The 70088-nt window shown below is 40.8% G+C and overlaps 6 protein-coding genes and 1 non-coding gene across 11 annotated transcripts in view; 1 reads left to right on the plus strand and 6 right to left on the minus strand.

Moving 5' to 3' along the window:
- Nucleotides 1-10770: 10770 nt before the first annotated feature.
- Nucleotides 10771-18838, minus strand: LOC139657677 (ankyrin repeat and SOCS box protein 13-like). Its single transcript, XM_071535586.1, has 6 exons — nucleotides 18751-18838; nucleotides 16415-16602; nucleotides 15115-15271; nucleotides 14080-14214; nucleotides 13357-13548; nucleotides 10771-12418 (listed from the first exon to the last, which is right to left on the minus strand). The coding sequence occupies exons 1-6, from the start codon at nucleotides 18791-18793 to the stop codon at nucleotides 12291-12293; spliced, it is 843 nt and encodes a 280-aa protein (XP_071391687.1). The 5' UTR covers nucleotides 18794-18838; the 3' UTR covers nucleotides 10771-12290.
- Nucleotides 18839-19135: 297 nt separating this feature from the next.
- Nucleotides 19136-24532, minus strand: asb13a.1 (ankyrin repeat and SOCS box containing 13a, tandem duplicate 1). 2 transcript variants are annotated; one of them, XM_071535583.1, is made up of 6 exons: nucleotides 24461-24532; nucleotides 23520-23707; nucleotides 22022-22178; nucleotides 20897-21031; nucleotides 19891-20082; nucleotides 19136-19478 (listed from the first exon to the last, which is right to left on the minus strand). In XM_071535583.1, the coding sequence occupies exons 1-6, from the start codon at nucleotides 24501-24503 to the stop codon at nucleotides 19324-19326; spliced, it is 870 nt and encodes a 289-aa protein (XP_071391684.1). In that variant the 5' UTR covers nucleotides 24504-24532; the 3' UTR covers nucleotides 19136-19323. The 2 variants fall into 2 exon arrangements, with proteins under 2 accessions (XP_071391684.1, XP_071391685.1); XM_071535584.1 differs by lacking the exon at nucleotides 24461-24532 and having other exon boundaries at nucleotides 23471-23838.
- Nucleotides 24533-26035: 1503 nt separating this feature from the next.
- Nucleotides 26036-42506, minus strand: gdi2 (GDP dissociation inhibitor 2). 2 transcript variants are annotated; one of them, XM_071535581.1, is made up of 10 exons: nucleotides 42354-42506; nucleotides 35658-35765; nucleotides 33766-33865; nucleotides 33162-33296; nucleotides 32577-32775; nucleotides 32305-32436; nucleotides 31076-31175; nucleotides 29803-29974; nucleotides 28852-29051; nucleotides 26036-26724 (listed from the first exon to the last, which is right to left on the minus strand). In XM_071535581.1, the coding sequence occupies exons 1-10, from the start codon at nucleotides 42396-42398 to the stop codon at nucleotides 26572-26574; spliced, it is 1344 nt and encodes a 447-aa protein (XP_071391682.1). In that variant the 5' UTR covers nucleotides 42399-42506; the 3' UTR covers nucleotides 26036-26571. The 2 variants fall into 2 exon arrangements, with proteins under 2 accessions (XP_071391682.1, XP_071391683.1); XM_071535582.1 differs by lacking the exon at nucleotides 33162-33296.
- Nucleotides 42507-42880: 374 nt separating this feature from the next.
- ankrd16 (ankyrin repeat domain 16) lies at nucleotides 42881-48950 on the minus strand. The gene is made up of 7 exons (XM_071535589.1): nucleotides 48507-48950; nucleotides 46755-46975; nucleotides 45995-46037; nucleotides 45752-45860; nucleotides 44998-45159; nucleotides 43761-43839; nucleotides 42881-43237 (listed from the first exon to the last, which is right to left on the minus strand). The coding sequence occupies exons 1-7, from the start codon at nucleotides 48842-48844 to the stop codon at nucleotides 43077-43079; spliced, it is 1113 nt and encodes a 370-aa protein (XP_071391690.1). The 5' UTR covers nucleotides 48845-48950; the 3' UTR covers nucleotides 42881-43076.
- On the minus strand, nucleotides 48276-48363 carry trnay-gua (transfer RNA tyrosine (anticodon GUA)). Its single transcript is given in 2 exon segments — nucleotides 48276-48311; nucleotides 48327-48363. It is a non-coding gene; the product is annotated as a tRNA-Tyr (tRNA).
- Nucleotides 48951-55405: 6455 nt separating the features above from the next.
- glt8d2 (glycosyltransferase 8 domain containing 2) lies at nucleotides 55406-63548 on the plus strand. 3 transcript variants are annotated; one of them, XM_071535591.1, is made up of 9 exons: nucleotides 55406-55448; nucleotides 57818-57940; nucleotides 59094-59262; nucleotides 60096-60213; nucleotides 60342-60426; nucleotides 61132-61244; nucleotides 61907-62073; nucleotides 62162-62274; nucleotides 63370-63548. In XM_071535591.1, the coding sequence occupies exons 1-9, from the start codon at nucleotides 55430-55432 to the stop codon at nucleotides 63546-63548; spliced, it is 1086 nt and encodes a 361-aa protein (XP_071391692.1). In that variant the 5' UTR covers nucleotides 55406-55429. The 3 variants fall into 3 exon arrangements, with proteins under 3 accessions (XP_071391692.1, XP_071391691.1, XP_071391693.1); XM_071535590.1 differs by having other exon boundaries at nucleotides 57818-57910; nucleotides 59070-59262; XM_071535592.1 differs by having other exon boundaries at nucleotides 57818-57896; nucleotides 59077-59262.
- Nucleotides 63549-64283: 735 nt separating this feature from the next.
- Nucleotides 64284-70088, minus strand: part of LOC139657673 (endoplasmin-like) — an 11910-nt gene continuing 6105 nt past the window's right edge. Inside the window, exons 9-18 of the mRNA XM_071535580.1 lie at nucleotides 69966-70088; nucleotides 69786-69863; nucleotides 69032-69097; nucleotides 68674-68943; nucleotides 67209-67454; nucleotides 66293-66429; nucleotides 66111-66189; nucleotides 65573-65728; nucleotides 64589-64672; nucleotides 64284-64483 (exon numbers count right to left, since the gene is read on the minus strand). The exon at nucleotides 69966-70088 is cut by the window's right edge and continues 15 nt beyond it. Of these exons, the coding sequence (XP_071391681.1) occupies nucleotides 64457-64483; nucleotides 64589-64672; nucleotides 65573-65728; nucleotides 66111-66189; nucleotides 66293-66429; nucleotides 67209-67454; nucleotides 68674-68943; nucleotides 69032-69097; nucleotides 69786-69863; nucleotides 69966-70088 (1266 nt within the window). The 3' untranslated portion in view covers nucleotides 64284-64456. The remainder of the gene's footprint in view (nucleotides 64484-64588; nucleotides 64673-65572; nucleotides 65729-66110; nucleotides 66190-66292; nucleotides 66430-67208; nucleotides 67455-68673; nucleotides 68944-69031; nucleotides 69098-69785; nucleotides 69864-69965) is intronic.

The raw sequence follows: 70088 nt of genomic DNA on the forward strand, positions 1-70088 counted from the left end.
TATATTTTCTCTGACATGTTTTCGTATCATCTCCACGTTTTCCTCGAAAAGCCGCGATGATATCATGTTTATCAGTCGCACTTCTTCTTCGCCCTTTTCCCGCAGCTTTCCTCTGATAATTCGATGCAGATTAGCAGCACAGTACGGCTGTAACTCTCCAAACTCTACTGTAGGGTCAGCAGTTCATGGAGCAAGACGTTTTCCACTAATATCCACTTTACCGTCTGTATTTATTTATCACCACGCAGTAAAGCGGGCGTTATGTAAGTTAATGTACAGACGCCGGCTCAGCCAAGGCTTTTACAACCTTGCTGCTGAACGCCAAGAACTCAAGGTCTTTACCTGCTCTCTGCCTTTCCCCCCGCTAACCAGACAATTACTCTGTATTTATTACTTACTTTAAGTACTTTAAGTAATCGCGTTACTTTACTAATTACTCTACAGCAGCAGTAATTAGTCCCATTACTTTTTGTTTCGTTGGCAGTAGGCTAGCGGCTCTTTGTTTTTCCCTGAGTTTCTCATCGCTTTGTTGCGTATCAGATGCTTTGATAAACTGGATGTTGTGTTTTTCACTGTGGAAAGTGTTTTGCTGTTCACACAACGGACCAGAATGTTCTTTGCATCCTTGACTGAGATCAGTTCAACGGGAAAACTTCCAGCAGCTGAAAGTCTGCGTCTCTCCCTCACCCTCCATCTTTTGTTTTGCAGTAACATCAGGGCATCCAATCAAATTACAATCATTACAATCAAATACCAATATATTTCATCCTGTACTGTTTTCGCTGAAGTTTCTCATAAATTAACAATCCTCCATCTGTCTTTTTTAAAGTTTAGTATCGCTTTTACCTTAACTTGTAATTGATTTTCTTCCAGTCCCTGCAAATGGATGATAGCGCACCTATTTTTGAGATTCAAAATTCGTATCCAATTCCGGACACTTACTTTCGTCCGTGTCGGTGTATTCATGTACTCGATATTAACCCTTTATTAACCCTTCCTGTACCTTCACAATGTTACAGATACTTGTAAGAAGTGCAGGCTATGTACTCAAAGCTCTTATTTTTCCATTTATCAGCCAATACCGATTCTCTACATGAAGTTACTGTCGCCCAATGTGGGATTTAAGACTTCCCGCTTCTTGTTCGTGACTACGTTTGTAACTTAGTGTTTTATATGCTTAAATGTGTATAGATATTTATGAAATTTGATACCTAGCTTCTGAAATGTGTATGAATTTACGTCACTTAGCTTTCGGTTGGGAACTCCGTATAACGACGTAAAGCTGCTGCATGTCCTGAAGATCCATGTGAGGAAAACAGCAAACAGGTTGAAGGGGTTCAGGTTTAAGTAACTGCTGCTAACACACTTCTGTCACCTGTAAGCAGAGCAGTGTGACAGCATGCTCACCTGAACAAGGTCACTACTGTCTCGGCGTGTCCTCACTGCGGCGGTGAACGTCTCAGCTGTCAGAGAGAGAATGAGACTTTACATTCTTTACATTTTGTTTTTTTCAAGGCTGAGGATCGGCCGGCGGCTCTCGATCCTCCATCATCCGGCAGGGAGAGACAGGCGGAAAGACCGTGATTACATGAGAGACCCAACAAAGTTCAGTTCAGTTCAGTTCAGGTCTGCACTGTCCCACCAGGGGAAATTCATATTGCAGCAAGGCACAATGAAAACAGTAAGAACACAATGCCACATAATACAAATACAAAAGATTTCATACAATAGAGTCCTTCAAACAAAAATAAAGATAAAGTGCTAAAGTGTGCAAAAATGCAGAATTGGAAAGTGTTACATTTACACTGTGTGCAAATTAAGCATATTTATTGCACGCGGGATAAAGGAATAAAAAGAAACTAATGGTAACAATCATGTAATTCATTACTATGTTATTGTTTAGCATCCCATGTCAAAAACTAGCATTGTTGTTTGTTTCTACTTTCCCTCTTGATTCCTAAAGTAAAACATCTCCCGCTAAAACAGATACTTTTGTTATTGGGGTCCATTTTGTTATTATTTCCGACAGAAAGTAACGATGAAGAGTTATTTCCAGAGCTTAAGAGGAGCACTTGAAGGCAGCACAAGGCTTCAATCAATCACACTGCAGGCCTTCATGCTCAAATCTGAATCTGATTATTTATCTGACACCAATATGATAATACCAACAGTCTGTTTTATACTGCTGCGACACACTTTGTACCCTTGTTTTGTTTTGTATGCTTTTAATTTTGTGTTTCAAAAGATGCTATATAAGTAAATGCTTACTTACTTTTTTCCTACTACAATATGACAGAGATTTCATAAGGAACGTGTGTGCAGAGAAACACTAACAAAAGTTAATCCCCGTTTCTCCTGTTTCCAACACATTTCGGTTCCAGTTTGTGTCTTAGGTGTGTGTCCAGGTAATCACAGCCTCCTGGGTTCAAATCCAGCCTAGGACACGTTCAGCTGCAGCGTGATCGCAGCCTAATTGGTTCTTACACAACCCATCTGTCTCTCCTTTAACTATTACATGAATATTTGGGTTTGATCCACCGCAAAAAATATGGAGGAAGCTGCACACTGGAACATTGGGTACTACAAGCAGACAGATGATACGCAGTCTGTTCAGATGCCATGCTTCTGATTTGTATTTTGTGTGTGTGTGTGTGTGTGTGTGTGTGTGTGTGTGTGCTGGATGATTATGCTAAATGTGCATAAACTGAGCCTTCGGGTATCAAATCCTCACAGGTTTGACAGCAGGAACAGGGCGACGTGCCCTTAAAGAAAAGAAGAGCATGTTCCCTTCTGCCGCTTCCTCATAACCTCATAACCACATAACGCTGCATTTGCCCAGAGGATAATGAGCCAAGTCCATGTTTCTCTGTTGACGTTAGACATCAAAGATTCATTTTAACCTTTATTCATCTAGGGAAGGGTTTTTGTTGTTTCTCCTTGCAGCACATCCATACATTTACACACATTTACACCTGGAAGCTGCCCAGTACAACCACAGTCACAGTTTGGAAGTTAAAGGAGAACACCAGTGTCGTTTAGAGTTATAACCCCATTTACTTCTGTCTGTCTAGTTTAGATTTCCCCCAATCCTTTTGCAATGCATGCTGCATGTAATTCGATTTTTTTTTAACATGTACTCTTTTGTCGCCATCTTTAAAATACAGACTTTACCGTGTCAGACCTAGCTTGAAATTAACAGCTGACTCAGATACAATGAAATAAGGAGAAAACAGAAAGTTTGACCAAAACAAACGAAGGCTTCATGTTCACTGTGATGGATTCTCTCGCTCTGTGGAAGTTTGTTTTTCATGCTGGACAAGAATGAATGGCAGCAGATGGAGGAAAAGGAGCGCTGATGTCTCCAACTATGCTGACTGTGTGCAGACAAACCAGGAAGAATGGAAAGGGGAGGGGCAAGACAATTGGCACAAACTTAAATATAAAAACACCAGTATTATCCTTTAAGTGCCTTGCTCAAGGGCAAATAGACACAATTGTTGTTAAGGCAGGAGAGAGAGTTACTCATTCAGTTTCCACACGTTTTCCCAGCAGTTCCAGGCTTTCCCTCTGGTTAAAAGAGTGTAGATTGATGGGAAATATTGCGCCATTCAGTTCTCTTTCATCACAACTCAAAAGCTATCAAAAACAATTAGAAAGACCTTAAGGAGAGAGAGAGAGAACTCCACTGATGTCGTGAGAGCCTTTATGCTGATGGTATGTCTTTCAAAATAAAAGCCAGACGGGCCTCAGAGGCAGTCGGGGACGTTTTTTTTTTTTAATTCCCCCGGGCTACAAAAGAGAGACGGCCGGCCGTTCCGGGCCAGCCGGCTACTGCTGAGCCGGCGTGCGTCACGGTGGGCGAGACACTAAGAGAGAGAGTGAGAGAGAGAGAGAGAGAGAGAGAGAGAGAGAGAGAGAGAGAGAGAGAGGGAGGGAAAGTGTCTGGGAAGGAAATTCTGCTGACTTCATTCACACTGCAGCTATGTTTAAGATTAGGAAACTCTGGGACGAGGGACTCCCTTCAGAAAATAGAACCAGATGGCTCGGTCATCTGCTTTTGAAATGTCCGTCTGTGTGTGTGTGTGTGTGTGTGTGTGTGTGTAACCCTGGGCGGTGTCATCCAGACACACGGGGATATTATTTTCTCAGACCAGACCAGACCAAAGCAGTCTGTTTTACTGTAAGTCTGGACTGAGGCCTGCTGGGTATTTTGTCTGACTGGGAAACTCTTGACTTCTGCTGAGGATCGTTAAGGAATAAACTTTGAGTCAGTCTTTTATTTTGAATCATTAAATAGTGATAATTAAAGGGGTTATCCTCAATATGTCTTTTTTATTTTGGCGACATCTTTGGCTCGAAGCGCTCATTCATTGCTGTGGTGTTTCTGCACTGCATCACCTGTCAATCAAACAGTGTGGGCGGAGCTTGGATTCATGAACTGGATATAGGTTGAATCACTTACTTAATCATCATTATGTTAGAGCAATCAGTGACAGAAAGTAGCACAATTAACATTTATTTATATGAAGCTATTGTGGATTATTGCTTTAAGTGTTCAATTCAAAGTAATATAACAGTATGAGTGGTGATTTTCGTTTTGTTTTTGGTCGCAGGTGTGTGTTTATTGGGTATTTTACAACGGCTTTGAACACGACTCAGCCAATCAGAAACAGAGAACCCGAAATGCCTGTTTTATAAAATAGGTTGGAAATATATCTAACACTTTTACAGCATCTCAGATGGACTAAAACATCTGTTTTAACACTGAAGTGAATTAGAGCAGTGCTTCTACAAAAAAACGAAGTAATGCGTACTTTTTACAGGCATTACCGTGCAGAACGGTGACCTTTGACACCAAATGAGGATTTTTATTTTCCCTTTTGGAGCGTTTTTTACTTCATTAACTAGTATAAGAAGCCCAGAGGCTGCAGATATCCCCCCCCCACACACACACACACACAGGTTGTGAATCACTGAGCTAGCGAAACTTTTTTCTCTCCACATGGTTTGAGTTGTGGCAGCGCTTTGACAGACCGACAGCAGCTGCTCCGTCAGATACTTCCGCTCACAGACAGCATGCAGCACTTCTTCAAAGTGATCTTCCATTCAGACGGGGGTTTATGTCCCCATGCAGCGGAATAATCTAATCCCACCGGTCACGGCTGGGGCCGCCTCAGTCAGGAGACAGAAGGAACAAATGCTGCACATAAAAAATGTTTATAAAGTGCCTCAATCGAGACAAATAGAAGACACAAAGATAAGGGTACAAAAGAAAAAGACGTGGTGAGATTATAGTGCAACAATAGTAATAACAGTGTAGGTTTATTTCTGTTGTCCAGGTAGTAAGATATCCAAAAAATAAAAACAAAATCCACTGGAAATCCACTGTAAAATGAAGAGTAGAAGGCATTTCACGACTCATCTCAGTCATCATGAGTGGCAAAACATCTTCAAGTCTTCATTTTAAGTCCAGTTTTTATTTTTTGAACAATAGTAATAATAGTATCTGTGGGTAGGTGCATATAGAAATAAAATAAAACGTAAATGCTACTGTTTGATGTTGACAGTAGAAGCACACTAAACTAAAATGTGTTTGTGTTTAAGTCAGTTTCCATGCAACACATATGTGAATCAGTATTGGGGTTCATCTGATACGGGTTGTTGAAGGTATTGATACTGATAGCGGTATTTTTGGATTGAAGCTGCCGGTGGCTGATATTTGTGCCGATATTCAATAGATTATCTTTAAATTTGACTATTTTCGTGCCATAAAATGGTGTTTCCACCCAGAATTTCACTTTTTTTTTTACTTTTCATAGTGGAAAAGCCACTGAAACAGCATTTAAATGAAGAATTCATTTACATTTTGATCAATTAAGTGAATAAATCAAATGTGACAAACGTAAACCAAATTTCATGTCAGGTTTTCCAGACTGTTTTTTTCTGTAGCTGTGGTCAGAGAGGAACCTCAATCAGTGTCGCATCATTCTCCCCCCTCAACACACACACACACACTCACACACACACACACACACACACACACACACACACACACACACACACGTGCCTCCTCTTATCTCGATCATGACAGACCTGTATAAGACACATGGGACAGGTCAATATCAGCATGCAAACACTCCTGTCCTGGTTACTGTTGGCTTTCACAGTGTGTGTTCTCTCAGTCTCCATGCTCGTTTATATAACATACAGTATTATGTATACAGATATAATAATGACCCCTATAGCTTTACTGTAACAGCAACAAAAAGGACACAGAACACCTTGTGTCATGTTGCACTGGCTGATGTTAAACTTTGGCTCAACTCAGGCTTCCTACAGGTTCAATTCCTAAATCACAAACTTTTCCCAGACTTTAATATTTTCTAATTTAAAGATTTTAGTTGGTGTGTATCTTGATTTAGTCGTCTTGCTGCTACTAACTGTACCATATAACTCTGTAGATGAAGATTATTCTTCACAGTGACAGGTATCACAATAGGTGAGATGATGGGAGTCTGAAACCACAGAAAATGTGTTGTTGTGTAAATCAGTGGTTCTCAACGTGGGGTCCGGGGACCACCAGTGGTCCTTGAGGGGGTTCCTGGGGGTCCCCAGCAAATTGATGAATTGTTACATTTTAGCATTATTTCAGAAGTTAACACAACTAGAGAAGGTATAAGAATCTGTTTTGATCATAGTTTCACTGTTATCTCTCTACCTACAATACAGATAGTCATGGAATTCTGGACAAAATCATATCTAACAGTAGAAATACTCTCAAATGGGGGTCCGTGGCCCTAATGTGGACTAAATTAGGGGTCCTTGATATGAAAAAGGCTGAGAATCACTGGTGTAAATCAGGATGGCACAACAATATTATAACACATTCTTTTTCCATATATTTCCAGGCTTTGCAGACCTATGTGTTCTTTTCCAAGGCTAAATATATCTTGATCTGGTCTTGTATGACTCGTATGACAGACTACAGAAGATGGAGAGGAAGACGCATGCTTCACAGTTTATCCATCTGTCTCTAAACCCGTTGCTCTTGTGGAATCAGCCTCCTGGCCCGGCGACAGCAGCGTCTCACATCTGCAGCTCATTTCAGGGTGGTGATTTTCAGGCTGCAGCGTCGGAGGGGAGAGCAGCAGCGGACCATCACAGCATCCAGCTCTGTGTTTATCTCCGCTCTCAAACAAAAAGCCTCCCAGTTCCTGTCTGCTTAGTGCCTCAAATCCACAATCTACGCTCACAATCTGCTCCCCTCTGTCTTTTTTTCCTCCGCTCCTCCTTTACTGCCAAGTTGTGATCCCTGTTTTGTTTACGGTGCAGCGAGGAAGATGTGTTTTCTCATGAGAAGAGAAGAGTTGTGTTTCCTGACAGATGTGAATTAATTCACAGTGGCCGATTAATTAGCCACGAGCTCAAGAATGACCAGTCACAGAAGCTCATTCTTTTTCCTTCATGGTCGAGCCTGACCGCATGCTGATAGGGAAACACATTTCTCCTGCTTTCTCACCAACACTGAAAGCATTTGGTGAGCAAATTATTTCCTTATCTATGACACAGCCTAGTGGACAGAGAGTGCAACTGACACAACATTCCTCATGCCCTTTGTAGTCAGGCCACAAGTAAATAAGTTGGCACATTTTGGGCTGGAAACCTGTATTTCAAAATTCAATTCTCCTGACGGAATAAGCACTCTGAGCGTTAGATTTTGGCAAAACGTCAACAACGTGATCTAATAAACCAAGATCAAGTCTTGGGTAAATTTCCCACTGGAACTCTTCAAGGTAAAAACACAAACTAGGTGCCCAGTTTTTAACAGGAGGCACTTGAGCTGCCAAACGTCCTGCCATAATCACCAGGATATATTAAACATAACCAGTTGTGCAAAAAGAGGTCATTAAACAAGCAAATGAATGCATCAATTAGCAAATACTTCTATGTTAACATGCTTGTCTTCACATAACACATGGGTAGTATTAACGTGAACTCCGTATTGTAAAGCATGAAGGAGTTGCAGTCGTTTTTTCATCATTAATATGCAAATTTATGCAGCAATCTGCTCTAAAATCTAATCAGATCATCTTCTTTATAGGGGGAACCTGTGGTGTAAGTATGAAGTTTCTATCATGTATTGTTCACAAAAATGGGACTTACTTACTTAAAGTTGTGTTAATTGTCCTTTATGAAGCTGTTAAATCCTTCCCATTGTGATCCAACCCAGTTTCATACAAAAACAAACAAGTCAATAATACAATTTATTCAATAAATCAACATATCGGTCATATTCAGAGCGACATTTCCTTACAGTTTAAATATAACAAGATAAACATTCACATTGATACATCGTTTTGTGGGATCAACTCGTCAGCTTTTCATAGCACCTTACAGAGGTAAATGAACCCGACTTTATTCACTTCAATAAGACATTTACTTTCACCGAGAGAACCGCCGGTGTCGTTTTATCTGCCGAGCCGAGAGGGAGCTTTCAAAGCAAGCCGATCACTTTGTCTGTCGGGCAGAAAGTCCACGGTTCCTATTTTGGATCCAGCATCATTTTTTTCTTTGATAACTGGACATTCCCCGCATGCCTGTCCTCCTCTCCTCTGCTTTTTCCACTCTCCTCCGCGGACTAGCAGCGCTTTGAATCCAACCCTCTCGGTTATTTAGCGGTTATTTTAAGCCTTAAGTAGCAGCCCCATCTGAACTGGGGTCAGATATTTTAACAAGCCTTTTTAAGGAAGACGGGCCGTCCTCCCCTCTTCATGTGAACAAGGACAAGCGTAGTCCAGAAATCTGTGCTTCAACGTTATTTATAGGCAGCTCCCAGTGTCTAAGACTGTTAACAGATAAGACTGCATCTTCCGCCGTGAGCACAAGTCCAAAAAGGTTGTAATGACGGGAGATTATTTTCACTGAATTTATATGCTGATTTAACAAACTGCAACAGCTTGTCATATTAATGGAGTGGAGGAGAAAGGCTCCGCAGTCAGGCCAGCATCGTGCAGCCGGGGCACGTTTTGAGAAGAGAGGGCGATAATAATGAAGGGCGGGAGGAAACAGAGAGGTTCGGATGAGGGAACACAAGTATGAAATATTGCTTTTGAATGCTGGGTAAAAGACCTGCCAGACAAACAGTAAACAGACAGGTGTAAACCTCCATGAGAGCAGACAGACGGCCACTTGCTCTTTAAAGCTGCATGAGGCAACTTTGCATGCTGGCGGCGGGAACTGTTTGAAAACTTTAATACCCATAAATCCTGCAATGTGACGTCAGTAATTGTGGATTCGTCATGGAGAAATGTTCATACCTATCGTCATAATAGGTATGAACAAACAGGACAAATCTTCAGGGTTATTTAGCGGGGATGGGACGCTCTTCTCTGTTGCAGCCCCAATTTGTGATTTAGACTGATTAGACGGGTGTATTTTTACATAAAAACTCTTGCCTAGTGCAGCTTTAACGTGAGCATGAGTGACCTGAATTACACGTACGATCTCCTTGGAAAAATGTTTACAGTTTAAAGGATAAGTTCGGTGATTTTGGAGACTAATTATATACGTATACGTAGGCCCAATATCGCCAAACTTATCCTTTAAAGACGGAATGTGCATTACCATAAAGAGACGTCCTCCATCCACACTGATGACAACAGCGGCGGCTAAAGATCAAGTTTGAATCCCTGAATAACTGGGAGAATATGGGCAGTAGAGTCGAGGTGCCCTTCAGCAAGGCACTTAACCCCGAACTGCTGCAGTGGAGCCGCTCACTGGCCACCAGTAGAAGACTGTGGTTTTACTGGGAAGCTCCCAGGTGGGAATGTGTGGAAGAGGATGTTCACTCAACCTCCCCCTGGATAAATAAAGGTTTAAAAAAAAAACACACACAACTCCCCAACGCGCTTACACAGCCGTCAAACTTTGCTCTCTGTTCTCTCGGAGACGGGTCATGCCAAGCTAGAACGGAGCCAACGCAGCGATCACAAGCACTTGGAGGAATTCATAAACAAACTTCCTGCACCTCCTAAAAACGCTGAGACCACAGTGAACTCCGGGGTCGCGTCTGTAAGCAGATTCACCGTGAGCAGCAGACGGCCGGCTATAAATAGGCAGCCGGGCACCTCGGTCTCCTTGAAGCTTCGGTGTGTCTCCGTCAAACAAAGCTGTCGCCAGGCAGAGGAATCGAACCAGAGGAATCTGAGTGGCATCTGGAGAGTGTCGCTCTGCTGCAGCAACACCGCCTGGTATTTCGGAGGATGTTGAGGATTATTTTTTTAACCTTTATCCAGGGAAGGTTGACTGAGCAACGCCACACTTCACACTCACACAGTTAGGCCTGTTACATACTCCGTGCAAGGCTCGCATACGCTAACGCAAGCTCTCGACATGCTGCCTGCTAGGGCTGCAACTAACGATTATTTTCACTGTCGATTAATCTGTCAATTATTTTCTCGATTAATCGATTAGTTGTTTGGTCTATAAAATGTCAGAAAATGGTGAAGAATGTGGATCAGTGTTTCCCAAAGCCCAAGATGATGTCCTCAAATGTCTTGTTTTGTCCACAACCCAAAGATATTCAGTTTACTGTCATAGAGGAGTAAAGAAACCAGAAAATATTCAGTTAAGAAGCTGGAATCAGAGAATTCTGACTTATTTTTCTTAAAAAAATTACTCAAACTGATTACTCCATTATCAAAATAGTTGGCGATAAATTTAATAGTTGACAACTAATCGATTAATCGATTAATCGATTAATCGTTGCAGCTCTACTGCCTGCACACGTACTGTATGTCCAGCAGCTTCTTAGAGCCTTGTCTGAGGTAATACTGCATTTATCCACAAGGGAAAGCAAAGCCAGTAGTTTGAAGCATTCAAGTATTAAATTATCTTTAGCATTGACGTAAGAGCATAGTGTTTAAAATCGCTAATGTAGAGGAATGTGTTATACATTATCCATCGCAGCCAAAAGAAAAAAGTTGAAAAGTAGATGGTACTTGCACCAGATCAGCTGGTGTCTCTTCTGACTGAGCCACCATTTTCATTTGTTTACACAGGAAATGACTTCTTCGTTACTCGTTTAGCAGTCATTTTCATTTAGCGTGCCTACCTGAAACACATGACGTTGCAGCAGACGTTAGCAGCACATTACACATTTTGAAAGAACGCAAGAATGCAAGAAACTCCCTTTGCATTGTTGCATGTGTTGCTTACATAGAGTATGTAATAGGCCCGAAGCACACTCACACATATGAGCCGCCCAGTTTGTTTTCTACTGTTGGCCACTGGGGGAGTTAAGCACCTTGCTCAAGGGCCACTCAAGGAAGGAGAGAGCATTTCTCATTCACTTTCCCCATGCACCCAGATTTTCCTGGCCAGTCCAGGATTCAAACCAGCAACTTTGAGGTCACACACTCACCTTTCACAAGCTCAAACACATGGCCGCCACAATATCCGGCTCTGTGGCTTGTGTTTGTGTGTGTGTGTGTGCCAACGTGTGTCGTTGTTTTCATGGCAGCTCAACTGCTGCTGTGAGCTCAGCTGCCAAATTCTCTCTCTCTCCCACGCCGTCTCTCATCTCTATTTTCCTCTCCCTGAGCTCTGTCACTTGTCCTCTAGTTACACGCCTGTTTACAAGACACTGAAGCTCTTCAAATAAACACCCACCTAAATTTATCCCTAATATTAGAAGCGCTGTCTCCTCTTGTGTAACACATGTTATGTTTACATTTATCTGAGTGGCAAACATTATTAAATCTTATTAAAGACTTTAAAGCTGCACTAGGCAACCTCACATGTTGGCAGCTCCAATGGCAGCGAGAGGAAACTCAAAACTTCAATACCCAGAAATCCTGTAATGTGAGGTCAGTAAACGTCACACAGCACGCTCATGTTTACCAACCCGGCCGGTCTGTGATGCTTTATACCAAAGGAAACCAACGAGACGAGAGAGGAAGAGATCTAACGTTGGTGAGTCCAGCTTTCTCTGGACGAATAGGGCGAATGTGCTGGTCTCAATTAGAGGGGATGGGACACTTTTATCTATTGCAGCCCCACTTTTTAGGCCGATAAGACGGGTTTATATTTACATAAAAAATCTTGCCAAGTGCAGCTTTAAAGACGAACATACTGCCTGTGCCCAACTGAAGATGTGCATGTTTCTATACTGAGTGTCTACTACTATCGTGTGTAATGCTGTGGCACCTTTGCTGTGTTTCTCTGATAACTGTGCAGTAGGTCTGTGAGTTTCCAGTCTCTCTTCCCCTCTTCCCCTCAGAGAGGCGACGTCATTGATAGCAGAGGTAGTTGATGATGAGCTTCGGTATCTCCAGCTGACCTATGACCTCCACAGCTCTGGTGCCCAGCTTCTTCCTCATAGCCACTCTGCTGAGCTGCTGCAGACTCAAGGGAGTGTCTGAAAACCCACAAGGTTCACAAAAAAAACAAAACAAACAGAGGTAAACACAATTAAATTATATGAACATTTATCAGTGCGTGGTCAAAAATAAATGACCCATTTTGTGGGGCATCAGCAGATGCTGATGTTAATGATACATTAACACTAAAAAAAGAAATGGGTCAATTCGGAGGTTTATCTGGATCAAGTGATGTTTATAGGTGTCTAAATTAAATGGAACTAATTTAGGGTATAAATGGCCCCATCTAGGCTCCAAAATGAGATGCTCAACATGAGACACCTATTCTTACACAATAAATGGCAGCAAAAACTTAAAACAATCTATGGTATTTTACAAAGGAGAATAGGCAACTTTTAGTCCTTGGTGGAAAAATGCTAACTCTTGTACAGACCAGAATGTTTCCTCCCCTCAGCTTGATGCATGTCGAGTCTAAATACTGTTTTGTGCGTTCCTCCTTTAACTCTGTGCTCCACATTCCATATATAACTCTGTCAGTGGATTTAAGGTTTGGAAATCATCACCTCCTCATATTCACATCAGTTACAACTAACCTAACCTACAGTATGAGCACCATGGGAAACAAGAGGCTTCATGTTTCTTGTGACTTCCTGGAACTGAAAAACAATCCTTGCTCGCCATCTACTGGCGGCTAAATCAACACTGCAACTGCGGTGTTAAAGCGGCACAGGGCAAGAGATAACTATTCGAAAAATTCACTACCGAGAAATCCTGTGCAGTGAGGTCAGTAAACGTCACACAGCTCGCTCATGTTTACTGGTCTGTGATGCTTTATACCAAAGGAAACCAAAGAGACGAGAGAGAGGAGAAGATCTAACGTTGGTGAGTCCAGCTTTCTCTAGACAGACGCTCACCGGCTGATAAGACGAGTGTGTTTTTATATAAAATATTTCCTTTGACTCTTACGAATACTCACTCTCGTAAAACTGCAGGCAGACCGCAGAGGGAGAGCCCGGTGCCGTGTAGTCGATCGGCTTCTTGTCCTGCATATCTCTGGCGTACACGTTGGCCCCGAACTCCACCAGCATCTCGATCATATCCACTCGCATCTTTTTAGCGGCGTGGTGCAGCGGCGTCTCGTGCAGCCGGGCAGCGTTCACTTTAGCCCCTGAAAGGAAAAACACACCGGAGTCAGATCCCAGCTTTTAGCACGCGCGTATATTTAAAGACTATATCCAGTACCGTAAGGACTGCTGAGGTAGCGGTGGGTAATATTACAGCCTGATGACTTGCTCATGCTTTCAATGTTTGTATACTTTTTTATATCATAGTCCTGTACTTGTTCAATGTTGTTTTATCTTTTGATGTTGTCTTTCTGTTTTGTTTTATATCGCTCTTTTCATTTATTGTTTATGCTTCTCTTATGTTCACTTTTTTGGATGATGAACCACCTGAACTGTTGACTGGACATTGATGTGCAACTCTTGTATTGTAGGACCCCTCAAAAATGAGATGCAACATACTAAATACTACTAAATACATACAAAATAACACACATTATTACACACTAGTCAACTAGATTCAGAAAATGACCTTGTGTCTGACAGAATGGACAAATTTACAAGCCAGAGACAAAATTTAACAGCATTTGGCAGACCGTTGGTGGTAATTTCCCCCCCTGCTTTACATCGATGCTCACCTGCATTAAGCAGCACTTTAACACACTGTGTCTTTTCATTGGCACAGGCCACATGCAGCGGAGTCCCGTAGTAAAGGTCATACGCCTCCAGAGAGACACCTCTGGCAATCAGGAGCTTCACACAGTCCCAGTTCCCTGAAATAATAACAAATAAAAGTTCAATGATGACAAAGTCTGACTGTGCAGAATTATGTTTATTTCTGAGCCACAGATCTTTGTAGCGATGGCATTTGCTTGCTAGAATGTAAACAACAATTTAAAAAAAAATGTTGTTAGACTCAACTTGACTTTGACTTGGTATTCATGACTTGAGACTTAGACTTGAGACAGATGACTCGAAAGGACTTTACTTTTTTTTTTTTTTTATTAAATATTTGCATTTTTCTAGATATTGATATTGAGAAGTTACTATTACCTGGCTGAAGGGGAGCCAGGGCAGGAAGCTTAACATTGTGATGTAAATTTTTTGTTTCGTACTTCTGTTTTCACTTTAGAGCCCTTTAGAGCTAATAGGGCTATATTATAATTTCAAAGCCCCACTCTCCATTGTTGTTCATTTAGGAGGCTTGTTATTGATTGCCACAAAATGTCAAATATCAGTAAGATTTATAAGATGTAAGCAGGCTGCAACAGTGTTCGTTAATGTTGAAAATAAAACTCAACTTTTCATGACCGCTGTCTTTTAACTGATTTAAATGTGGAAACCCGGGTAGATCATCAGAACTTCGTATGACTTGACTTGTGACTTGCTTGACCTGAGCAATGACTTGACTTGTCTTGCTTGACTTATAGCAGGGACTCGACTCGACTTGACTTGATTCTCACCACAGTAACTTGGGACTTGCTTGAGACTTGAAGGTTAAGACTTGAGACTTGAGACATGTGTGAGTTACTCCCACCTCTGCTACTTTCTATTCTGTATACTCTGAATTTACCTCATACACACAGTATTTACGTCAACCTAAATAAAAGACGGTAAACTCTATTCCGAAAATGTTAAAAAAAAAAGTGTGTGGGCTGAGTTGCGGTGCTGACCTCCCATGCAGGCCTCATGGAGGGGCGACGGTGTGCGGGAGGTGAGGGCCGGGTTCAGCTTGGCTCCGTAATCCAGCAGGAGCTTCACACACTCCAAGCTCCCGGCCGAACAGGCGTCACACAGCGGCGTGCTGCCATCCACGTTCCTCGCATCCACCTGAAACGCATCATCACACAGCAACGCCGCTGAGACGCTGCATCACTTACACACTTGAGGATATTTCTGAATTATACTTTATAGATCTATAGAAACATGTCACATCTATAGAAATTCTTCACATCCAACAATATCTCCTCTCCTCTACTGGTTTAATTTAATCCACAAAAAAATCTTTCTAGCCATTTACTTAGCTATTATTTTATTTACTCCTATGGTCACAGCAGCTCTGAACTTTGCCCTCTTTACTATTAGTTGCTTGTAATTTTTGTTATCTACGAATTTAAGCAAGTCACTCTGGATAAAAGTGTCTGTTAGATGCCTAAAATATACTTTAGTTGAAAAGGTAATCCCAGAGGGCCAGGGGTCTGACTCATTTTTTATTTTAACACTCCAGACTTTTTACTGACCTGAATTACTTGACTGGATTTGAAGATTTTGGTCTGTGTTCAAAACTGAGCATCCTGATAGGAGCTTGATAATGACTGGCAACTAGGCCAAATCGCTCTCCATGTGGAGATTATTCCTCACAAATATCCTAACATGTGAATTGACAGTGGGTGTGGAAATGTGTATCAGTACAGAACAACCTTTGCTTCATACTTTTCCAGACTTTTTGTCCAATTCCCACACTTTTCCAGACCTGGAAATGACCAAACACATTTTCCAGACTTCTCCAAACTTGTGCAGGAACCCTGGAGGGGGGAAATCTTTCCACCTGCCCCTTCCTCCACAGGCAAAAACAATGAATTGTCTTACTTCAGTACCTGACATCCATTTGTAGGCCTGTGTCAATATGTAAATTTCACAGTACGATTATCTTGACCAAATTGATCTCGATATGCGATATTATCTCAACAATTACTAAAACAGTGAAGACGAAAGATGAAAAGTATCGCTGTGGTCACGGTATTAAATATTACGTGATCTTAGAATTATAAGGTTCTATCTGCCTTCAGGATAGTTCTGAGAAATTTAGTGGCGTGTCATAACCGTGTATTTACCGCAATAAATAGTATAATACTGGTTATTGTCACATCTCTATCTATTTGAGACCTCCCACACCAGTCACCCATCGTACGGCAGATCTCTCTCTCTCTCTCTCTCTCTCTCCCTCCCTTCCTCTCTCTCTCTCTCTCTCACCTGGGCTCCGGCGTCCAGCAGCAGCCGGACACACTGGGCCCGTCCGTAGAGGCAGGCCTCGTGCAGCGGGGTGATGGAGTCCACAGCCACGATGTTGACCGAGGCTCCGCTCTGGATGAGCTGCTGCAGCTGGGACGCCTGGCCCAGAGCCGCCGCCTTGTGCACCTCCGTCCGCTCCGACCAGCAGCCTGAGGGAAACCGGACGGGACGGCAGATGGCACAGGTAACGTATCGAAAAATAAATACGCTTCAGATATACCTAGAATATGTTAAGAGATAGGTTTCAAAATAGGGCTGGGCAATATTTCAATATTACCGTCTTTCAATAGACTCTTATAGTGTTTAAATAAACTAGTCTAGTCTCATTTATTCATATAGCCCTTTATCACAGTCAAGTCTCAAAGGGCTTTACATACCATCATATACCATACTACATCATACATATACATACTACATAAATATATAAACAGTATATACACATCATATATATTAGGGCTGAACAATTAATCGAAATTTTATCGAAATCGCAATATGGCCTACTGCAATTTTCAAATCGCAGGAGGCGCAATATTTGTTAAAAGCGAAATGTGTGTCAAAATACCATTTTAAATGAAATATTGTGGTGCTGCAGAGTTGTCCTGGCCTACACATCATATGCTACAGACTTAAGAAAACATCTTTGTTTGGTACAGATCCCGCAAAAATCACACCATAATCATTTTAATACATTTTTCAATGAAAATGAGAATACTGATGTAAAAATTATCATTCCCTCTAATATCGCAAATCATATCACAATTGCAATATCAGTCAAAATAATCGCAATTAGATATTTTTTCAAAATCGTTCAGCCCTAATATACATCCTATACTAGGTCATATAGGCCTACATACTTCATATACACATTGTTTACTACACCATATACATACTACACATCACATACTATGTCATATACTACATAAACATATTGGATTACCTCGATAAACAATTCTGACATCTAAATTAATGTTAAAAAGCAAATATCGATTAGAATCTCTCACACAATTAGATATGCAACAAACTGGAGTACATTATTTTAAAAGTTTTATCACGCTTTACCATGCAGTTCAATGATGAACATCAACATCAATTTGATTATTTAACATGTAATTTCGCATATGTTAGCAGATATCACTACTATATCAATATCACAATAATTTCTCATGATTATCAGGGAATTAATTTTGTCCATATCGCAGAGCCTTACTTAAAAACATAAAAACAACCAAAAAAATGGCTAAAAAATGTATTCGTACATGTAGTTGACTGGCCAAAACATATGAGCATACTTCCAGATACACTGTATGTTGTCAAAACTGCATAAGAGAATATATTTCCAGTAAGTTTCTAATGAATGTCTTCTACATGTACCTACACAGTTGTGACCATTTTTTCCTGACTGTAATGGTTTTAATTTTAATCTCTACACACATTCCTCAGTATGTGTAAAATGTATGTTTTTACAGTATAGGGCAGCAGTGGGAGAATAGCTGACTAGAGGTTTTAGCATATATAAGACAGTAAACATGTCTTGGCATTGACAGCTGTAGTAAACTACTGGAAAACATGGATCTGCACTGCACTGACTGCACTGATTGGAGCGTTTTTGAGGCTGCTGCTACAGACCTGGACGACCCCACTGACACTGTGACATCCTACATCAGTTTTTGTGAGGACATGTGTGTGCGCTTTAACTGGCCAACGACCTGAATGTGTACTCTACTGCAGGTTTGATAAGCCCACATTCACACCCCACTCCGCCCACATCAAACAACCATCTGCACCCCCTGCCAGAAACTATCCTTGTGCAATAAACCTGTAACACCTACCTCATGTATATAGTTACCCCCCCCCTCCCAAAAAAAAAGGCAGGAGTGAAAGGCCCAGACATCATCATCTGTACAATATCTGATTTGTGTATATAATGTGTGTATAATGTATGTGTAATATCTCATGTATATAATGTTACACCAACAACTCATGTTTATTCCAGCATCTTTGCACTCTGCACCATTGCACTATTGCCCTAGTGTTGTCTACGTTTTACATAGTAGTTAAATGTTTGGGTTTACCTCTGTTCATCTTGTTGTCCTTGTTTTTAGCTATATATTTATTGAGAGTCAAATTCCTTGTATATGTACATACTTGGCCAATAAAGCTGATTCTGATCTTAACTCAGAGTATTAGCTTGCCAACTGACAAACAGTAGCCATTATAATTCATGACGACGCTAAATTGGGTCAGTGTTTGCAAAAGCGATAAGCCTGCCAGCCATATTGTCCTTAGCTTACACTCACCGATGTCGCCGAAGAAATACGGCCGAGCGGTTTCAATCTCCATGGTTTCCTTTTCTTCACCGCAGGAGCCGAAACGTTACCGCCGAACCGGCAAAACACGAGATGTTTGTAAACAGACGCTTCCACATAGTGTTTACATACGTGCGGAAAGAATCACGTGACGTAACGGGACGTAAGCGACGTCGACGCCGGCGCTCGAATCGAATGCTGGGAGTTGTAGTCTTATACCGATTTGCATACTCTGTGAAGAAAGTTTTCAATATTTATTCAGCTTGAGGATAAATAACACTACATAATACACAATATTATATTATTATACAACAGCAGGGTCGTAATTTAAGCAAAATAAATTAATACAATTAAAAAAAAAAAAAAAATAGTTCATGATGCAGCGGCAAACACAATGTCATTCCTGAGTCACATGACAGTAATTAAAGAGAAAACGACCCAAAATAAATTAATTAATTAAAGACACACAAGTTGGTTATATTTTTGATAATTTTGAAGCAGAGTTGTAACCAGTGATTCTCAAATCCATCTTACAGTGTGTTAAGAGTTCGTTTAGAAATCCATTCACGTGTCGGTCTGCAGTAATGTGGGATGATCACACTGGAGGTATCTGCGGATGCGGTGCGATATGTCCAGCTGACCTATGACCTCGGAGGCTCTGGTCCCCAGCATCGTCCTCACACTGATCCTGCACAGCTGCTGCAGACTCAGGGGCGTACCTGTGGAGAGCAAGGTGTTGTTTCTTAAAAAAATCAAAAGGCTTAAAACCAAAACTGAGAAAAACTGATAAAACAACAACCACTAATAACCGTTTAAGTGGATTGGCCTATGTGGAAATGAAAAATTCTGTTCCAAAACACTATACATGCATTTTGGAAGAAAAAAAAATAAAAACACTACCTGAAGTTTATTATTCAATATTGCTAAAATATAGAGGATCCAGAGCCTAAGACTTAGTACTGTATATATATTTTAATCATTTTTGTAAGAATAGTTACACACACACACAGAATAAGTTGGTCAGCTGGCTTTTTTCAAATGGTGGATATCTCATTTTGGAACAAAATTATTCTAGTTCCTTTCAGCCTGATGTCAAATCGACTGTTATGAAAATGTAACGTATGGATTTACTTTCATAAAACCTGAGGCAGGCTTCACAGTGCGACCCAGGCTTGGCGTAGTCCACTGGTTTCCTCCCCAGGTTGTCGCTGGCGTACACGTTGCCCCCGAACTCCACCAGCAGCTCCATCATGTCCGTCATGTCGACTCGAGCCGCGTGGTGCAGAGCCGTCTCGTGGAACTTTGCCGAATTCACATCGGCACCTGAGTCGAGTTAAAATGATCTCAGACCTGACAGCAGAAAATGATTCACCGATCTAAAACAGCAACAGGTAAACGTCAGGTTTTGGTGTCAGTCCCTCAGAATCAAAGAGCGAGGGCTTCTTTCTTTCTAGAGCTGCCATTTTGCACCGAGAGACGTTCAACAATCATACAGGGAGAAATCCATCGTAGAAGAGGAGAGAGACCAATTTCTCCACCCACAGGAGCAGAAAATAGACCAGAATGCAATGCAGCCACAAGACATGTTGAGTTTTGAGTAAGGGACAACTCTCACTTTATCTTGCTCTCACTATCCTAGTGCTATCGCTATTTCTCTCCTATCTACACCTAAAACCCACAGCTGAACGCAACAAGTTCAGGCCCCGTTCTCTGGAGGTTGTCAAAAGGCATTCTGGGAAATGTAGGAAATCACTAACTGAAGTAGAAGTAGACGAGGCAGGTTGAGGGAAAGTGCAACAATGATACAGGGAGAAATCCATCAAAGAAGAGGCAGAGAGACCAATTTCTCCACTGACAGTAGCAGAAAATAGACCAGAATGCAATGCAGCTACAAGACAGGTTGTGTTTTGAGTAAGGGGCGTGACTCTTGCTCTCTTGCTCTTACTACGCTATCACTATTGCTTATACGTATAGGTGGTAAGTAGAAGTAGACTAGGCAGGTTGAGGGAAAAAAAAAAAATTACAACACTTCATCACTAAATACCTCCTGGAACACACTGAACATCACAGATTGATGATGTAAAACTGTAAGAGTGTCTGAAGTTGGATTTCTCCTTTCAGACATCTTCTCTCTGACCTGCATGCAGCAGCTCCCTGGCACACTCCACATGTCCTTTAGCGCATGCGATGTGGAGCGGGGGACCAAAGTGGACGTCGTACGCCTCCAGCTGGGCGCCGCTGGCTATCACCAGCCTCACGATGTCGACGTTACCTGAGAGGAACACAAAGACTCACAGCCAAAAGCGTCCGGTACAACAGGCCAGTGGTGGAAGAAGTACTCTGATCCTTTACTTAAGTAAAAGTACCAATACAGCAATGTAAAAATACTCCATTACAAGTAAAAGTCCTGCATGAAAAATCCTACTTAAGTAAAAGTACATAAGTATTAGCAGCAAAATGTAGTTAAAGTATTAAAGTAAAAGTAGTGGTTTGGTCCCTCTGACTGATATTTTATTATATATGACATCATTAGATTATTAATACTGAAGCATCAGTGTGTAAGCAGCATGTTGCTGTTGTAGCTGCTGGAGGTGGAGCTAGTCTGAACTACTTTATATACAGTTAGCTAGTTTAGTCCAGTGGTTCCCAACCTAGGGGTCGGGCCCCTCCAAAGGGTCACCAGATAAATCTGAGGTGTCGTGAGATGATTAATGAGATAGGAAAGAAGAAAAAACAAAGTTCTGATACACAAATCTGTTTTCAGTTTTTGGACTTTTTTCTCTAATCTTTGATTTTTGCTGAAATATTGGATCATTTGACATTTACTGAAATGAAACCATGTGAGGTTTAGAGGGAAAAATCACTATTTGGTGGAGCTGTTAACAACTCATAGACATCTGAAATGTGACCCGACTACACACTGCGTTTTGTAAGACGTCAAAAGCCAAAAAGGTTGGAAACCACTAGTTTAATCTTTAACAATGTGTTGTATTTTAAAAGCTTGTTATATTATCCATTGTGTCAAATCTCCATCCGAAAAAGTAACTAAAGCTGTCAAATAAATGCAGCGGAGTAGAAAGTACAATATTTCCCTCTGAAATGTAGTGGAGTGGAAGTATAAAGTAGCATCAAATGGAAATACTCAAGTGAAGTACAAGTATCTCAAAATTGTACTTAAGTACAGTACTTGAGTAAATGTACTTAGTTACTTTCCACCACTGCAACAGGCTGAACGCTGCCTTGACCCTGCTGCGGTCTTTACCTCGTATGCAGGCCTCGTGGAGCGGGGAGGCGGTGAGGGCGGTGAGGGAGGGGTTCACTTTGGCCCCGTGCTCCAGCAGCAGCTCGGCACACTCCAGACTACCAGAGGCACAGGCGTTACACAGAGGAGTGCTGCCATGGATCGTCCTCACATCCACCTGGGGGGGGGGGGGCAGCAGAGGGGCAGATGTGGACGGCTACGAACCACTAATCCCTTAAAGCAGTGGTTCTTAACATGGGAACCACCAGGGGTCCTTGAGGGGGTTCCAAGGGGTCCCCAGCAAAATGACGAAGTGTTAAGCTTCACCATTACTTCATTTATATAAAGTTAACACAATTAGAGAATGCATTAGTATGACTATTTTGAATATAGTTTCTCTGTTATCTCTCTACCTACAACACAGATAGTCATGGAAATCTGGACAAAATCATATCTAACAATAATAATATTCTCAGATTTGGGTCAGAGAGAAAAAGTCTCATCAAATGGGGGTCTGTGGCTCTAATGTGGACTAAAGTAGGGGTCCTTGATATTGAAAAGGTTGAGAATCACTGCCTTAAAGGATAAGTTCGGCAATTTTGGACCTACAGTATATAATTTGTCTCTTACCTGTAGTACTTGGACCTGCAGAGAATATTGGCTCCGGAGTGGATCGTCTTCTACCAAACTCTATTGTTTACAGTCTGACCTAACCGTCCGCAAAACTAAAAACATGCCGCCAGTAACACACTTTCACCCCATAGCAGTCTGTGCTGCGGCAGTTCTGTGATTTCTTGATTAGTGAAATGGCGAAATCATGTCATGTTACTTATATCTTCTTTATTATCGTCCTCATTATTATTATTATTATTACATATTAATGAACTTATTTTTGGTTTTTATATGCACTGCTGTATCACCAAGCATATTCTTATTATTTTTTCTTACTGTTATTATTTTAATTATTATTACTATCGATTCTATGTTTTTATTTCTTTTCTTTTATTATTAGTTTATATATAGGCTATATTTATATATAGATACTACTGCCATTTTATATGTTGAATTATTACTATATATTGTTTCTTCTTTTACTTCTCCTTTTCTGTATCCCCCCCCCTCCCCTCACATAATGTTTACTTGTTTGTCTTTTGTCTGCTTTTGTCAGTCTTAAAAAAAGAGATGGTATCTGTAATATCATAATTTGCATATTTACAAATGTGTCTGCATCTCAATAAAAAAATGTTGAAAAAAATCATGTCATGTTTTATCTCAACTGGAGCCACAAACAGCTTTTTTTAGAGATATTTTGACAGACATTTGGACTCATTGTTAGCAGCAAGAGGCAACAAAGCTCGGTTGCAGTTTCAACCGACAGCTGACTTGGGAGCCAATATTCTCTGCGGGTCCAAGTAACAACAGGTGTGTAAGAGACAAATGATATATACAGTAGGTCCAAAATCGCCAAACCTTCCCTCTAAGCTCCAGGCTGTATATCTCTGGCGGTAGGACGTCCCACCTGGGCTCCAGCCTGCAGCAGCAGCCGGGCGCAGTGTGGATGAGCCTGTATGCAGGCCTCATGGAGAGGAGTGATGTTGTCCACCGTCACCATGTTGACCGACGCCCCGCTGTCGATCAGCTGCTGCAGCTGCAGCGCCCTGCCGTGGGACGCCGCTTCATGCAGGGCGGTCCGGTCCGCCCAGAAACCTTACAAGTACACACACACACACACACACATCCTTATACGTCTATCCTCATGAGGACCATCCACTGACTACATGTATTCCCTATACTCTAAAACCTCACCACTACATACCTAACCTTAACCCTTACCCTAACCTTAACCTAATCCTAATTGTAGGCCTAACCTTTAAAACCAAGTAATAGGCCTAACCCTAACATTGCCTCTTGAGGAAATGAGGACCGGCCTTCGCAAAAAATGTCCCCACTCTGAAGGTTTAAAACTCAAATTAGTCCTCACAAAGATATTAGTACAGGAACACACACACACACACACCTTAATTTAAAATCTATGGGAACACAGCGGATATAGCAACAGGATGATGAATCAAAACAGTTTGAATCAAGCTAAGTAAGGGTTTACTTTCCAATAATGACCAACTCTCTTATATTGTCTCCTTATTACACGGTTACAAACTTAATTTAATATTATTTTATTACAAGCTAATGTAACTTATAACCTTCCGCCAAAAAGTAGTCCGGCATAACTGTCTGCTGCACTAACCAACGTCTCTTTTGGCACGCGAGGTGTCAGGAGCTAATTTGATTTGACATCACCTACATCAACCGGACTTCTTGACCGCGGAGTGATATCATAATACGACGTGAAACAGCGTTGTGTTGTTATCGGTTGTTGTTCAGATATAACGGACCTACAATAACGGGCCAAAGCCGTAAAAAAAACCAAAAAAAAACGTTATCAACATTAACAGTGCTCACCGATATCGCAAAGAAACGAACGGCGTGCGGCTGTCACCTCCATGTTTTACTGGTGTGTCATGGTGGAGTTGGATAAACACGATGTAACGTTAAAAACATGAGAAGCAGCCTACGTGCTTCAAGAACAGCGCAAGTCTCGGACTGAGAAGCAGCAGTGAATTGTGGGAGTAGTAGTTCTTAAGTATAATTCACCTCTTCCCAAAGTTTATTGTAGTACTTCAAAATGTTGTGGTGGTATTTCTTTGGTGCTTGGTTTAGGTATCACAGGACAACCAAATTCTGTGGTAGTATACTGCAGATACTACCAAATAAAAAGTACCATGTAATATACTACACAAGTATGACTGGAAACTCCTTTAAAATAAATCTTTATTATTATTGTCCTCAAAACCCCCATAAAACTCAAAGTACCCAAAGATTATGTTTTGCTTTACCGTAGCATTTCTGGGACAAATATCATCCATTTGTCAGCAATGCTACAGCTTATGGGCCTGTTAGAAATTTCAGAAAAGTACATTGTAGGCTGCAAGTGTGGTGTTAAAAGATAACGTGAAAACTGCAAACTTAACAAATCCTCAAATAGGATTTCTACTCACACAACAACTTTTCCTGAAGTGATCTTTCTCTCTATTGTATGGTTGTCAGCCACTTATATACTTTAAATCATGTCAATAAATAACCAGCAATATTGTTCAACTCAGGCCGAAGTTCACAGATGCTTCAGTTCAACAGTTTTACCTGACAAGCACTAATAAAAGTTGCTTTGAACAACAGAAATCCAGATATGTGTGGTTATACTTCTTCCATGTTGGAGCCATTCATTTACTAAGCGTACCATAGTTATTCTCTCCATAGGCTTTCATGAGATAATCTTTAAACTATGACAGGAATGCAAAGGATCGCTAAAAGAAACACTCACACAGTTTGGTTTTTCACAAGGTCGTTTTTTTTTGTTTTTTTTTTTACTTTGCAGTACAGAAATCATTTGAGCCCAACACGTTTCAGAGTTGTTTAAAACAGGTGATGATGATACCACAGGGCCCGTATCAAATATACTGCTGCAGTAGACATTTGGTCCTTCTAAAGCAATTACAGTCAACTTTACCAAATTCCCCCCCCCTCCCCCCTCCTCCTCAACCTGCTGCTTTACTGCTCGGATCTTCCATCGCTTTGCATAATACAGGAACTAATATGTCTCCTCTGATACGTTTATAGTTGCTCAAGCTGTTGAAAACAGGTTCAGGTAGGTTTGCCTTTACGCTGGACTATACTCGCCCTAGTGGCTTGGCTTAAGTACAGTATAGTGCCGGGAAGTGCTGGAGATGAGACACACTATGTGGGGTAAAAACAACAAAAAATGTCAAATCTCTCGGATGACTATCTAAGCTGGCTGCTGAGGTATCGCCTCACATGACGTGTCAGTTGTATTCAGGAAGAGTTTTGCGCGGCCTGAACACGCCCTCGCCGTCGGGAATATTACTCCGCTAAGTTCAACGCTCGATTACAAACGGACGAAGCCAAGCCACTCGTCTCTCCACCCCCCCCCCCCCCCCACTCACTCCCTCCCTCCCTCCCTCCCTCACAAGAACAATACCAGTAGAGACAAAATAACTCATCTGTAGATATTACATTTCTCCCAAACACTTTTTTTTTTTTAAACACAATTTAATCCGTTGAAAACAAAACAAAAATTGGACTGACCCTCCCACACACACTGAAAGATATTACTGATTTCATTGATCGCTTGATTTGGCATCTTTGGACTATGCGTTCCTCATCGTAACATGATGAAGCAGAAGAAGAATGTCGGGTGTTAGGTGCAACCAGCTTTCAGTGCAACATCTGTCTGAATATGATTAGAAAAAGCATAACTCCCACCCCTTCCCCTATCCAGCAATACTATATCATATCTCTCTATATCATGAACTTCCTGAATGGGCAAACCATATATACTTGGATCATCAGCCAGCCCATCGGTGTGTGTGTGTGTGTACATTTTTTGTGTAAATTTTCGATTTTTTTAATAAGATTTTCGGTTTGTCGGCAGCGTTGTCTGATATTCAGGAGTGTGGCGGACGCGGCGCTCTCTCTCTCTCTCTCCCTCTCTCTCTCTACTCGGCGGCGTCGCCGAAGATGTCGTTCTTCTTGCGCTCCATCTCGGCAAAGTCAAAGTCCGCGCCCGTCATCCTCCTGTAGATGTCCTTGATGTCGTCGCAGGTGGTCTCAAAGTGAGTCGTGGCGTCGTAGGAGCGGGAGATGAAGATCTGTAGGAGAGCGAGAGGGAGGGAGGGAGAAATTTTAGAAACATTAGTGTCCTGCTCCCATTTGACCATCAGTTGCAGTAGGTGGAACTTGTGTTGCTTAATTCTTGATGGGCAACAGAGCTGAATTGTATTTTCTTTCAATGAGCAGACTGAGCAATAACTGCAGGTGATGAATTTTCGTTGTATTTACATTGTTCAGATGCGGGTGGCCACCGCAGCAAAGTTAATGTAAAGGAAACACTCCCGCTAAGCAAAAGATGTGATTTCAACGTCGCGTCTATGCTTTAGCTCTCATATAGCCCAGGATCATTACGGCTATGTATAGACCTATTTTAGACCAAGCAGTAAATAAATCATTACAATGAATAAACATCTGTAAATACCAAAAATATGCACCAGAGAAGTCCTGTAGACTAGCCTACAAGATAATTATCTCAGCACAAGAAGTAATTTCAACATTGTGTCTATGCGTAGCTCTCATATAGGCTAGGATAATTTTGTCTATGTATAGACATCTAATAAACTTTCACTTTTCAACCCCATTTAAACTTAATTTAGCCCAGACGGCTATGGGCCATTTAGACGTGTTTTAAACGTCTAATCAACTTAAAATTGCTCAGTGGGCTGTATACTTGCCATTTAGAGATTCAGATATTTTGTTTGTTTGTGCTTTGGTGTGTCTTGTGCTTTTCCTGATGTTTGTCCTATATCACTCTGTTCTATGATTGATTGTTGATCAGTTAGATCTAGTTAGGCTCATTCTCTGTAAAGTCCTCTCTAGTGTGTGTTCATCGTCAGGATTTTGGTTGTGATACCAGCATCAATGTTCCAATTCTAAAATGACAGCACGACCAGAAAAGGACACAGTAAGACAACCTAAAATATTAAAATCATGAACAAGTTGTTTAAAATGTAATAATTATAGAAGTTATCTTAATTTTAGATCCCCCCACAATTAAATATGAACTGATTTTTCTTTTGAAGAAGGGGAACAAGACTACAGGAAGTGTTTACCGTTGTAACTGTATATTTTGCTGACACATAACTTTTCTAGTTCCCAAATATTGGCAGCAAAACAGCAGAGTGGTGCGAACAGGACACATGATGATCTTACATCAACTTTAACAACAGTACAATATAAAGGCAAACTCAATTTGTGTGTTAATGTTATACACAAAGATTTCACCATCATGAGTCCATTTTTTGCAAGATGGCAATAGTAAATAGGATGCAAAATCCTACAAAATAAAAGTTCTGGGAAAAAGTAGTTCTAGGACTGTTTCTCCAATCAGATGCAGTGTTGCAGTGTTATTTCTTTAAATATGTTACTTTAATTTACTAATATGATCATGTGAATAGGGATCCTGGGACTATATATCATGGTAAAAATAACGATTATGACACCGGCACAAATATTTATTACCATGACCACTGGCTGTCGTCTGCCATCTTTGATGTTTTATTTTCCCAAAAGCAGACGCCCTCTATTAAATTGTTGTATTCATGTTGCTGACTGAGTTAAAGTGGATGCAGGCGAGTAGCTCCTTATTTGAGATGCATTTGACTTTATTTTAGATGCCGTTATTTGGATTTTTATCTGTGTAGTTTAAAACTATCCTTACAGTTTCTATAAGCGAAACCAGCATTTTATAATTTTGTTTTTAAAGAAAAAAGTAAAATGTCTTGTGACTGATACAATAAATTTGTTTTTAGGCCCACCGGTACCGGGTCCACCCCCGTGGCGTAGTTACGAAAAATCGCGATGGAAGGTGGTCTATTTATGGATGAAAATCTTATTAGGGCTAGGGCTTAACAGGTTAAGTAATTGAAGCATATTACAGTTCTCATCTTTTTAGTAAATATCAAGATAATGTATGTCGAGATAATCGCACTATGAAACTTTCATGTTGTACTCTTGCACTGGACTGTAAATTTGTAAATCTGTAAAATGCAAAGATCGTTTAACCTTTAAATCTGTCAATAGTCAACAGAGTGAGAATTCATTCAAGGCAGTTGGGAGCTGTATATGTTCTATTTGTCAAATTCTTATCTATGTCCTGTTCTTTGCTGCTGCCACGATCCTTTAAGTCTCATCTTAGCCTATAACAATAACAACAGTCATCGTACCTGGCTGTCGTTGCCCATGTCAGTGGGTGCGTACTGGTCGCTGATGCTGACGAACTTCTGCTCGACGGGCTCCAGCAGCTCCAGGGCCGGCTTGATCTCTTTCTCGGGGTCGCTTGTCTCCACTGTGGTGCTGATGATGGCGACGTATTTCCCCTGGGCCGCCACGTTGTGAGCGTAGGAGATCATGCACACGTAGATGTCTGGAAGACAGCAAAACAAGATTAATATTCGTCCTTCATTCGCTCTTATAGCTCACTGCCTGTCCGATCTTATGATAAAGGACTATATAAATAAACAAGACTAGACTAGATGTGAAAAACATGACACAACAATTCTGACAAAACGATTGCTGGCATGAAAGCAAAACTCACTATTTAATATTGCTAAATAATTAGCCATCTTGAGCCCTTTATAACAACAGTCACATTTTAGAGGAATAGATATATAGCATATTTGGAACAAAACCCTTCACATAATGAATTCTAAGCTTCCCGTTAATGAGCAGTCTTCTGCCCTCCCCAAACACACATTTTTCTGTTTTCATCTGGAATCAATGGGCAAGTAGACCATGAAGTTTATTATTTGAGTCTTGAACGCAGCCCGACATCCTCAGGCAGCGTCCTTCTTGCCGTCCCCAGATCCAGACTTCAAACTAAATGTGAGCAGGTTTTCACAGACAGAGGCCCTTTGAAACTCAGGCATCTTTTAAATCCCTGCTTAAAACCTTTTACAGAATAGCCTTTTTTACAATTGTTTTACTTCACTCTCCTGTTGTGGTTTCTTTTACTTCCTTATCTCTGTAAAGCACTTTGTAACTTTGTTTTGAAAAGTGCTGTACAAGTCATTATTATTATTAGGTCTTCATTCTTCAAGATGTATTTTATTTCTTGTAATAAAGAAATAAAACACTAAAAGCTCCTTTGTCTCTCATCACTTCCTGAGTGCGCTCACCGTGCTTCCTGTTGACCTGATTCTGGGGGATGATGATCTGGCACGAGTTGGCGTCGCCCGTGTTCTTGATGGGGTGACTCATGATGCAGATGACCCGGATCACCTGGCCCACCTTGGTGGCGCTATCCATAATGTAGCTGGGGTCGCAGATGAGCTGCTTGCAGCGGGCGATCTGTGGGAGGGGGGGGGGGGGGGGAGAGAGAGAGAGAGAGAGAGAGAGAGAGAGAGAGAGAGAGAGAGAGAGAGAGAGAGGTTAGATGGATCAGATACATTCAATTCAATACTGTGTCAGCCCCATAAGGGAAATTTGGATTGCAGACAAGGTTTAAAATCAAAATATGCAATAAAAATGTATAAGGAAAAAAAAACAAAAAAAAACGTACCAAATACCATTATCACAAACATCAATTTATAGGCCAAGGTAAGGAGTCAGTACCTCAGTATAGTATAAGTTGCTCAGCAGTGCAGAAATCATGAGAAGTTGTCATACACACATAAGATGCTCAAATTTAGCAATTTAACTGCAGTGGGATTAAAAGTGCTTTGCAGCAGAAGATAATGTAATAATTTGCCTAAATCTAATAAAAATGTGCCTCTAAAAAGGGTTGGAAATGCAATAAAACCTGTTCATGTCATAAATTGCTGGATAATGTAATAACACCATATTATTACATTAACTGGCATTTATTACTTCATAAAGGGGTGTAACATTTTTAACTCATGATGTGATATTATGGACTAATAATGTAATAAATCATAAGAATAAGAATTCAGTCAGTAATAGTATTATTTAGTATAGTAACAGTATTATTTTCACATCTTAAGTTAAACATATGCTACAGTCCTTTTGAAGTAATAATTGGCAGTTAATGTAGTAGTTTAAAAGACATTTTTATTTCATTTTGGAAAGTTAATATTATCCGGTAATTATTAAATTATCAGCTGCTACATGCCTGGTTCTTACATTCTGCTCCACTGAGTGGATTTTCCTGCTGATTCAGGATTACAGCGGATAGTATATGAAGAGTTTCATTCCAAAATGCCATGTATCCATTTTGGAAAAAATTGGCTGAAATTCATCGGTCACCATTTAAAAAAAACACAACTGATCTGATCCTCCAACACAGATCCATTTCCTAAGCAAGGGTCTCGCGATGACTCCCGACTTCAACAGTGCCCACTTCCATGCCAACAATTATTCTTTAAGACTAAGCATTGACTTGTGACAGATGATTAGTTTTGGAACCAAACGCTTCGAATACAACACGCTCACCTCTCCCTCGGACTTGACTCCCACCACCTTCCCCTTCTCGATGACGATCTCGTCGATGGGCTTGTTCAACATGTAGGTTCCTCCGTAGATGGCACTCAGCCTGAAACGGAAACACAGACAAGCTCATTCAAACAGAAGATCAACTAAACACCTCATATCCTCAACGTGGAAGTGAACCGTTGTTGATGCTGGCATGCTACACTGTGATTATGGGTATGACCGAGATGTTAACACTGTATCCATAATGCATTGTAATATTTTTTTCATTTTTATAATGTTTTATGCAGCAGTTACTAATGTATGTGTGGAGACTCAAAAGTTTTCTCCAAAGAAGTGTACATGCATAAGAATAAGAAAAGGGGAAAACAGAGATCTCTACTAGCTTCCTGGTTACTACAAGAGTTGGCATGGCAACCAATCAAGCACTGCTATTCGTACTTAATGGGAATTATCAGCATGGTTTGGAATGCAACTTTGACCAATCAATTTGCTCAACTAAGGTTACACTTTGTGTATATTATTGATACTATGGGCCACGATAAGAAACAATACATCACACTATCAAAATTATATACAGTAGGCCTATATATGACTGAAATGTGAAGTGAACTGATACAAGCTATACAGTGTACAATGTTGTCTTGTGATACATGATTATATGCGTTATTGATATGGATTCAGGTACAAATTGTGGCAACACTGATGTTATTTCTATTCCTCTTTATTAGGCATACTAACTGTAAACAATGCATACTTCTGTGTGCTGTAGCACAAATAATTAACAGATAATCACACTCAATATGCACAAACACATTTTGTATGTGTGTACACACGAGTACAACAGGCTCAGTTCTGTCAGATTTCGCCACACCTGTTGGAAACATCCTAGGTTTTGTTTTGTCAGACGTGCGTACATTTGTTGCTGACACAATATTTCAATACCAAATAGCAAAGCTTACAGATAATGTTACTTTTATTGAGTGTATGTCTCTCCTTTTTATTTTTAAATCTGAAATTAGACTTTACAAAAGTGGTAAACAAAACCTGGTCTTCTGTAAAACAACAAGGGTTACAAGTATCAATATCAGGATTTACAGAATCAATTCTGAAATGGAAAAAACAAAATCGCAATGCATTGGTGAATCGATTTCTTCCACCCAACCCCACCACTGTGTGACTATAATCATCCACTAATATCTGAGCTTATGATTCACTGCTGTGTTTCCTACCTGGCGAAGCCTTGAGGCAGCTCTCCCAGGCCGTACAGGGGGTAGAGGTACGGACTCTTGCCGTATCTGGCCAGAGACTCACTGTAAAGCTTTATCCTGTTTATCGCGTCAATGCAAGGGTGATCCAGGTATCTGGGCAGAGGGAGAAGGAGAGCATTTCAAAAATCCATGCAACTGTTTTGTACAATTTACAACAGAGCTGGGGGAGGAGGCAACAATAATATGTATTGTATTATAAAGACATTTTTGAAACAACCAGAAAGACGACTCACTCGTCTGTGCGGTAGAGAGCGAGGGAGTGTCCGGTGAAGTCGATGACGTCCTGGCCCAGGTCAAACTTTTTGAAGACTTCCCTCATCGGCGTCTTTTTGGGGTCGACTTCCTCCATGGTTTTGGGGTCGTTCTCGTCGAAGTTGGCGACGAACTGCAGGAACCTTTTGAAGCGCCGTTTCTCAAACAGCCCCATCAAACCTTTGGAGGGAGGCAGTTTGGTTGTTAAAATAACAGTGTTATCGACTTACTTTTAGCGGGCTCCTTTCCAGAGCGACATACAATGAGTTCAGCAGCGGAATAAGCTTTACTTTCTAAAACATCAACATTACAAGTAACCAGCAGTAGGGAGTGCAAGAGTCAGAGCTGCGGCGGCCTGACAACATTCCTGTCACCCAAGAGCGACGACGCAAGACAAAAATCAACAAATATAAGAGCTAAGGAGAGAAACAGGGATTTTTTTTCCAGTACAACTGTGAAAAGAGAAAACAGATAAAGATCATTTCCTTGATGGATAAGAGCTGTGGGACAAATTCCTTTTATAATCCCCATTCGGTTACGTTTCACAGGATCCCCACATGGCTTACCAGATTTCAGGGCCTCAGCCTCAGTGGAGGGGACTTTGTGGATCGTGCCCTTCTTGTACACAAAGCTGCCCTCAATCACTTTGAAATCCAGGTAGCGAGTCACCTGTGTGATCAGCAGCATGCGGACCAGCTGACCTGAGCAGGGGAGACAGAAAGGTCAGGTTCACCCTCTCAAACAAACAAACAAATTTCAACCACTTATGTAGAATTTGATCAAAATCCTTGTGATCTTAACCCCTTTATCTCTCATCTCTTTCTTAGCTTGCAGCACTAAACTGATGCTTTGGTGAACTGCTGGCCGTGACTCTTGCTGTTGCCAAGAGACGGCGCTCTTTTGCCAAAAGGTGAAAATATTAAACTTCTGACACTAAAAAACATGTTAAGCGCTCAGCTCTGCCCAGTAAACATGCAACAGTAACAGTACTTTCCATTTAAAATAATGAGAAAATGGAGAGGTTATCGGCGAACACGCAAGATCGTGCTACACCAGGGAGAAACATGACATATTTCAGAAACTGATTTTCGGTTTGCAGCCCCTCTGCACCTAAAGGTCACAAGTTAAAGATGCACGTAAAGTGAGGAGTTGGGTGATTGGTGTGTTTACCATTGGCCATGAGGAACTTAGGGACGAGGTCCACGTTCCAATCCCGGCCTTTCCCCATCGTCTCAGGAGGGCTGCCGGGGAGGTTGAAGCGCTTGTACAGCTGTAGAGAGAGACAGAACGTTACACAAGACTCACAGGCTACAGCCAAGATGCTAAATTACCCCAGCCATCAGCCGAACGCTGGTACATTCAGGGTGGGGACTGGTACCAGAATTTCTATCCCTTCCTCTGCTGAAGGAGTGAAAGTGTCTGGTAAATTCTGGGATCCTCCAACCACTGTGGCTGGTCAAGACAAGTCATGTTAATTTATTATTTATGCAGCACTTTAAGAAACATGATCGTCGCAAAGTGCTTTACCGAAAACAACAGGACGCAGAAACGGTTAGAAACAAGGATAATAAAACCAAGAGATAGTACAAGTACATCACAAAATGAGGCCAAGAGCCTGTGTGTGTGTGTGTGTGTGTGTGTGTGTGTGTGTGTGCGTGTGTGGTTGGGTGGGTATGAAAGCACGGGGGCGATACCTACTGCGGTCCACACAGCAACAACAGTGTTCTGCAGTTTCATTGATCATGTGGCTTTTGTTACTTTAGGAAGAGTTTCCAAACGGCTAGAGCATGATAACTGGCTCTTTGTTTGCTCCGACATGCCTGAAAATTCAACTGCACACAACTTACTCGAGCTCCTGGGAAATTCAAAACGCAAAAGACTTGCTGTTTCTGATAAGCATACAGTGGCTTTTTGAAGATGGTTTCAGTTCAATTTGAAGAGCTTATTCTCTCCCCTATAGGTAAATCTTCAATGCTGATGCCACTACCTCTTATAACAAAGTACTTTTTTCAATGCTTTGTATGAAACTTTAGCCTATTCATGTTTTCATAAGCATTCTTGTTTGTATTGACATTTTAATAAGCTCCTTTTATCTCTTCTTTGCGTTTGTTAATTGTTTTTTTTTCCATCACATCATTTCATTGTTTTGCCACTGTGCAAACTAAAGACAGCTGTTTGCTTATGTAAATGAATGCATGTCTAAATCCCTCCTTTGGTAAAGGACGCTTGGGGAAACACGTACTCAGAGGGCTGATAAAACCAGAAGCCACCTCTTCGCTACTAGGCGAGTTTGATCATCGCAGTTGTGGCTACTGAGGTTGAAGGGAATCACATGGGAAAGAGTAGAGGAAGCTAGATTAGTGTTAGGCTGGGGGAAACTTCAGCTTGCATTACAATAGATCTACAATAACTGAAGCTGGATCTGCATTTTCTAAGGCAACACAGCACTGAAATGAAGTGCAACAAAATATGGAGAAAGGTTCATTTACTTTGGTCCAAACCATACTGGAAAACTTTACTTTTGTATTTTTGTTTTTTGCCCAATTACAAGCGAACCAGGGCTTGTAAACAAAAGTCACATGGACTCACAAGCAGCTCCATTATTGAACAGAATTTTTGTGATCTGTCATCCGGCTAGGTTGGAGATTTTGGAGTCAGAACAAATCTGATTCCAGTTCCTGGTGCATGATGGACTTGTCTGCACTCGTTTGACTTCAGTTCATTTTGTTATGTTAGACTTTCCAAACATGAGTAACTGCTGGCTATCAGATGTCAACATCTGTCTCCTTATACCCATAAAACACTTCATTTTGTTTTTTGTTTTTTTAGCCTACTTATCCACTGTGGCAGGTATCCAACCATCACTTGGAGGTTCTATTCCACTTTATGGCTGGTAAAAATTAGCTCCCCAATCGAGCACTTGTCAAGGTATCAAGGTTGCCACATTTTTCACCGTACAGCAAAACAGATGTTATTTGTTGGGTAGTTATAAAGGTCCAAATTCCAATTCTCATCCGTACTCTCCTGTGTCACAAAGTCAGAAGGGTCAGAGGTCAACTTACATCTTCAAGAGGCGTGATGGAGGCGCTCTCGGCTCCATAGTAGGAGTTCCGGTCCATGTGCAGAACCTTCTTCCCCTTCACTGACATGATGCCTGACAGAATGCATTCCTGTTGGAGAAAGGAAAATACAAGAGGAATGAGGTTAAGGTCAGTTACATAAAACGGTTGGAGTGGGATGTATATAGACCTGGCACAGCTTTTCATCAGTGTTTCACAGATATCATCCATCCTGTATCAAAATACACACACAAGCCATGTTCATCTTCGATTATTTTCATCATGAGGCAGATGCTCTGGACAGTCTAGGTTTTGTTCCCGTGGTTAAATGCGTTAAACCCATCACATTTGTCACACCGTCCGGTTTCAACTCACAAGAGGAAACACTCCATCTTTGTTGCCTTAGTGCAGAAATACATGAATGTGGATTCTGCCTGGCGTGGCTCTGTCTTTTCATCCTCTGATCTGTGGGGATAAATGTTTTGGCCGTGGTGGGTTGGTCCAGTTGGCAAAAGGCTGTGGAATGACTGCTGCTGTGCAAAGTCCTCTGGACAGACTGTGGCATTAATGAGAGTGACAAAAGTCAGGTTGACGTGTGTGTGCAATACTTTTGTTATGGCTAGATCCTAGGTTTTCGGGGTAGAGTCCTGAACTTATGTAATGCAATGAACTTATGTAGGGCAACCTAGTAGTACAAGGGCTACGGATTATTACCTAATATTGAAAGAGCACCATGGCTCTGACCTGCACTCTCTTCTATTGGTTGCTTTTAATGTTGGTTGTGTAGGAGTTAGGGCCGGGACATATGGTTGAAATCAATGTCACAAATCATGAGGATCACGATATGGCTCACATTATGCAAAATCATATGACATAATCAAATTAGTCTTGATTAGTTGTTTTCAAATTATATTCCTTGAAATGTTTCACACTTATTGAAGTTTTAATAAAATTTAGACAGCAGAATTGTGTCACGATATCCCAAAATCAACACATTATCACGATGTGATAACACTGAAAGACGATAAATGATAATAGTGAATTATCGCCCAGGCCTACTAGCAGTTTAACCTAATTTCAGCTAAACGTTTAAAATGTAAATGTATTGGTCTCCTCAGTTCTGTAGAGCAATGGACTCTTTTCAGAGGAGGTTTAGCCTCACTTAGACCTTCACGGCTCGTATTTCTGGTGTTGAAGACTTACAGAAAACAGAACACAGGACCCTTTATCATTCTCTTCTAAAAAAAGGGAAACACTATCTGTACTGTGAATTAGTGCTGCACAATTGTGACTAAAGAAAATCCCAATATTTTGCTATATTTTGATCTTGATTATTAAACCATAATCAAAGTCTTACCAACTGTAGAAATGGCATACGACTACATCCACGATTAATTATGCAGCCCTTCTGTGAATAGCTGTGTGAAAGAGGGCTTTGGCTGCTAAAACCTGACAGTACAAGCTCTGAAACAAGATGGGAGTCTGACAGAACCTCCGGTGCGACCGAGATTTTTGATATTGAATCCATATCACCAAACACCACTACCACATCTGACATGTTTCTGTGGAGCTGGGAGAACGATTAGAGCTTGAGTGTTTCAGAGAGACCTGGTACTGCCGAAGGAAAACGAAAACGTGCACGTCTGAATTCCCGCTGACCAAAGGCCTTAATACGATTACAGCAGCTGGTTTGTAGCAGCAGCAAAACACACCGCATCATGTGATTGGGTGGACTTTATTCTGAAGCAAGTCTCACTACTGAACAACGGCCCACTCTCAGCAGAGGGAAAGTACTCGCCTGCTGGTCAACGTCATGACATTCTTTGAGCTTTAGTTCGGGAATCTTGTTAGTGCGGCTGCATGAGAAGTTATGTATAGTAGTTGTACATTGCAATTCTTTCCACCAATAACCAAAGAATTTGGGTATACACTGGCAACATTTAAAACTGTCCAATGTTATCCTGGGTTTCAATGGAGAGTTTTAGATGATTTTCCACCCTGACAAGAATACAACCTGGGGGAAAAACACTGAATACTTTTAATTTTGAATGATAATGGCCAAAACCACTACTTTTATAAGATGCCAAAAGTGTAGTAAAACAATTTTGTTCCTCAAATCAAGACTAATAACGATTAATATTCATGATCACAGTATCTAATACAATAATGAGGATTATCAGTGCAGAAATGGCAATGCAGCCCTACTTGTTAAACTTGTTGAACTTGTTAATAGCTCAATAGACTGAGCATTAAACTTGTAGGTGAGGTAATAAGAGAGTGTAACAGTAACAAATCACAATGCATTACAACTTCACTTTCACCATGTGATGTCACTAACGCTCCCTTTGTGTACAAGACCACTGCCTGTAGTCGGTTATGACAGAGGAAGTGACACAGTAGCTACCGTTTGCTTCTTTCAATGGGGATAAATTAGGCCGGCTCTCTAGAGGCCGATAACCGCTCCCCACCTCTGACATCAGGGTATATGCCGGATCACTCTCCACTCTAACGCACTACCTGTTATGTACGCAGCCAGCTGCCCCGTTCAAGACAATACAACCCTATCAACTGACAGCCTAGAAGCCACCTACACCCCTTCTTCTTGCAAGTCAAATCCTCATTACATCCACTGTTCATGTCTTACACGCAACCCACACCACCGACTGTGTAAAATGATCCAGTGGAATTGGCACAACAAGGCAGTGGATATCGCCACCACACAGAATCAGGGACACCCAGAGATACAGAACGTGGGAAATGGCAGAAAATGGTCTCAGCCTCTGTAACCATGAACCCAACGGGCTAAAAACCTCTAACTGGAAAATCTATTCTGCTAAAAAGCAAACAAACTGTGTGGCACAATCCTCTCTCTAATTTAAATTAAACCTTATATTTCTTTACAACCCCCCATTAACTCTAACGCACACTACAGTCTTATGGATGAGAAAAAGGAATAGGCTAAATAAAAGTTGAGACATGACTTATATGATATGTGCTTTAGCGAATTTGTAACTTGCGAGTACAGAATAAAACACGCACTATAGTTTACTCACTCTGTGTTAGCCAATAAATCTTACTGTCACACATACACACAGTCCCCGGGCATGAAGATTAATGAATGTAAATCTGAAATCTAACTGAAGTTCATGCATGCCCTCAGGAATTGGGGTTAACCAAGAGGGGAAAAAAATACTACAGCAAACCATTAAACTAGATACACATTAAGCCTCACGGATCCCCATTTGATAACATTTTGTCCCAGGGACCTCTATAGGTTTTTGTTGTTGTTGATTTAGTACTAAATTGTACAACTGTCTACACTGTACATGGAGAGATAATGGTGGTGAGAGTGAAATCTAAGATTAGAAAAATCATTCTTACATGTTCTCTAATTTGGATAATTCCTTGTGAAATAAGTTTGAGTGAAATCAGACTATTCCTCACTTTGCTGGGGACCCTCTGGGGGCCACCACAAGGACGCCTGGGGGTCCCTGAACTCCAATTTGAGAACCACTGAACTATACCATATGGGAAGGCTAATATTTTCCTCAATGACAAGTTAATGACCAGTAAATCATGTGAAATAATAAATCATTTTGTTATTAGGCTAAGCATCAGCAAGGAGATTTAACTTCAAACTTAAACTTTTCTTTTACCACTTGAAATGTTATTAATTGCTAGAAAAGGCATCTTGCTGTCAATATTTGACATGCAGGTGTTAAATGTATTTTAGTTTAATTTAGTTTAGTTTAGTTTAAACACTGTATTTTTGCAAGTTTGAGAATAGTGGCGACTAAGATGACTGTGCTTTTTGGCCAACTCGTATTAGTGTGTGTGTGTGTGTGTGTGTGTGTGAGGTGACTGAGGGATTCTGGGATGCCATAACTTATTGTTGAGCCTTCTGGACGTGTCATCAGCCTGATTCAAGTACTCACTTAATAACTTTGATGACATACCCGCTCTCACTCATCTCTATACTCTAACATGCCAGCCAGGTTTCTACATAGGTGCTCTCCCAAAATAACACAAGAAATCAGATCCTGTGTATTGGTAAATGTCTGGGCCTTGTCTCCTTCCTGCTACTGACTCCATTGCCTTAAAGGACATATGGCTGCCGAAGAAAAGACATACTGCAATTCTGATGTGTCACGGTGAATCCCTCCGGGTGACATGTGACTCGAGCCGACCTTATATAAATATAGGCTTTGACATAGAGCCGGAGGCAGCCTAGTCATCACAACCTCAGCCAGATAGTAGCTGACATGCTGACAGAGAGGGAAATAGACCGATCCAGCGTACAGTCAGGCAGAAAACGGAGCCAATAAAATGCACTCGGTGCAGAGGAAAAGTCCTAGTTCAATATTTAAGCCCCATAAAAGGCAGGTGGGCGAATGGTGAGCGAGAAGCGGCGCGTCAAACTCGGAAGACAAGAGTTGGGCGGCTCTTCGTAGTTCAAAAAGCTACGATCACATGAAAAGTATCACGCTGGGACGGGCTTTGATTTTTACAATACTGACAATTTACAACACACCTCTGAAGTATTTGTCTCTTGCCACAAGGGTGTAATCCACTCGGCCCATTGGATCAAGGCTGCTGGACCACAGGAGCAGAGAAACTACCTGAATCAAGGGCAGTGATGATGCCCTTCTAAAAAGAGGAGTGATAAAGAATCTGCCACCCTGAGGGATTTCCACAAATCACTGTTGACAGCATATTGTCATCGCAGCCCCTGTATATTCCTAGATTCTCAACCTCTTTGCTCAATAAACTACAGCCCTATTCACTTTCATCTTCAAGTTAAAAGCTGCATACTTAGAATCGCCGATATCATCATAATGTGAACCAGACTGCGTATAATTAAGTTTGAGGTATCTTATGCTAAGCCACTCCTCCATGTGTCATTAGCAGGGGACAGATGGGAAACCCCATCCCCCAGCCACTTAACCTATCAAAAATGCTGAGAGAAGGATGTGAGCAAGACCACAGCTTCTGAGGACCACAAAACAATCTAACTCCATTTCCAGAAGTAGTTTTAGTAGTAGTAGAAGCTGTAGTAGTAGTAGTACTAGTAGTACAAGTGGTAGTGTGGCATGTGTAGCACTCAACCTTGAAAGGGGAAACAGTCAGTTAGTCTGAGAGACTTCATTGATTTACATGAGGGAACAATGCTGAGCCAATTGCACAACAACCATATGAAACTATACTGTGTTAGCTCAGCCTCAGTCTACAGGAATCTTCACGACTCTTCTGTCTGGCTCTTGCTGAACTAAGCCTGCACTGTACTTTCAGTTCCTCAGTCAGTATGGCAGAACCACACCCAACTGTGAGCTAAGTCAACACCATTCCCACCAAACCTTAAAACCAACCCCTTTCTGCTCAGCTGCCAAATCAAAAGCCCTGCAGCCTCCGACCAGGCTGAAGTCCTCCTGACTGCTGTATCCTGTTGGAGCAGCTAAAGCAAAACACCCCATAGATACCGGTTGGAGACAATATTACATTTACAAAAGTTAGACGTATGGGCCCAGCACTTAAAGTTAGTCAAATGAGCATGGAAACTGTAGTGTAGTAAGGTTCTTAGAAGTCGACAACCCAGAAACTGCTGGGAATTTAAGTTGACAGGAAACTATCCACCAGCCTCCAGGAAAGCCCTAAATTCATCACGAGTTTTCCAAGTCATGCCTCAACCATGCAACGTTACTTGGGAAATTTACAGCGGGTCAGGAGGCCAGTGTGTGCATTCTTGTAAAAGAGACTGCGGCATACAGAGTTAAAGTTGGCCACGTTCATTTCCGGGCAAACAAACCAGCACATACCAGAATAGCTCATAATTGCCAGCCAACATTATGTCGGGCCAGCTTTGTTAGCTTTTTGGTATGCAGCAAGTTCAGCTAAGGGCGATGCACGTAAACTTCCTCCATTTGCGTTCTCGGTCGAGTCACTTGACAAGCGCACAAGCTTTTAGCGACAGTTAGCGTCATTAGCAGATTGCCGGTAGCTAGCGCTGGTTATCCCGTACACACGACCTGCTTTGACTAGCTCCAGCCTGTTGAATCAGCGGCACGGACAGGCGCTCAGCGGAAAGTTGGGTTAGCGTTGCTACATAGTGATACACATTTATCAGATAAGTTACGTGGCCAAGTCTCCTAATAACGTACACCAAGAATGAGATACGGGGTTAAGAAAACACACCGAACTTCACTTGGTCGCAGGATATCGTTATGCACATTGTGCACGACAAGATTAAGATAATCGGTCAAACGGTGACACGTCGCTACTCTACCGTTAGCAAGCTAATTAGTTAGCGGGTACGTATGCTTGCTAATTAATCATCCAAGTGAGCTTCGCTTAGCTGGACAAAACTCCCCTTACTAGCGCCCAACTTCCCCATAATTAACACAACTAGCTGCCCAGGGGTTGGCAAACTATTTGTATAAACCACAGCGAGAGTTTGGACTTGTGTAAGCTAACGTTAGTCTGAGCGCTGATAAACGAGATGTAGCGATAGCTACCAGTTAGCTACTTTGCTCACAGTTAGCGTTAACTAGCCACTTACTCTTGGCTAGCTACTAAGCTAGCTACTAAGCGCTAGTGCCGATTAGGCCCAGTTAGCGCAGTGCCAAACTGTCAAGTGCTACGTCGCGAACAGGCTGCAAATCACTTCCAAACACTGCGGAATTGCTCCGTTGGATTCGCCCTCACCGTTAGTCCGGTGCCCAGAACGATAACGTCGTATTCTTCATTCATTTTTCCAAGTCTTTGCTGTTCTACTCCTGAATATCGGGTCCGAAGAAAATGGAGATCTGCAAAGCTGGAAATGAAAGGGGCTGCGGTTCAACGTCAAGCGCCTCCGATGGGCGGAGCTTATCATCTGTCAGAGACTGGGGAGAAGTGTCAACCTGTCTGATTCCCACTGACGACCGAGCTGGAGTGGTCAAGAGATGTTGTGTCTCACGGTTTCATGAATAAATACTGTATATGAACTGCGTTTTATGACTACACCTTCAAAGTTAAAATACCAGGAGTTCTAGCAGTTATCGGGAATTCCACATTAACTTGTTGTTATGCAATGCAGTTTTACTATTTGTGTTGCCCACATGGACTTCATCATGGTCAACACATTAGCCTGCTTGGTGTAACCAGTAACATTGAATAAGTTAGCCTCTGTATCAGTCACTAAAGAATACACTGGAAAATACTCATACAAGTTAAGATTTATTATATTCCACAAAATCATTCGGCCCAGTTGAAACAACAATTGATTGAAATTGTTTATCTGCAACAGTCATCTTATTGTGCAGTCCAGCCTAACATACATAAGCATACTGCAATCACATAATGTTTTAGGAGCATTTTCTTACCTATATTAAATATATAATACAGAATCAAATAGATACCTATATTTTCCATCCCTGACTGACTCTACTAAGTCTCCGGTAAGCCAGACTGAAACACCCGCAGGACGTCTGGTTTCTTGGCGAGCTGCTGTGCCGTGGAGCCGGATGCGTCCTCCGTGTCTTCCAGTCCCAGCTGCAGAAGAGTCCCGGCTGCCTCTGCATGCTGCCCAATGCAAGCCATGTGAAGCGCTGGCAGACGGACACAAAACAAGAGGGAGTTGAAGTATTAGTTTTCAACCTGGGCTTTGTTTTCCTAGTTTTTGACAGTTGAACCCACCTTGAGTGTGTATGAGTAAATCTTTCCAGTGAAATAAGTGGCAAATTTTTTGAACACAACCAATCGTCATGATGGCAAAAACTAGGAAAACAAGGCCAAAGTTGAAAATAACCGGTTTTATCCTTTCTCAATATGGGTTCCTGTGTCCTCCATGATGTGTTTGACGTAATATCTAACAGCCGAAGTACGATTACTAAACAAAACAACTCAAGGGCGGATAATGGAAATGCACTGGATGGAGACTTAGTCGATGAGAATGAACGGGAAGCACCAAGATTCACAGCGAGAACGACGCAAAGTAACACTCACACCCAAACGTAAAACCGAAACGACTCGAGCTCCTTTGTTGAATACCGGTGTGAGATGACGTGCATTAAATCCTTCTTTTCACAAGTTTACCATTGCAGGTGAAGTGGAGCCTGATATGTTGCTTACCAGTTCTTCCTTTTTTGTCCCTAACATGAAGATCTGCTCCCAGCTCCAGCAGGGTGTTTATAGTGGCAGTGTGGCCTTCCTGAAAAACATGAACAACGACAGAGTTTGAACACTGTCATCTTCTCCCCAAGGTGTGTAATTCTGTTAACACCTAGGCACAGGTGATGTTTCGAGCGTACTGCTCTTCATCAGACAAGTGACAAGTGTTTTCCACACCGTTAAATACTCAACAAAGTACTTAATGGCGTGGAAAACACACAAAGTACTCCCTTTTTCCTCCTGAAAAACACTGAACAGATTCATGTCTTGGATATAAGAAAGGCTTTCTCAGAGCAGCTTCATGCTGGCTTTGTTTGGTGTGGTTAAAGTCGACTCTGGGGCTTTTACCCCCCAAAATGTAGCCATGGAAACGCACAATGAACGATGCTGATTGAACGATTTTGGTGAAATTCTCCCATGGTTCTCTGCATGTCTTCATATTATGTGCATCAAAACAATTACTCATTTAGTTTGTTGTTAAAAGCCAAATAGTATTTCTTCATATTTTTTTCAGATTTTTATTTCATAAATTGCCAAATCGGATGCACAATCATCACTGAACAGTCAATCAACTTCCTCAATCAACAACATTAATGAACCACAACACATAAGTATTAACCTGAAACAGTTTTGCAAGGTTTTGGAAGCAATAGTGGAAATGAAATGATTTTTTTGTTTTCATCTACTTGTTAGGAGTCAAAGTTTCTCAATGAAAAGCTGATCTGCACTGCCGCAGTGCTTTGCTTGCTACGTCTGGTTCATCTGTCAGTTGACAATGGGAAACACAAGCAGAGGAAATGAAAAACTGCATATTCTCCTCTGCAATTCATTTGATTCGGTCCAAACGAGAAACAGAGCTTTTACTTTGTTGTACTTTCACTGGTGGGATAATGTTTGCCATTGCCAATTGACAAATGAACCATACAAAGTCATGTGGTGATGCAGATAGTTGGAAAAAAAAATCAATCCTAACAAGCAGATGTGTGAGTAAACAAAGTCTAGTTCACTACTTGGGCTTTAAATGAAAAATGTTACTACTGTTCAAGATGTCCAGTTTCTGTCACTGATTATAGCTGCAATTTAGGATGTGATGTTTTTATGCTTAATGATGTAATTTAACTTATTTCAACAAACTAAAAGCAAAACCTTTTAGAGACTTTTGGAGAGGTTTGGGAGAAACAGAGATCATCGCTCTGACCTTGGCAGCGTAGTGCAGAGCAGTGAGCTGGATGTCGGTGGCCGTCTGGTTCACGTCTACACCGAGCTCCCGCACCAGGAACCGCAGCGCCTCCTGCTGGCCGGTGACTGCAGCCTGGTGCACCGGCTGAGCCCCCAGTATGTCAGCTGCTGTCGGAGAGGCCTGCGGTACACACACACACACACACACACACACACACACACAATAACAACAAGTCATGAATTCCAATTCAACTGAGGAATTAGAATTGAATTGGAATTTCAGGAAGTTTCATTTAATTCAATTGAAGTCTGTGAAATTCCATGTTTCTTTGTTTTTTTCCTTAGCAGAGATTACATGTAGTGTTATATATTATCAATACTGAATATCATAAAATGTTAAAGATTCTTTTCACGTGGCATTTGATGCAGAACAAGCAATTGTAATCCATATATTAAGATTGAATGTATTTGTTTTGTTGAACTATCTTTTATTTGATTCATAATGTTTGATTTAGCGAGTCGAGACAAACTCTCTTAGAAGTGGAATTTCATGGAATTCAATTCTGTTTCCTGTCATTCCAATTCAATTCACATTCTGTTTCCTTACAGCTGGGTCACATTCACATTCACACTCCAGGAACTGAATTGGATGAATTGGAGTTTACCATGCATTCTCAATTCACTTCATGAATGGCCCCAAACCCTGGGACAAGTTCATCTAAATATCTGAATTTTCGCTGTCTCCACTGACTATCTTCTGGATGTAGAGGTACCTGGTGCTTCTCTAACAGCAGTCTGGCCACAGCGATGTGTCCGTTCCTGACTGCGTCCATGAAGGCAGTGACTCCACAGCTGTCCGGCCCGTCCGGAGCGAAGCCGCATCTGGAGAGAGTCCGGAGGGAGGCAGGTGAAGGTCAGTCAAACACCCGCAGGCTTATGTACTTTTAAAAAGCTGTAGAAAAAATTCAAAATCTGAGCCACCTTTAGAATAAAAACCCAGTTAGACATGGACCAACCTCTCTAGTAAGATCCTGACAACGTCTTCACAGCCGTGCAGAGCTGGAGGAGGAACAGAGAGCAGCAGTTAGAAGATGAGGCTGCTGGGGAATATTTTACACCAAAACACAAAATATGTGTATGTTAGACACCCCTTCTAAAAGAAACCAACTGAAGTTTGAAAGAGATTAGACTAATCTTAAGAAAATATTGTGGAATTGCATTTAAGAGCCTTCTTATGAACTTGCTAAAATATATTCTTGGGGAACTTTTTAAGATCTATCCTGAAGGAGGTTTAGTGAATCCCAGAGGGGGAGACTCAAGTCACTATTTTAACTGCTTGAGACTTGACTTGATGCATGAAGAGAAGACTTGGGGACTTGACTTGACTTGGGTTCTGGTGACTTGGGACTTGACTTTGACTTGTACTTTGATGACTTGAAAAGGTTTCTAAAGTCTTGACTTGAGATCTTGTGTTTGTGTTAAATGACTTATATTGAAAGTGATGAGATTTGTTCCAGCAGACGACTGAATTTAAATTCTGTTTTCTGAATTTGTATGGAATGATTGAATTTATTGAAGTTGAAACTGCTTATAGAAATCAAACTCATGATGCTCTTACCAAGTTTTTATCCTATTAAAACCATATTGCATTGAAAAGTCCTAGATATTTAGTTTTCTTTAAGATATTAAATTGATACTGGACTCTTGATTTGTTCTGACTTGACTTGCTGTTCTACATTCAGACTTGAGACTTGACTTGAGACTCGACCGCGTCACCTGCGGTGTGCAGGGGCGTCCTGAGGATCTTGCTCTCGGTCCTCCAGACGTCCGGGGCGGCGAGGAGCAGGTGCCGCACGACCGCAGGATCCCCCTCCCGGCAGGCGATGTGGAACGAGTTCCAGCCGTCCTTGTTCTTCAGCGCGGGGTCGGCGCCGTGCCGCAGCAGCTCCTCCACCACTCCCAGGTTTCTACGGGTGCAGGCCATCATAAGAGGAGTCCTGACAGAGAGGAGCGGAGGAGTGACTTACCTGTGTTATCTTCACAGGGTATAAAGTATGAAATAATGCATTATCTAATTCTGATTATCTGTTATTTTTCCTATCAGCCAAAATGCACTAATTCGAGCTGGATTTGAACCAGCAACTGGGCGCTATAATAAACCCTCAAAGGCTCGGCCCCACCACAAAGTTAGTCATAGAGATGTGAAACTTGGTGTACACGTGTATCACGACACACTGAACATTTCCGCCTCTAGGACCCATAATGTCCGCCATACATTTTTGGCCTCCATTTTGGATTTTTTGAAAAACCTTTAAGAATTCTCATAAACCACAGGTCAGAATGACATAATTTTAAGAGGAGTCCTGATAGATATTTAAGGCAAGGCAAGGTAAACTTTGTAGCTTTATAGCAGTGGTTCTCAGCGTGGGTCCCGGGGACCACCACGGGTCATTGAGGGGGTTCCAGGGGGTCCCCAGTAAACTGATGAATTGTTAAACGTCACCATTTACAAGAAGTTAACACAATTAGAGAATGAAGAAGAATGACTATTTTGATCTTAGTTTCACTGTTATCTAATGGAATTCTGGACAAAATCATATCAAACAACAAAAATATTCTGAGAGACAAAATCTAATCAAATTGATATGAAAAAGGTTGTGAATCAATGCTTTACAGCACATTTCATAAACGAGGCAATTTCAATGTGTTTGACGTAAATCACCAAAAAAAATTATAATTTGTTTGGTAAAATAGCATAAATATGTAAGGATGATAATAAAAAATAGAAATATTCTTTATAGCAGTGGTTCTCAACGTGGGGTCCGGGAACCTTGAGGTGGTTCCAGGGGGTCCCCAGCAAATTGGTGAAGTGTTAAACTTCACCATTACTTCATTTACAAGAAGTTAACACAATTAGAAAATGTAGAAGAATGACTGTTTTGATCATAGTTTCTCTGTTATCTCTCTACCTACAATACATTCAGTATAGTCATAGAATTCTGGACTGAATCATATCTATAACAATAAAAAATATTCTCAGATTTGCATCCGAGAGACAAAATCTGTTCAAATGGGGGTCCGTGGCACTAATGTGTACTGAATTAGGGCTCCTTGATATGAAAAAAGGTTGAGAATCACTGCTTTATAGGGTCGAGGTAGGCATTAATGACTTCCTTGTATTATCTCCACAGTGTAGGCTTATATAAAACATGATATTACGCATTATGTGATTCTGATTATCTGTTTATCCTATAAGCTCGAGTATAATTCTGGTTCCTCGGGACAAAAACATTTCCCTCCTTCGAGCCGGATTCGAACCAGCGACCTAAGGATTTCAGCATCAAGCCACTACAGTCCTCCGCTCTACCAACTGAGCTATCGAAGGGAGCTGCATACTTCCACCGCAAAAACCAGCTTTATACATACATTTAACTTTTGGGTGTAAATCAATAACTTCGACGACACATCTAAACCGAAATCCCTAAAAGAAGAGGAAGAAGAAGAAGAAGGCGACATCCTCATCCTCACCAGTCCGCCTTCTTCAAGCAGTCCACCTTCGCTCCTTCGCGGATCAAGCAGCTCACACAGGCTTCGTGCCCCATGGACGCAGCTTCGTGCAGCGGCCTCTTGTAGTCGTTGTTGTACACCTCCACACCCATGCCTACCTCCTTGATCAAAAACTTTACTACCTCCAGGTGTCCGTGTCGGGCGGCGTAGTGAAGCAAAGTGTCTCCGGATCTGCCGAAGTGTTTCTGGCGGACAGTTTGCGCCGCCGCCTCGCCAGCTAGCGTCAGTTGGTTCTCCAGCGAGCACAGCTGTCCCTCCTGGGTGAGTTTTACCAAGTGTTTCAATGCGTTTTCGTCCATGCTAAATGCAAATAAAGGGGGTTCATGACATACTAAAAGAGTTATCAGCCAAAATATTACACGAATATAAACTCAGAGCTGTTTAAAGTCATGCTCTAATACTGAACTAGCTAGTGTTGCGTTTTAACAAAATATATGATGGCCAACCATGACCTTACACATAGTTTTCTTGTTGTTGGCACGTTAAATGCTATATAAGGCACATTATTTTGTCTTTTTTCACGTGTTTTTTTGTATTAAGGTGCTTAGTTTTATCTATTTACATTAAAATACAAATTAATATATCGTTGGAACATATTCTGGTTATACTTTGGCTTTAGCTCAGGTAAACCGCTACTGCGATCCAAAAAAATAACACCTATTGGCCCACAGGGGGCGCTGTAATAACATCCCAAAGTCTAATTAGGCTCAGTCCTGGAGATGTGAAACTTGGTACACGCATGTACAAAGTCAAACACTTACCAAATTTTCAATCTTTTTTTTCTTCCTTTTCAGAATGTCTCTTCAAGCTGTTTTAACGATGAAGAGGACACCCGACACCAGGACAATATGCCACTAATTATGAAAATTGTGGCAACCTCTTTCAAAAAAGAGGGCGGCACTGCAACGATGGTCAAAAAAACAAAAAAAACAACAAGATTGCAGCCATCACAGATTACGGTGTACGAAGAAATGACAGAAAGAATCAAAGAGGGCAATACTTAAAACCTCTTAAAAAAGACGCTTCTGTTTTTGTCCCCTGGAAGCAGCAGAAGAGGTTGAGCAGCGAGCGCTCCTCCTGACTGATGGAGGTTTGTTACCCTACAGGGAAAGGTGACAGAGGTCACTTCATGTTTATTAAAGGAAGAGTTCACCCCAAAATTAAAATGCGGTCAGTATCTACGGTCATAAAGTTTAGATGCCCAAGTTAGGTTTCTCTCTGTACACCTACACTGTGTATGTATCATAAATGAAAGATGACTGACTCGCACCTCTTAACAAAACATTTGATTTTCCCCTAATTTTCAAACATGTATTAATCTCTGTTACAGCTTAGCCTACTGAACTAATTCAGTGGAGTCTCAATAGAAAATATTATCTTAATGGACCTTTTAATTTATTTACATATATTGATTACTGATTATTTAATACAGATGGCAGCAGAAAGAAAGTCACCACTGGCAAGCAGACAGTTCCTCTGAGATCCATTTGACTGGATGCTTTTTATATTGTCTGAAGTGGAATCATATCCAAGTAAGCCTAGTTTTGTAATTCAAATTTATTATGTCCCATGTATTTACAATTTCTGTATGAAATTAAGTAATGCAACTGGGGTGAATGCATCATTACTTCTCTCACATCAGTGTGTTTTTCTTTCTGTAGCCTATGGAGTTAATTTCATAAATCATATAGCAGAACTTGGAATTCTGTGAGTTTTGCTGATCTGCTCTTACTGTGAAAGGTTGATCAAATAACACACTACATGTTACTGTATGTCTGTGATATTTCATCAGTCACATGTTTCAGCACAAAACATTTTACAGCATACATACAGATGATTCTTGATGATTGCCACTTTATTTGTATTTATGTGTCTTCATTAGCAGTTCAAAGTGCATATAAGTCATTTTCTCAGGAGAGAAATCATCTATTGTGATCTAAAATGAGATAGGATTTTAAAGGTTTCGTTGCCGTTTTAATGTATTGTCAGACAAATAAGACTCAAAAAGAAATATTGTGTATTGTCGCTATGTTTTCCATTTGTTAATTTGAGCTAACGCCACTCCAAGTAGTTTTGGACAACAAGGAGATGAAGGAAGTTACGATTCCTGTTGAACTTTAAAAAGTTATTGTGTTTTTTGCAGTTTTGTTAGTGGTGACACATATGCAGTTTTTGCGTTACACAGTTTAGTATTTACAGTTTGTGTAACTTAGGAAATGTTTACATTTGTTTTTGAATAAATATACTGTACATGTTTCTGTTTTCATTTAGCTACTGTTTGTGTGTGTGTGTGTGTGTGTGTGTGTGTGTGTGTGTCCCAATGGTTTTCTCACTCTCCAAAGTTCTCAATGTCTGTGATTTTTCTCCATAACAGCATATTAGATATTAAAACTAACTAAACTAAAACTAATATTACAAGAAATGTTACTACTACTACTACTATTATTACTACTACTACTGATACTACTACTGAAACTACTACTACTACAATTAGTACTTTGAAAACATTATTAGCTATTCTTCAATGTAGGCCCATACTGACAACATAAAGGACTTCTGGCCATGAAATGCATTTCTTTAGCTCCAAGTATTCAAACTCTAAATATATTTGAACTTTTTCTAATTAATAATGTTTTCAAACAAAGAAAATTATTGTAGTTATTAAAAAGTCTACAGACCTAATTAGCATGATTGCATCGTTCATCTCATAGACAGCGGAAAGAGGCATAACTCTTGAAGAAGTATTTGAAATCCCAGTGATAGACATTGGTCGTCCTTTCCAGCAGAGCTACCCCACGGGAATTATGGGAATTGTCGTTTCTGTGATGACGCGCAAATTAAGCTCGCAAAAGAACTAGAAAAAAATGCATTTCTTAGGGGATTTAGACTTGTAATCAGCTAATGCCTCTTTATCAGGCATTAGCATAATAAATGCTACTTTAATAATCAGGCACAGGTCTAAATTTAGGCTTAAGAATAGTTTAAACTCAGTTACATTTCACACTTCAGTTTCTACAGCTTCTCTCATACTATGGATAAACAATCAGATCAAGATTGTTTTCATAGCAGAAATGAATCTTAAACATCCCTGCTGCTATCATAAACTGTGATGAACTAATTCAATCTGGCGAGTCACAGAAGAAGAGTCAGAGCAGCTCGAGAACGAGATGAGTCACATCTGGAGGGAAACCGCCGAAGAAGAAGAAGAAGAAGAAGAAGAAGAAGAAGAAGAAGAAGAGGGAGAGGGAGAGGGAGAAGGGGGGAAAAGGAGAGAAGTGGGCTTGTTGGTGAGGTAGAGTCTCACTCCGCAGCGCTCACAGGACCAGGAACATCAGGAATGAGACTGAAAATAATTATCACCTTCCTCTCTGGTAAGTCCAACTCATTCTCACGCTTAATGCACTTTAAATACATTTCTCAACATGGGTAATAAATCTCTTTACACCTCCTTTTACTCATGCTGTCTGTGTCTTCTAATGTTTTCTCAGACAGTGCATGCCCATGAATGTTGGTTTATTGTGTGTGTTGCAGTCTTACAGCCTTGTTGCCTTGTTAGATAACCGCAATAGTACTTTATGTCCTGCCACACTGCAAAAAATATCCATCTTAATAACATTTCATCTAGTTTTGCGCCTTAAAATCTTATATTTCTTACAGCAAGGGGAAAATGTGCCAGTAGGATGAGATAATTTCACTTGTTTCCAATTCAAATTAAGACTTTTCTTGAATTAAAGTGTAATTTTCTTGACACAGTACCATGAGATTGATCTGCCTCTTTTTGTCTTGTTCTAAACTATCAGTGCTTGTTTCTAGAAAATTCCCAAAACGAGTGAAACTTCAGTGGAAACAAATGAAATGATGATCTTAGTGCATGGGTAGAACTTTTCTCTTGCTTTAAGAAGGTTTTCTGACTGAATGAGTCCTGCATGGCTTGTTATTTTTTGCAGTGGGCTGAACGCCCCTGTGTGGTTTGGTTTGGACAATCCCCCTCCTCCATGATGTGCAGCTAATGGGAAAAATAAGAGCTTTCCCTGCTATTGATCATGATTTTTGGATGATTTTGATGGATCATGAACATTATACCTGCATGATGAGCATCCTTAAGAAGCCATTTAAGATAAATAATGTAAAACACAGTGAGAAGCTTCTGTACTGATGTGTAACAGTGGTGGAAAGAGTACTAGACTGCTCTGCCCAAGTAGAAGCACTGTTACTTTGCTGATATTTTATTTAAGTAGAAGTAAAAGTACTGGTGTAGAAATCTACTCAAGTAAAAATTAAAAGCTGCTCATAAGTTACTGGGTTAGGCTACTTGTTAGAAAAGATAACTGATTTTTCCTATGCAATTCTAAAAGGACAAGAGGACAACATTCAAACTTCATTCTTTTAATTGGAAAAATTAGAAATGACAAAATAAAGTGCAGTAACAAAGTAAAGCCAGATTTCCCTTCTCACTGTGAATGGATCCACATTTGGCCAATTTACCTCGGTCCAATTTCTGTTGCTGATGGAGAGACACAACATCTGTCCTCTGTAATGGATGGGATGTAAAATGTAGCCAACTGCAGTACTTCAGTAAAAAACATACTTAAAAGTAAAAGTAAAGTTACTGACTTTAAAAAAATACTCAAAAAAGTACACAAAAAAGCGACTCAATTACAGAAACGTGAGTAAATGTAATTAGTTACTTCCATTCTTGATGTTTAGTGTCATTTCTTTGACAACTGCTCAAACTTAATGAATACAGACATTTTAAAAACATCATAGGAACTCATATTTCTATCCATATTTCTCTCATATTTGAGTGTCAGTGGTAAAAATCCTGTTAATACATCGACAATTTGACTCTTAACAAATGAGATGGGACAACAAAACACATGTAAGCTAAACGCACCGTCATTTAAAAAAGACCCAGAGAAGTTAACCAAGTGTTTAATCCCGGCCAGAGACTTCATGTTGGGCAGCTCTGCTCTCTGGAAGGAGTGCGTCCAATAACTAATCAATCACAGATGCACTGGGCTCCTCTAAACAGCGACAAACAGACCAGAAACAAAACGATGCATCGCACAAACCACAGGTCCTGTTTTATTTCCATCTGGCGTTTTACAAGTTCAGTTTGAGTCTGATAGGAGCTTTGGAGGAATTGCTGATACATGAAAAAGACAGAGATATGATAGTATTGTTCAGCAGATAAAGAAATAAAGTTTCACCACTATACACTGAATTTACAAAACATTAGGGACACTTTGTCTTTTCATGAAGTTCATTCATGAGGTGAATCCAGGTAAAAGCCATTCTTTCTTATGGTTTTCCTTATTAAATCTATAGCAATCAACAAAGGAGGAGATGCAGATAAAGGGAAGCAGACGAGTTACAGAAGGATTTTGAAGCTTTGAGACAAATGAGATGTGAATTGTGCAAAACTCAATATCAGGAAGATGTCCCTAATATTTTATCCATTCAGTGTCTAAGTTAAAAACGCTGGAAGACAAACAGATTCCTTGACGAAGCCAGAAAGGAGGGTTGTATTAGACAAATAAGTAAAAAAAAAAATATTGCAGTCAGACAAAAGCTTTATGAAAAATGCCATCAGAAAGGAAGTGCTGCAGGGTTTCTGCAAAACTGGAGCCACATGTTTTTGTGGAGCGACTCCTGGCTCCGAAGTCTCCTGCAGGGTCTCAGGTCACACCGGCAGCTGGTATGGTCAGAGTAAAGACATGAAGCAGCAGTGAGGGAAAGTAAAGCAAGTTTTAAAATCAGAATCACTTTAAAAACAGAATCACTTTATCCACCAAGTGCAATTAATGTGCAGAAAACATCAAAGATTTAGAGTGAAAAGGGACAAAAGTGACATTTTACAGCAGAGCAAAAAAACCAAACTTTAAACACTTTCATCTTTTCATTCAAAACGTAACAGAGGAACCATTCACGCTTTTACAGAAGATTCAGAAAAAGTGATATTCTTCACTAAACTACTAAGTGCAGTTACGCCCCCTTTTTGCACCAAAATTTTAAAGGTTTTCACTCGAGTCTTTTTGGATTTTCTCCCCTTTATTATGATTTTGGTTATGATTACAGACGTGTTCTTCTTCTCAGTCAGAGCTCAGTAAGACGATAGACTTTTCCAACGATATGTAACACTCATTTTCAGCCAAAATTTGAACACTGAACAAGTTTAAGGTAAACTAAAGTAAGGCCAACACCATTCTGGACTGCCATGACCGACCCTTGGTAAATTAAATTCGAGCTCCTTCCTTCTGGGTGTGGATTTAAGATTCCCCCAAATTAAGTGCAACAGAACAACAAATTCATGTATCCTTACCGCTATTAATTAGCTGAATATGTGTAAGTAGGCTATAACATTTATTTATTTATTAGTATTGCGATGTTTGGTAAACTTACATGTATATAGGCTATTGACCCAGACCCAGATGTTTGGGTGTCTCCTGCCTGTTTTTAATCTCATGACTGTGTTCTTCTAACTTTTGTAAACCCGCTTACAAAACAAATTTCCCTTAGGACACAATAAAAGCATTGAATTGAATTGGAGGGGGGGGGGGGGGGGGTGGCACTTAACCCTCTGCATATTTGCTAAAAGTTGTGTGGTCTCTGTGGATGTCAAAGACTTTGCAGAGCAGCAGATCGTCTCTCTCTCTTCTTGTTGCCAGAAACTGTCTCTCTGTTTCAGTGCTGCTGAGGGAAACGGCCAAATCACATCAGTCTTCATTAACTCCAAGGAATATTTATACTCCCTGTTTCTCTCTCAGTTTCTCTCTTAACTTGTCTTGACTGACTTCAAACTGTAGCTCTCTCTCTTCCCCTCTCTCTCTCTCTCTCTCTCTCTCTCTGTGTTTGCAGATGTTGCAGGGAAGCAAACATGAAATATGGCTCTTCTGAGGAAAAGTAAGTGAAAACAAATTGTGATATGAATCGATTGAATGGTCCCTGGTCGCTTAAATATACCTGAGACAGTGAAGACATTTTTTCTGCTCCTGTGGATTGACAGATTGAGTTAGAGTTAACTTTCTAATAGACTCATTTGTCCCCCTGTGGTTTTCCCACTCACACTGACTTATAGCTTTGTGTTGATAGTGAGGTTTAGCTTAACTTCAGCTGAACACCACGACTGCAGAAGGACTTTAGTGCAGACGTTGTAAATAAAGCCCCGCCCCCCTCCCTAAATCCTCTCCAGGGAGTTTCAACGGAGCTGGAATGCATCCAATTCCTCCCTCAACATGTGCATATGTGACTCTGCATGGACGTGCACCAAGTGTGTGTGTGTGTGTGTGTGTATGTGTGTGTGTGTGTGTGTGTGTGTGTGTGCACGTCCCTTGAAAGCTCCCTCACAAATCAAGAATGTCCACCAGTCTCAAGACTCTGCTTACATTTGTGCCATGTGTTTGGTTTTGTGTGTGTGTGTGTGTGTGTGTGTGTGTGTGTGTGTGTGTGTGTGTGGGTGTGTGCGTGTGGGTGTGTGTGTGTGTGTTAGGGGTGGGGGGGGGATGATGAGGTAACCAGAGGAAAGCCTGTAAAGGAGTTTGATGTCATGATCCCGTTCTGAATGCCAACCTGCTTTCCATATGATATGAAGCAGTTAGAAAAATACATTCAAACTGTAATTACACACTAAAATTACAGTAAGTTGCTGTTTTCCTGTGTGAACACTGTACAGCAACTCATCTCTTCAGTTTTGTACAGAATACAAAACAGTTTTGTTCCAAAATGAGATATCCACGATTTAAAAAACTGAAGCATCCCCAAACGGATTGCTAATATAAAATTAAAACAAACTGTTACTGTTGACATATTAAAACCTCTATCTCCAATTTAGATGATTTTCATGCTTTAACTTAAACTGAAGGATTATATAGTTCTCTATGGGTTAAGAAAATTATAAAAAAAAAAAAAAAAAAAAAAATGTAAAACCTATTGAATAAACTGAAAAATGCTTGGTGGTCAAGCTAAAAAACAAGGCTATTCTTCTTAGTTCCTGAAAAATTGATTTTTTTTTAACATTATTAACAGTGAGGCTATGTTACACTTTAAAGGATAGTAAGTAACTACATTAATCAACTGGATCCTCTATAATTGAGATATTGAATAATGTTTTTTTTATCTTTCAAATGTATGTGTAGCGTTTTTAAAAAATAAGCTCTAAGTATTTTGTATCAGAAAATCTACCTGTTCGATATAGTCAGAAGCTCCGACACTTGGTAAAGCCTTGGTCTGGGTCAATAAAGGGTGAGTGATGTCACTGTAAAATTAATAGCGTTTCGGAGCTTGTATCTATTAGAATTAGTTATGGCACCTGGATGAGCGGCCAAGAAAGATAAGAGTGTGTTGTAACTGGTTGCAGATGGGGAACCGTCTCCACTCCCAGAAGTGTGGAAACAATCCAAACTTCAAACATCTCTTTTCTTTGGTGACAAGAAAGAACGTGTCATTGCTGCTGCAGGGTGAAAATATTATAAAAGGTCTCGTTTACAGGAATTTAGACAGTATTGTTTTCAGATTGATGACCGCGCTGCTTTTAAAAAAAATTGTAGCAGTGGCTTTTGAATGGGTTTCATTGGCCAGAGAGTGAAAAACAAGGAAGTAGTGGAACATAAACCCACTTGAAATCCCCTTTTATTTATTTATTTTATTTAATGTTTATTTGATAGGGACAGATGCATTAAGCATAGAGAATTGCACAACAATTATCCAATGCAACGCATCACAGCATTTATAGCTAATGCTAATTTCCAATGCCCGTCCCTAGAAGGGCCTTTAAAATAACAGACATAAAACATGTTTACATAAAATATTACACATATATATACACATATACATATATATATATATCTGCATATATATATATCTGCCCTCCCTCCACCCCTACACATGACTACATGATTGATTGTCTTTTAAAAATTCCTTCAGTTTAATTTTAAAATGTTGACAATTTTGGTCTGTTTTGAGTTTGTGCTGTTTTGAGCTTTTTTTTTTATACTGATATAAATCTAAATGAGGTAAATTCTTAGTATACATACAGTTAGCACTACCAAACTGTTTTATGTTATATGAAGATAGGGTCTTTTAAGGAAAAAAACAAACAGAAATGCATGCTTTTCTGCAAATTTTTGTATGTATTGGAGGTGGATTTCTCTCCTTTTTATTTAACACTGGTCATCGAACATGCACTACCTGTAAAAGACAAATGTAAAATCTATGTGTGGCTGTATGAACCTGCTCATACACTGACTGACTGCTGTATTTTCTTTGCGTTTCAGTTAATCGAATCCTGCTGATGCTGCTGCTGCTGATGCTGTGTCTCCTCCTGCACAGTAAGCTGTTCAGGGCTTCGACTCGGCCCAGACTCTCAGGTAAACCCCTTCCTGGAACAGAGGAGACGAGTCCTACTTTGACCTGAGGGCTGCTGCCATGTTTACACAGCGAGTTTAATAAGATTGCTGTTCTCCTTTTCTATTTTAGTAAGATTAATTTGGCACAATCAGGACCAAAAACGAGGGTTGGTGTTTTTCTGGAGAAATGAGAATAACTCAAACAGCCAGGACTCAGTTAGGCTGTGTTCACACATAGAGATTTTTAACAAACAAAGGTTTACCAGGTATTCCCAACACATCCAGTATAATCCCATACTGCCTTTATGATCGTTGTCGTGGTAACGGAAATTCATTTATTACAACGATCAATTTTTCCACCGGCAGTTTGACTTTCTCCTTCATCGTGATTGGTTGGCTGAGAGAAAAGCGATTCATGTCACCCAGCGCTTTTCTGAAAAGTTTAACATTTTTTAACCAAAAAAAAATGTTGGGTGCAGCACTTTTTTGGGAGCGGCTGCCTCCCATTACTTTTAATGAAAAAAAGGCACTGGGAATTGGGAAAAAAATGCTACAGCTGCATGTTACAGAAAGGCGAAGTCTCACGTCATTTTGTAGGCTGAGTTAGCATTTCTGCTATTTGGTGTGAAGTCCAAAAATGCCCATAGGTTTTGCAAGAAATGGCCAAAATAAAGTCTGTGCTATATCTGGCTGGTCTGGTTTGATGTGATAAGCTAACCATATGAACCATAACAACTATAATAACTGTCAAATACAACGCTATGAAAATCTTAATAATTCAAATGTACAATACAGTCAAGCTATGGCAATGAAAAATGTATGAGCAAGTCTGCTTTTGCTAATGCTAACATTTTGTTAGCATTTTGTTTTGTTAGCAAAGATCAACATTAAAAGTCATTAATGTCAATAAGAATTTGTTCTTAAGTGACCTGCCTGTTAAAATAAAGGTTGAATACAAAAAATAAAAATAAATAAAAAGATAAAAATGCACTTTATTGATCCCCTAGTGGAAATTCGGGAAACAGTCAAAATTTACAAAGGTGATGCTAGTGGATGTATTTTAACCCCTGGAACAAAATGTAGTATACTTTGTGGAGGTGCTAATTTATTTATTTATTTTACAAAATTATGCAAAATTCCAACTTCCGTTTACGGCCTCTGCTCCCTGGTTTCCTCTCAGATCACAGGAAGGGCCTTGGTGGAGTTGCCATGGAGACGGTCTCAGAGAAGGATAGCGTTATCCCCGTCATCATCTGTGCATCAGAGGAGCGTATGGGCGCCACCATGGCAACCATCAACAGTATCTATAGCAACACACACGCCAGCGTGTTCTTCTACATCGTTACTCTTCGTGACGCCGTCAAACTGACCAGGTTTGGCGTTACTTTGTTTACACAGTAAAGCATTATTTATTAAAGGTGATATAAGTTAGATGTTTACTGTCCCATAGCACAAAATTAGCTTATCTGTGTGGGGTTGATAGGGTTGTTAATCAATACCAATGACTCAATGATTACTTCACTAGACGCTGAGATTTCTGGCTTTAAAAAACTCAAGATTATTACCCAGATTAATGCCTGTTTAAGTTATATTTATCTAAGAAAAATTGACTGAGGGCACATAATGTCATATTTTGTTGATCCATCCACTACCACCTGATCTTTTTCTGCTACATTCTGCTACAATCAAACAGTTAGACACATTCACACCCTAATAGCTGCAGAGTTCCCATTTTCCTTGAAAAACCCTGAAAGTTTGTGGATCCAGTTGAAGAAACCAAAATAACACCTTAAATGTTTTTGAAAATGTATGGATGGCCTTGAAAGGACTTGATATTTGAATTTAAAATACAGCATCCGAATTCTCAGCTCTCTCCATCGTAGCATCAAAACTTCACATCCTGAGGAAAACCCTGTGGTGTTTATGCAGCTGCAGTTTAAAATGATTTCACCAGGATTTCTCCACTTGACAAGATCAGTAAACAATGAAGCCTCTGTGAAGTCTCACTTGGACCAGTGTCATGTTTTACCCCTAAACATGCCAATTTGGAGTCCTTAAAAAAATCCATAAAACCATAAAAAATCATTGAGAGTCCTTTTATTTGACGTCCAAGTGAGTGTGAGAACACTTTGCTGGCTTCCACCGTTTCCCACTGAGCCGCTCCACTGGAGAAATTAATTGTGAGTCTTTCTTTGCGTCCTCCCAGGCAGTACATCGAGAAGACGAAGCTGAAAGGCATCAAGTATAAGATTTTGGAGTTTAACCCCATGGTTCTGAAAGGGAAGGTGAAGCCGGACTCATCCCGACCCGACCTGCTCCATCCAGTGAGTTCTGGGTTTGTTTCTGCAATGATAAACAAACACTATGCGTGCACAAATGTATCTGTTCCACAGTTTTAAAGTAAACTCAAAAATTCCAAAGAGGTGAAATAACTTTTTTAATTGTTTTGCAGCTCAACTTTGTGCGCTTTTACTTAGCTCTGCTTGACATCAAACATAAGAGGGTGATATACTTAGACGACGATGTCATTGTGCAAGGTACGTATGTGAGCGAGACAGGAGAGAATCCAATGAAAAAAGTAGAAGAGGTACATCTGAAAATATTGTAAAATATATGTATATCCTTCCAATTTAATGGTGTCAAGGTTTGCTGAAATTGATAACAGATGTATCTTTTGCAGTCATGAACCTGAAACACTCGCTCTCTTATTTTATAGTTGTTGTAAAACAATAACATTTCAGAGGGATTTGGACGTTTTAATTAAAAATAAAACAGGTCACCCTATAGATGTTACCTGTATGATGTTGTAGTTTATTATGAAAACTTTATGATTAATCTATTGATTTTGATTGGTAAATTTCACATCCATAAGTGAACCCCTATTTTCAAACTGACTTTAATTGACTTGATGTTGATGACTGAATCCCTGGTGATTAAGAAAAGCTTCTCTACTGTCCAATATTCTAATGAGATATTTACTGAATGAAACTATTACCAAATGTTATGTTTGCTTTGCTGTCATTGTCATGTATTACCGTATTTTTTTTAAACTGTATTTGTGAATTGATGGAGCTGCAGATGTCTGATTTGGGAGCATTTAATGAAACCGGAAAGTCGGCGTAACCCCAGAAAAGACAGGAGAGAGAGACAGAAGGCAAACATAATGTTTCATACAGAGGACTGTCGTGCTGTAACAGGAATATCTGCATATTTCACCTACAGCTTTCTGTCGTACTTTCCAGGTGACATCAAGGATCTGTTCAGTATCAAACTGAAGCCCGGCCACGCTGCCGCCTTCGCCACCGACTGCGACCTGCCGTCCACGCACGAGATGGTGCGCAGCGTCGGCATGCAGGTGCATTTTTATTATGCTTTGCCTGTATTTCTTTGATGGGAAAGTCCGACATCCGGGACTTCAAGTCGGCTGCTGAACGGTGATGCATTCACGTGCTATTTTGACAAACGATAAACAACATGGACGTCCTGAAAAGGATGATGTGGATTTGGCTGCCTCTTGCATTTAAAAAAATTATGATGGTTAGTCAGGTTAACTAGAAACATAATATAGGTGCATGTGTATAAGTATTTTCTTATCATTGACTGACCCAAAACTTGATTATTCCATCATGGTCAGAAGGTTAAAGGTCGGGTTATTATTCATCATAACTCGGAAACTCAGGTAGCAAAAATGTATCTGACTTTGCGACTTCATCCACCGTCTTTGAATGGTGTTTGTGTGAAATTTCCAAGCAAGAAATTTGTTTTTATGATATATCTGATAGCACATGAATGCAGGTTCTGTCTGTTTCTGCATGGTTCTTTTCCTCGCTGTGTTCCACTGTAGACCATCAGAGCGTTTTGGTCAATTAAAAAATGAGAGAACGGTTGGTTAAAAGGAGTGTGATATCCCTGGAGAGTCAAATTCCCAGTTTTACATATACTGACAGGTTACGCTTTTAAAAGAATCAACCTCAGTAACTGAAACCTGATGCTTTCCCCTCTGAGCCCGTCTCCCAGACAACCTACATGGGCTTCCTGGACTACAGGAAGCAGGAGGTGAGGGACCTGGGAATCAACCCCAGCGACTGCTCCTTCAACCCCGGGGTGTTTGTGGCCGACATCACCGAGTGGAAGAAACAGAAGATCACCAAGCAGCTGGAGAAGTGGATGGAGGAGAACTTCAGGTGAGCACGGCGACCGCCTAACGCCACGATACCTGCTGTAAAAATAAAAAGAGTTGAAACCCATCCGCCTCCTCTCTCTCTCCACCAGGCAGAACATATACAGCAGCGCCTTGGCGGGCGGCGTGGCGACTCCACCCATGCTGATTGTGTTTCACGACAAATACACAGCGATCGACCCGGAGTGGCACGTCAGACACCTGGGTAAGACCGCCGTCCCTCTTGATATGTAAAAGAAATTCCTGAATCATGCTGTATTCTGTATGGTCGGGGGACCACCAGGGGTCCATGAGGGGGTTCCAGGGGGTCCCCAGCAAACTGATGAATTGTTAAACTTCACCATTATTTCATTTACAAGAAGTTAACACAATTGGAGAATGTAGAAGAATGACTGTTTTGATCACAGTTTCTCTGTTATCTCTCTACCTACAATACAGATAGTCATGGAGTTCTGGACAAAATCATATCTAACAATAACAATATTCTCAGATTTGGGTCAGAGAGACAAAATCTCATTAAATGGGGGTCTGAGGCTCTAATGTGGACTAAATTAGGATCCTCGATGTGAAAAAGGTTGAGAATCAGTGCTGTATGTGATGGTGATTTATCGTAAACCAAAACCAAACAGAAGTGTAACTAGGTGTTAAAAAACATTGTTGGAATCTGAAATAGAAATAGAAAAAGACTGTGAAAAAATTTAAACTGAGGTAAAACTATCTTGTCTTCTTGTTAAACTAACTAGAATATAACGTGTGAAATGTTTGTAGTTTTCACCTTTTGTTTATGTATGAGGTAAAAAAAGAGAATGGTTTTAAGGCGGAGATTTTTGGCTATTTTAAATGCTATCTTGTAGACCGATTTAAAACCGACTTTAGCTAAATGGACTGAATTCAGATTGCTGTCGAGTCTGCTAGTGATTTCATTTGTGCAGCATGAAACCAAGCGGTCCCAACTTTAAGTTAGTTGAGGATGTATTGAAAAAAATGTATGTAAATAAATGTAAATATGAATTTATGGTTTGACTGTATTACTTAAAAAAGACACAAAAAAAAATCTGATCTGCAGTGTCCGAGATATTGTGTAATTGTTGTAGCTCCCCCCTTTGGCCAATCAGAGCAATTTTGACAATACTGGAATGGAGCAATGAGATGAATCATTCCCCAGTGTTTCGTCAAAATCTGATCAGTGGGGTCTGAGATATTGCATATGATGGACAGATAGATCGACTGACCAGGGCCGATCCATAGTCCCTCCCCCCTATTTGGCTTTAAAGTGGAGCTTTCTGTTCTCTTTCTCTAGGCTGGAGTCCAGACGCCCGTTATTCAGATAGTTTCCTCCAGAAGGCGCGGCTGCTGCACTGGAACGGCCGGTTCAAACCCTGGAATTACCCCGGCGTCCACCTGGACCTGTGGGAGAAGTGGTTCGTCCCGGACCCCTCCGGAAGGTTCTCCTTGGACCGACCTGAGGGCGACGGCTAAAGCCTGAGGACCGCTCCGTGTCCGAGCCAGAGGGACATGAGGCAGGAGGCGTTCAGGACTTACTGGACCACGATGGAAGGATTCATAGGGAATGAACTCTGATGTGATTTTTTTGGCATGTTCTTGAAAACAAAGTCTTGTTGCTGTCTGAATATTGTATGAGGAGCATACAATGGCGTTACGTATTCTAAATACAAAAAATACAAATCCCAAAAAAATAATGTATTCTGATTACACATAGCTGTGAAAAAAATTAGAGGACTACTTCTGGGAATACTTTTATAGTGAAAGTGAAACTTTTATGTTTGAATGCAAACCTGAAATCAACTTCCTGAACTTTGTAATTTTCCGCTTCCCTTCTCATCTGAACCTTTATACCTCAGATATGGAAAAGTAATCTGAAAGTAATTGAAAGTAATCAGAATACATTACAGAGTTTTGGTAATCCCTTGGTTTGCGTTACTGATAACATGTTTGGTGATGTAACTAGTAACTGTAATGGAATAAGCTCAAGATCAGCGTTGACAACATGTCAGACTAGTTGACATACAAAGGTAAACATTTTGTTGACTTGACAATGTGACTTCCAAGCCGTTTCTGTGAATAAACAGGCAGAGACTTTGCCAACTGACCAAAACAGTTAATTATGGGACAGATAATCACAGACCAAACAAAGCTTTTTTTCCTCTTCGAAAACATTTAATGGTTCTCGTGTCAGTAACTTAAACACTCCATAACCAGCCAGTTAAATATTAACATATTTACAGTCATGTGGAATGTAAAAAAAATGAATGAACATGAACTTGAGCAGGCCAATATAAAACCCCAAGCGTTTGCCCGCCCACCATGCAGCCTGAACTCCCCAGTTGCTCCCATCATGCACCTCTTCCCCCCCCTCTCCATTGGACTCACAGCTCTTCTTTCACTCTGGCACCCTGGAAATAGAAGGAAACATTAATTTGTTTTCAGTATTATGTATTGATTGTGTGTGTTACTTCTCTTTCACCCAAATGCTCTTGTCAAACTGCTTCCCTACTCACCGAATCCTCCTTCTCTTCCTCCTTGTCTGTTTTGACTTCCTCCTCATCCTTCTCCACCTGCTCCTCCTCGGCCTCTTCTTCAATCTGGGGAAGATTAAGGATATTGCTGTCATTTAAGGAAAAAGAAGAATAACACAATAACACAAGTAACAAGACAATTTTTTGCGCCATACTTCGATATTTGGGTTTGAATCCCCGACCCAGGTGAAAAAATCTGGTTGAGGAAAGTGAAAGGAGAAAAACTCCCTTTCCTCAACAACTTCTGTCAAGGTATTTTTGTTCCCAGGTGAGAATGTGTGTAACTGTATGAATGTGAAGAGACTAAATGCTAAGTCAGTTTACCCCCCAAATATTAAAGGAGTTGTTCTCCCCAAAATGGTTTGGGCTTTAAGAGAGCCGTGTTATGACAGCTCCAAAAGAAAGCCTAAAATGTCCATCAAATTTCTCCAAACAGCTTGTGCAGCATAAACCAAGTGTTTTGTAGCCAAACAGACTGCAGTTCTCTGGTGGAGGACTCTGCTTGCCGCTATATGTCAGTATCAGTGAGGAAATAAAGCAGATACTGAGGTAAATATTGGACTTTTGGACAGTGCAATCGTTTGGCTACAAAACACTTGGATTATGCTGCATGAGCTGTTTGAGAAATTTGGAGACATTTTATGCTTTTTCTGGAGCTGTAAAAAGCTCTACAAACTTCAGTGGGGTTTCTACTGACATGGGAGCGAGTAGATAATGACAGAATTTTCATTTTGGGGTGAACTACTCCTTTAACGGCATGCAGATATGCTATATTGTAAGGTTTTTATTTTTTTTGGGCTTTATTGGATAGTTCAAAGCTTAGAGAGAACGTTTGCGACAGAGAGGGGGATGACATGTGACAAAGGTCCTGAGTCGGATTCGAACCCAGGACATCGGGTTTATATGGTGCATGCCTTACACCACTGAGCCACTCAAGGTTTTTCATAGTATAAAGACATACTGTACCTGTTCACTGAGGTCGATGTCCATGCTGAGTCGCAGCATGCGCTCTATCCTGTCTGCGTAGGTCTTGGTGTCGGCCAGCTGGTAACCTGAGCGCAGGGTGGCCGTCTCATACAGCACCATCGCCAAGTCTGACAACGTCTGGTCATCTGCATCACTCTGGAAGTACAGAGGGAACACTTGGATTTATTAGTGCTGCTTCATCAAATGTAAATGAAGTCAAAATTTGATTTACATAGCATATTTCATACAAAAATGTAACCCAAAGTGCTTTACAAAGAGCCAATAACAAACGTGATAACCATAAAGGGACACAAGAACAGAGAAGAAACATTTAAAAAGTGCAAAAAAAAAAGCAGCAGTAAAAAGGTTCTAAGTTTTTTCTTAAAACTTTATAGCAAATTAGTATTTCGAGATTAGCTAAAAGCTAAACACTACATTCCTAACCATTGTGGTTTTCGTTGTAGGGACAGTTAAAGGCCATGTAGTGGAAAATAGTGAAACAAAAAACTTGAATCTAACTACTGACAGAAGCACTCACATTTACTCTCTTGAGCATTTCCTTTATGAGAGGGTGTTTGGCGTTGATCTCCAGTGTTTTCTTCTGCCTTTCAGAGTAGCTGTAGGGGAAAGACGAACCAAAAAAATTGAAATATAACGTATATTATATCAGGTAAGACTTGGTGGAGTTCAGCGTGATATACAGTCAAAGCGCGTGCTCACTTTGTGTTGAACTCTCTTCCTGTCTGGTAGGCCTGTGCGTACATGATCCTCTCCATGTTTCCAGACCAGGCGTGCTGGCTGGCCACCAGGGCGCAGGGGGACGTGGTCAGCCTCTGGGACACAGCTGCGTCCTGGATCTAGGGAGAGGACGCACAACACATTCAGCTTTCTTTATCAAAGTAGGATACACAAAGTGGCCATAATGTACAGTATCTGCAGGTGGTTGATAGGGCTGTTGATCGATACCAGTGATTACCAACGATCAGTTCACCAGCTGCTGAGATTTCTGTCCCTACTCATTGACGAAAACCTTCGAACGATGGCCGAGGTTGTTGAATTTTTAATTTGTTACTGTGTATGTTTGTGCGCTATGGACCAGATGAATTTCCTAAATGGATAAATACAGTTAAACTTATGGAGGATGGTGCTACGAGCGAGTGAGCGGCACATTTCAGCTACAAAGGTTAAAAAGCCTTGTTTTCAATCCATAAAACCAAATGACAAAACAGTATTATGATTACAGTGTTTTGCGTTGTGATAAATTGCCTCTTCACTAGATGTTTCTGTTGGATCTCTGCTCTAATAAGCTAGCTTACTCATCTCTTGTGAAAATGTGACTTTATTGTTTATGTCATTTACAGGCCACCGAAACTCAAGAGCATGAGAGGGATGGAAGATAAGATAAGAGAAGATAAAATTACACTGTATTGATCCTCTGAGGGAAATTGTGGAATGTCGATGTTGTTGCATTTTGTACTGTTCGCTATTAGAGGTCTATAGAAGGCAGATTACTACTTACTGCCCCTTTAATTCGGGTGATCGACAGGTAGAAATGGTAAAAACATGAAACATACAAGCTGATGACCTCAGAAAGAAGATGTGCCGTGAACCATCGGAATATAGAAAAAGGACCAACCTTGTCTTTCAGGGCCTTGTCCTTCATCCAGGCGGTGAGCGGTTCGAACTCCTTCTCCAGTTCCTTCCTGTTCTCCTTGGCCCGCTCGCTCTCGTCGAACCGCACGTCCTCCTTGGCGACGTCCTGGAAGTGCTTGCCGTCGAACTCGGGCATGGCCTGGATGCAGTACTCGTCCACCGCCTCCGTCAGGTAGATCACCTCGTAGCCTTTCTTCAGCAGCCGCTCCACAAATGGAGAAGACTCGACCTGAATATATACACAGAGAGGACGGAGCATTAAGACTCTAAGGTGATCTTTGGCAGATTCAGAGACAGCTAACTTCTGTTTTAATATGGAAGCTTGCCACGGAAAGACTAGCTGCTATTGCTAACTATGCTATACACATGGTTGCCACACATTATAATAACCAAAACTGACTGATCTACATCCACGAAAAAGAGATGTGCCAGGCCATTCTCTCTCTCTACACAGACTGCTTGGCCTTGTCATCACTAGAGCAGCAATGATTAATTGATTAATCGATTAGTTGTCAACTATTAAATTAATCGCCAACTATTTTGATAATCGATTAATCGGTTTGAGTAATTTTTTAAGAAAAATACGTCAAAATTCTCTGATTCCAGCTTCTTAAATGTGAATATTTTCTGGTTTCTTTACTCCTCTATGACAGTAAACTGAATATCTTTGGGTTGTGGACAAAACAAGACATTTGAGGACGTCATCTTGGGCTTTGGGAAAACACTAATCAACATTTTTAACCATTTTCTGACATTTTATAGACCAAACAACTAATCAATAATCAAATAATCGACAGATTAATCGACAATGAAAATAATCATTAGTTGCAGCCCTAGTCATCACATCTTGGAATTTAAGCTTATTCTGTCGTTGCACTGTTGTACTCTGGATATCTGGAGATCTGGATAAGAGTGTCAGCTAAATGCTGAAGTAATAATCCACAATCAAAAGATCATAGGATATACATGGCACTAGCTCAAATGTCTTAATACTGGCCACTTCTCAATTTGTTCCAAAGTAATGTTCTCACTAACTTTTTGAACATGATCATCAACACAAATTATTTCGATAAATTCTGATGTTGCTACTCTGTTGCTGATTGATATAACACAATAGTGATTAAGCCTGTAATTAGTTCATGAAAGCTTTTCCGGTGTCTGTTCTAAACAGCCAGTGTCTGGTAGCTTTATGTTTCCAGTTTGTTTGGAGGGTTAGGGTTAGCGCCACCTACAGAAACTCAAACCGCATCAACAGAAAATCCAAGGAAAAAGACGTCACAGTCCCGCCCACACTGTTTGATTGACAAGTGATCTCAGGGAAGAGCAGTGCAGAAACACCACAGCAATGAGCGCGTAGAGCCAAAGATGTCACCAGAATCAAAATAAGCAAGAATATCGCAGACTTTTACATACAAAACAGACCCTGATCCTTAAAGCTTGAGTCTTACCTCCCTCCTGCTGGTTCCCCCCATGAAGTAGATCTTGTCCTGCTTGTCCTTCATGCGCTCCACATACTGCTCCAGGCTGGACAGGCCCGTCTCGCTGTGGGAGGTGGGGAAGCGCAGCAGCTTGGCCAGGCGGGTCCTGTTGCCCGGGTCCTCGATCACGCCCAGCTTGACGTTGGTGCCGAACTCCTTCCAGAACTTGCCGGTGTACTGCTCCTCCGAGATCTTCTTGATCATGTCCAGGGTCTTACGCACCAGCTTCTTGCGGATGATCTGGCAGACGGGGACGGGAAATGTTAGATGTGCTGGGACTGACTGGAGGAGTATGGAGGTGTAAAGGAGCTCAAACGGAGAGACTCACCTTCAGCAGCTTGTGTTGCTGGAGAGTTTCTCTGGACACGTTCAAAGGAAGATCATCAGAGTCAACCTGTGAGGAAAAAAAACAAAATTAATATTCAATCAGTCTTAATCCTCCAGTTTTTTATGATTAAAGTGGTAGAGGAGGAGCTTTTAGGTGCTATAAGAACCGGTGGCTCTGTGCGTTTGTTTGTTCATTCTAGTGCTGAAACGATTAGTCGATTAATCTATTAGTCAATCAACAGAAAATCGATTATAATTTTATAATTATTATAATCGTTTTAGTCATTAATCAAGTAAAAATATCAAACATTTGCTGGTTACAGCTTCACAAATGCTAAGATTTGCTGCTTTTCTCTGTTTCATGTCATTATAAAATTAATATTTGTAGTTTTTTTGGCTGCTGGTCAAACTAAGTAAGCAATTTTAAGAATCACTTTGGGCTCTGGTAACTTGTGATGGGGCATTTGTCATTGTTTTTTACATTTTATAGACTAAATGATTAATCGATTAATTGAAAAAATAATCAAATGAAAATAATCGCTAGTTGCAGCCCTAGTTCATTCCTTAATTTGTTCATGTGCAACGCTTTTTGCCATGCAACACTGTTATTGCTACCACAGAACTTTGGCGTTAACAGGTGGAGTTTCTAAAGTCAACGTAGTTTCACTCACTCCAATCATGCATACCCCCCCACCCCTCCACCTGAGCACTTAGAAAGCACTGGTGCACTTGTTTATATGATGAAAATTACTCACCACACCCTTCACAAAGTGGAGGTACGTTGGCATTATGTCCTGGAAGTCATCAGTGATGAAAACTCTACGGACAAATAGCTAAAAGAAAGACATTTTAAAGAATTTAAACCCAAAGAACTTCACCGCTGAGTAAAAGTAAGAGTAAAAACCAATATGTTAATAATACAGCATCTGTGGTACCTTGATGTACTCGTTCATCTTGGAGCCGTACTCGTTAAAGAGATTACTCGGGGCTTCAGCCGGAATGAAGAGGATGGACTTGAAGGTGACTTCTCCCTCTGCGGTGAAGTGGATGTGGGACAG

This window comes from Centroberyx affinis, unplaced genomic scaffold (assembly GCF_046629955.1).
Source record: "Centroberyx affinis isolate AG114_WGS23_722 - 3 ecotype Tasmania unplaced genomic scaffold, CSIRO-AGI_Caff_v1 ptg002739l_1, whole genome shotgun sequence".
Classification (NCBI taxonomy): Eukaryota; Metazoa; Chordata; class Actinopteri; order Beryciformes; family Berycidae; genus Centroberyx; species Centroberyx affinis.

Coding starts and splice junctions, on each gene's coding strand:
- LOC139657677 (XM_071535586.1), bottom strand. CDS start 18,793: ATGGAGATTGAAACCGCTCGGCCGTATTTCTTCGGCGACATCG. Junction 16,603..18,750: donor GTATTTCTTCGGCGACATCG/GTGAGTGTAAGC, acceptor GGTTTCCCTCAG/GCTGCTGGTCGGAGCGGACG. Junction 12,419..13,356: donor CTGCCTGCAGTTTTACGAGA/GTGAGTATTCGT, acceptor GTGGGTTTTCAG/ACACTCCCTTGAGTCTGCAG.
- asb13a.1 (XM_071535583.1), bottom strand. CDS start 24,503: ATGGAGGTGACAGCCGCACGCCGTTCGTTTCTTTGCGATATCG. Junction 20,083..20,896: donor CAGGGAGCTGCTGCATGCAG/GTCAGAGAGAAG, acceptor AACTCGACTCAG/GTGCCGATGTGAATTCGGCA. Junction 19,479..19,890: donor CTGCCTCAGGTTTTATGAAA/GTAAATCCATAC, acceptor TGCTCTCCACAG/GTACGCCCCTGAGTCTGCAG.
- gdi2 (XM_071535581.1), bottom strand. CDS start 42,398: ATGAATGAAGAATACGACGTTATCGTTCTGGGCACCGGACTAACG. Junction 33,866..35,657: donor CCATCACGCCTCTTGAAGAT/GTAAGTTGACCT, acceptor CTCTCTCTACAG/CTGTACAAGCGCTTCAACCT. Junction 32,776..33,161: donor GGCTGAGGCCCTGAAATCTG/GTAAGCCATGTG, acceptor CTCCCTCCAAAG/GTTTGATGGGGCTGTTTGAG.
- ankrd16 (XM_071535589.1), bottom strand. CDS start 48,844: ATGGACGAAAACGCATTGAAACACTTGGTAAAACTCACCCAGGAGGGA. Junction 46,976..48,506: donor TGCTTGAAGAAGGCGGACTG/GTGAGGATGAGG, acceptor CCTCTCTGTCAG/GACTCCTCTTATGATGGCCT. Junction 43,238..43,760: donor GGACAAAAAAGGAAGAACTG/GTAAGCAACATA, acceptor TCCGTCTGCCAG/CGCTTCACATGGCTTGCATT.
- glt8d2 (XM_071535591.1), top strand. Junction 59,263..60,095: donor GACGCCGTCAAACTGACCAG/GTTTGGCGTTAC, acceptor GCGTCCTCCCAG/GCAGTACATCGAGAAGACGA. Junction 61,245..61,906: donor TGCGCAGCGTCGGCATGCAG/GTGCATTTTTAT, acceptor CCCGTCTCCCAG/ACAACCTACATGGGCTTCCT.